General features: G+C 45.5%; 2 protein-coding genes across 10 annotated transcripts in view; both read right to left on the reverse strand.

The window, feature by feature from the left end:
• Nucleotides 1–890, reverse strand: part of LOC109772515 (uncharacterized) — a 3,758-nt gene extending 2,868 nt beyond the window's left edge. The window contains exon 1 of the mRNA XM_020331193.4: nt 1–890. This exon is cut by the window's left edge and continues 25 nt beyond it. Coding sequence (XP_020186782.1) covers nt 1–113 — 113 coding nt within the window. The 5' untranslated portion in view covers nt 114–890.
• Nucleotides 891–7,414: 6,524 nt separating this feature from the next.
• Nucleotides 7,415–50,757, reverse strand: LOC123495077 (uncharacterized). 9 transcript variants are annotated; one of them, XR_012188799.1, is made up of 15 exons: nt 50,256–50,725; nt 49,951–50,113; nt 49,735–49,853; nt 49,212–49,635; nt 48,421–48,586; nt 48,138–48,294; nt 47,869–48,068; nt 47,523–47,609; nt 46,736–46,775; nt 46,473–46,599; nt 45,594–45,948; nt 44,907–45,259; nt 44,586–44,804; nt 44,436–44,481; nt 7,415–7,849 (listed from the first exon to the last, which is right to left on the reverse strand). XR_012188799.1 is itself a non-coding variant. In XM_073503297.1 (13 exons), exons 10-13 carry the CDS (start codon nt 44,919–44,921, stop codon nt 7,778–7,780), a joined length of 342 nt encoding a protein of 113 aa, XP_073359398.1. In that variant the 5' UTR covers nt 44,922–45,259; nt 45,594–45,948; nt 46,473–46,599; nt 47,523–47,609; nt 47,869–48,294; nt 48,421–48,586; nt 49,212–49,635; nt 49,735–49,853; nt 49,951–50,113; nt 50,256–50,757; the 3' UTR covers nt 7,415–7,777. The 9 variants fall into 9 exon arrangements, 5 of the variants coding, with proteins under 5 accessions (XP_073359398.1, XP_073359400.1, XP_073359399.1 ...); XR_012188800.1 differs by having other exon boundaries at nt 47,523–47,634; XR_012188798.1 differs by having other exon boundaries at nt 44,586–44,657; nt 47,869–48,294.
• Nucleotides 50,758–72,089: the final 21,332 nt, after the last annotated feature.

Raw genomic sequence — 72,089 nt, forward strand, 5'->3', positions numbered from 1 at the left:
CAGGCGAGGAGCTCGTCAGAGTTGGCCGCCGTCCTGAGAGCGACGGCCGCCGCCTGCATCCTGCTGCATGCGTCGCCGGGGCTGGAGACGGATGTCAGGCGGAGACACTCCATGGGGAAAAGGTGGACGCTCCGTATACCGATCGCAGATATGCTGGCTAGCTAGCTTAACTAATCTGTAAGCATCCTGGTACATCTTTGTTCGCTGCCATGCTGCTTGCTAATTAAGGCTGACGTGCTGCCTGTCAGGCATCACATCCTGTTGCCACCATGACAACATGGATACGCAGGCGGAGCAAGTCTGAACCGGCGAACATGCTTACTGCGGACAAGCTGTGGATCTTCACATAGTGACGACATGATGTAGTAAGGTAGGCCGCACATGTTGGAGATTTCTCTCATCGTTTCCATGTACGCACACATAATGACGACATGGAGCTGATGCTATTTCTGCTTCGTTCCACCTTCCTCCCTTTTCTAATAGGAGGAGTACCTGGTCCAGCTGATAAGATATCGCGTAGCTCGAATCGCCGGCAACGTCCGCTACCAACCGCCAACTTCCCCCCGCTGGTCGACTACCGGAGGACGCCGCGCGCCCGCGAACCGACTAGAGGCAGTCGACGGCCGTCGCTGCTCCTCTTCACCGCCGCCCAGCCCGTTCCAGATCCATGAGTGGCGCCGCCGCCCAGCCCGCGACTGTTTAGGAGATCCAGCAGGGAAGCGGCGGCGCCATGGGGGCTGTGGGGAGCTCGGTGACCGTCGGTCAAGGGCGAGGAAGGGGAGGAGCAGCGGCGGCGCCATGGAGGGAGAGAGGGCGGGGGCACGGCGTCCGTCTGTATGCGGAGGAGGCCTGGCGCATGGGGCAAGGGGAATTTGTTGGAAGGATCAACTCGTCAAAGTGAGAGAGGGAGAGAAAAACTGACGGAGAGAATTTCAGATTGTTTGTCACTGCTAATTGTTGCTGCAGCTGGCTCACAATTTTCTTTTTTCGAGAATAACTTCCAATCTATTCATCAACTATCAAGATGGTACAAAGAACACTAGAAATAAAAAATACATCTAGATCTATAGACTCACAAATTGACACTAGATTGAACAATGTTTTATGTACACAACTACAATAGAAACAAACAACTTGTTGTGAAAGAATAGAAAAAAATCAACTTGAGCCGTCAGACTAGAGATATATGGCTCAACTTAGTTTTTAAAAGAGTAAAATTCATCGGTTGTCACTAAACTTGTCGTGTACGCTCATTTTAATTACTGTACTTAAGAATAGAATTGATACGACACTATATACGTGTTAAGGTGATTATACAGTCATTGTCACATCGTATAGCTCTATTTTGTTTAGTTGATCGGTCAAACAGGCCTCATCAGCTCACTCTCTCTCTCTTAACTATGCGGGTTCCACCTGTCGCGAACTCGAAGCTAAGGCCTCACGCAGGCACCCTCCGTGGGCTAGCCATTAGAGTAAACATAGTATAAACAACGATTTATGTTTACTTACTGAGCTACATCTTTTTTATTATCTACTTGTTCAACGCACTAGGTAACCTTTCGATTCACACGAACAGTTCTTTATTTTTTGGCAAAAGTGTAAATAAGGTAGGAAAATACACACAGGATAGCGGGTTTCCATGTCCACATAAATTTAGGCCTGCCCACTGCCGTTTTTCTACGGACCCACAAAGTGTGGTTAATGGTATGTTTGTTTTTTTAGGATAATGTCATGTTTGATTTATTACGATTTCTTCTGGGTGTTTTTCTTCTGGTTTTCTTCTGTTTCTTTTGGATTTTTCTCTTTGTATTTTTGTAATAAAATTGGCAAAAGTGAAAATAAGGAAGGAAAATACACACAGGATAGCGGGTTTCCATGTCCACATAAATTCAGGCCTGCCCACTGCCTTTTTCTACGGACCCACAAAGTGTGGTTAATGGTATGTTTGTTTTTTTAGGATAATGTCATGTTTGATTTATTACGATTTCTTCTGGGTGTTTTTCTTCTGGTTTTCTTCTGTTTCTTTTGGATTTTTCTCTTTGTATTTTTGTAACAAAACTAGAACAATGCCCGTGCGTTGCAATGGGATATAAATATTTTAGTACGTTAGCTTGTGATATACCTGTCAATAATAATGTGATTGTGTAAATAAATGTTCATCAAATTCTGACGGTGAATTACCCATATTTTGATAGAAGTTTGGTTAGTAAATTAAAGTGGAATTGGTTCAGAAGGTAAGTGAATTAAGATGCTTGATTATCATATAAATGGAAGGTTGGACGAAGGGGTGGTGGGAAGAAAGGTGAAATGGGAACCTTACGTTCTTTTTAAGTAGTATAGATATAGATATAGATTTTTCTCTTTGTATTTTTGTAATAAAATTGGCAAAAGTGAAAATAAGGAAGGAAAATACACACAGGATAGCGGGTTTCCATGTCCACATAAATTCAGGCCTGCCCACTGCCTTTTTCTACGGACCCACAAAGTGTGGTTAATGGTATGTTTGTTTTTTTAGGATAATGTCATGTTTGATTTATTACGATTTCTTCTGGGTGTTTTTCTTCTGGTTTTCTTCTGTTTCTTTTGGATTTTTCTCTTTGTATTTTTGTAACAAAACTAGAACAATGCCCGTGCGTTGCAATGGGATATAAATATTCTAGTACGTTAGCTTGTGATATACCTGTCAATAATAATGTGATTGTGTAAATAAATGTTCATCAAATTCTGACGGTGAATTACCTATATTTTGATAGAAGTTTGGTTAGTAAATTAAAGTGGAATTGGTTCAGAAGGTAAGTGAATTAAGATGCTTGATTATCATATAAATGGAAGGTTGGACGAAGGGGTGATGGGAAGAAAGGTGAAATGGGAACCTTACGTTCTTTTTAAGTAGTATAGATATAGATATAGAGTATAGATATAGATATAGAGAAGAGATATATGTACACATGATATTTTAACATTCTATTAAAACATGACAAGTATTTTTTAATACATGATGAACATGTTTTAGGCACAAGATGAACAGTTTTTATGCACGGTGAACATTTTTTAAATACGACAAACATTTTTCAACATAGAATGAATGTCTTTTAAATGCATTATGTACATTTTAAAATATATGATATTTTTTTAATATGCGATGAACACCATATTTAAATATATGGTAATTTATTTGAATATATGATCACCATATTTTGCAGATACGATATGAACATTTTTTTGCATGTATGTGCATATGTAATGTTTTAATAATTTTTTACCCTGTTTATCAAAATAGAATAATTAGGGTGGTACTGGCCATCATGTCATGAACACTTTCCCTTACGTCTGAGACATTAGACGTCATATAGATGTTGAATCGGCAACGAAGTGTGGTACCATCTAAACTAGGAAGCATCGAGTGCCAAATTATTAAACAAATAAAAGACTGGTTCAATATAGAGAACGGATATTTGGCTCTCGACCTCCATGGTGGCCTTAAAAAAATCAAAATTCGACCTCCATATTTAACCGAACTCCATGAAGCTCGGCCTCCAAAGTCAATGTTCGGTTGAATATAGCTATACGATCTAAACAATACGATAAAACGATCAAATCTGCCAGTACCCAGAAGCACGCGCACAGCCACCCTGCCATGGCAGGTCACATAAATCTACAACGCAGGTCACGTGAAACCATGCACGATATAATAAATGATATTTCAGTACAGCAAGCACGGACTGCGGGCATCTTCAATGCGAACCTGCAAAACACTTCCCGCATTCGTCGGCGGATAGGGGATCAATCCGTAGATACAGATGCAGGACGTAGTCATCCAATGCTAGCCGCATACATTTTCACAACAACTGAAACCAATCGAACGAAATTCATTCAAACAAGTTCAGATTTCATATAAAAACAGCCCAATTTTATATAAACATACCGGATTTCATATAAATATGATGGATTTCATTACAAATACATCAAAACGGTCCAAGGCGGGCTCTAAAGTATAATTAATACCTTATATAAATAATCGCCGGCGTCCGGTCCCCGTCTCCGGCCATCAGCCCCGAGAACAGAAACTTCACCGTCTCCAGTTCCGCCTCGTCGCTCTCCAGCTTCGCCTCTGTGACCTCCACCTCCTAAGCCCTGGGAACTGAAGACTAATCGGCCGAAGATGCTGAGCCCACCAAGCTTGGCGTGGACGGAAGGGGAGGAGTTGTGGACTTCCTGAGACACGTGCAGCGACAACCTACCCGTGCACTAGTATTCCTCGCTGCCAGCGGCGCCCGCCGACGTGTCGGCTTCTTCTTCTTCTTCTTCGTGGTCGTGGCGCCGGGGCGCAACCTCCTCCTTGTTGGTGTCGCCGAACAACGCCTCGCCCGCGTCGTCGTCACGCTCCTTGCCGGCGGCCACCACCTCCGCTACCAGCCGTCGGCACCGCCAGCGGGCGAGACGGATCTCACGGGCGGAGCGGTAGGACTCAAGCAGTGTCTCCTGCTCCGCCAGGTCCGCGTTCGACGCGACCGCCCTGCCGGCGGTGACCTGCTCCTCCGCCTGCAGATGCTCCTGGAGGAGGTTGTGGTTGTAGTTGGCGTCAGCCTGCGCCTCCCGGAACTGCTCCTCCCGCTCCTCCCGCACCATGTCCATAGGGCTGGAAAAAAAGCTCGAAGCTCGTGAGTTAAACGAGTAGCTCATGACTCGGCTCGAATCGACTCGAACTCGAACAATAGTGAGTCGAGCCGAGCTTTAGTTTGAGATTGTTTACAAACCGAGTTAAACGAGCCGGTCCCATGGGTACTCGTGTAACTCCTCAGGCTCAGTAAAAAATCAGCGTTTTTTAGGGGTAGTAAAAAACAGCCACTAAACACCTTGCATCCCAGCATAGGCCCAGCCGGTCAAGGTCCAGCCACCGAGCAGACTCGCACGTATATGACAATATATGTACATGTTAAATTCCCAATTAATATTTTTATCGTATTTGTAAGATTTTATGTTCATATCTTTAACGAGCTTAACAAGCTAAACGAGCCAGCTCGCAAGTTATACGAGTCGAGCCAATCTTGAATTTGAGCTCGTTATAGTAATGAGTCGAGTCGAGCTAGCTCGTTAATGAAATGAGCTTTAGCGAGTCAAGTCGAGCTGGCTCGACTCAACTCGAATTCCACCACATGATGTCCATATAATGGGCACGGGCCTCGTCGATAGTCATGGTGCAATGCACTGGTGAGAGTAGAGCAGAGGAGGAGGGTGGCGCTGGCTCATCGGAGGAGGCGTCCTCCATTTGGACGTCCTTCGGCTGCCTGCCGGCCTGCCAGTAGGCAGCAATGGCGGCCATGACCTTCTTTTGCTTCGACGTAAGCCCGTCCTAGAGAGCTTTGGCCGCGGAGGGATCCATGGCGAGGAGTGATGTGGAGAGGGATGATTATGGCTATGGTTGGGGCACGATTTATATAGCACCGGTGGGCGGCAAACGGACAGGTGGCGCCGGACGGCAACCCCGTGCCATCAATGTGAGCGGCAGACGGACAGATGGGCGGCCATCGTGTCGTTTGAATGCGCGGCAGTCGCCTGCACCAGGAAGCGGCGCGGGCGGTGCTATCGGCCGGCACCAGTGAGCGGTCGCGTCCGCTCTAGATGGGCATGAAAGCGGCTGCTGACGTTCCGGAGCGGCGCTGACCGGAAACGCGCGGGAGAGGATAGGGTTTTTGGTTGGCCAAGGCGGTCAGAAACGGGTTTGGGATCAGTCCGGACTCCCGCAAACCTCCCCCACTTTTTGTCTCCTGTTTGTGGGAGAAACTGTGTCCGGACCGCGTCACGGACTGACCCACGTTGGATGGCTTTCACGGTCCAGACAGTGCGGTTCAGACCATTGCGACAGGTTTGCGGGTCGGCGTTGGAAATTCCTTACCCGGCCTGAACTGGCTAGCGTGCTAGCATCCATGCGTGAGGTCTAACGGTTCGACTGCATGTTGTCGAATTGTTTTATTTTATTTCCTCTTTATTTATTTTTTCTATCCGATGGCATAGAGAAATTGAACTGATGAGGTATTAGTGGGATTGTTTGACCGGTCAACTAAACAAAACTAGTAGAGTGCCTGTGCGTTGCCACGGGCTTTTAAAAAAGTTTACAAGAGTTACATGTTAAATTGGTCTTACACCATCGTGTAAGAACATATCATCTTTCAAAAGGCATTTCAAATCGTCGGTTGATAACAAGGCATGTCCAATGTCTACGAACAAGGTTTTCTTGGGGCAGACATGATTGATTCGATGACTGAAATATCTCTAGGGGTACAAACATAGTCTGTCGACATCATAAAAAAGTGAGCCAACTTAGACAACAAAATGAGCCAAATTAGTTGAATACAGAAGGCAATTTCACAAAGAAAATATTGATAATAACATTGAAAAATAACCTTGTGTGATAACATTTAAATTGGCATCTTTTTTGGTTTGTTATGAGATATCACCGCTTTGCCATCATTATGTTGTAAAAAACTCGGTGAATTTACGGTCCCTTTGAGCAACTTCGCATCGGAACCCTTCACGGCATGTGATTTCTGGGAAAATCTCTCAATGTGCTTCTCAATATCGTTGGCTTGGTAAGTGTAGCAGTAACCGCTCTACGTACATCATTGCAGACAAAGTACAACTCAGGTTCACAATTTTTCTAGATCTAATGTTTCTGAACCTAGGGATATGTATACAGTTAGCAACTTTCTTACCGACGCAATGGTCATGGTCATGGTCGCGGCAGCAGACACCGAGGTCTTCACGGCGCCACTGCTCTCCTTCCACGGCTTCAAGTTCAGAGACAGTGTGGCAGTGGCGGACCCGTCACCGGCCTTAAGGTCCGTCAGCTTTCACGCTGGCCACGGTGGCTAACCGCAAACCAAAAAAACCTCGTAGCGATGCCCCCACGTAGTCCAGGGGCTAACCTCCCGTCGCACCCAAAAAAAACCTATGAAAATTAACCAGCGAAAAAAACCAAACCCAATCGCGCGCACGTACGAGTGAGGTCTCCTGCCCTCGAGCGAGAACCACTCACACGCACGACTCTCTGCCCTCGTTCGCTGCCGCCCTCCATCCCTTCGCTGCCGCCCTCCATCCCTTCGCCGCCGCCCTCCATCGGACGATCCGCTTCAGGAGACGCCGCCGATCCGTTTAGGACCCGCCGCCGATCACGTTCAGGATCCGGTGACGATCCCCTTCTGGAGCCGCATGCCGATCCCCTGATCCGGCGCTGATCCCTTTGAGGACCAGCCGCCGATCACGTCCAGGATCCGACGACAATCCCCTTCAGTAGCCGCACGCCGATAACCCGAGCCGGCGCTGATCCCCGTTGAGGAGTCGCCGACGAAATCATTGCGGATACAGGTATTATTTGAAGTTTATACACAGTTTATGAAGGGATTACACACATATCATACATCCATCGCATGTTCAAATATTCTGGACTTTTCTCCATTTAGTACCTGATAGTTGGGGGCTCCTCAGAAAAAAATTAAAAAAAAATCAAAGCACCACTTCTTCCCATAGGCATCACACTATATCCACGTTATGACAAAGACATAGGTGTCCAGAATGGAAAGGGTGTTAATATGATACAACACTCAATATATGCACTATTGTTCCATGGTTATACCATTTCCCATGAAACAATGATACATGGTTGCATACCTTCCGAATGTTTCACGTTCCAGTTGTAAATTGGGCAAAGGATCCCCCAGTGTAGGTATGGCAATCAGTACCAAGTAGAACCTTCCAGCAAAATCACACCTTCCAGTAATTAATATAGGTAGTAAAATACCTTGCCAGGTTGGGAGAAAAAACAATCGTCAAATATTTTCCCTGAAAGCAACTTCTGAAAGAAATTAGAAACTATTTATCATGATATATCCAGAATCAGTACATAAAGACATGCTTAGACAGTGTGATGCAGGAAAACACCACTGCCACACACAAAAAAGAATTTGTTAAACGTATGTTGCCACCAAATTCTTAATGATACTTCCAAAATAAGCTCACTTCCAAAACGGCTCTTTCAAATATTCTTCACATATGGTAATTATTTTGACGGGACTATAGTAACCAATTCATCATCAAGTTTTATAAAAAAAAGGTTAATAAGTTCTTTGCTGTTCATATATCCCTCAGTACAAGTTTTACAGTAGTTGGCATTTTTTGGAGCCGTTCGTTTGTCTCGATCTAACGGCGCATACATACGTAGTACTCGAAAGTACGCGGATGAAAGTACTCGAAAGTACTATTAGTCTAGGGGCATTTTAGTCCTAGGAAATATATGACAAGGTGGGGCCTCTCGTCCAATGCAAAACCGCCGCCCCTCTCCTCCAATGCAAAACCGCCGCCCCTCTCGTCCAATGCAAAGCCGCCGCCGTGCTCCTTCCCCTCTTCCATCACCATTGCAACCGCGGCCATCTCCTAGCCTTCTCCTCCTTCTCGCGGCCGCAACTTTGCTCTTCTCATCTTCCACATCCACCCCCCTCCATCCACGCAAGATCCTCGATGGAGCAGCAGATCGAGCACATCGGCGGCGGCGAGAACGCCGACTTCGTGGAGATCGCCGGCGGCGAGAACACCGATTTCATGGAGATCGCCGGCGGCGACCAGGTCAAGATGGCCAGGTTGACGGAGATCTGTTCTTGGTTTCACAACATATTGCAGATGAACTGGACGGCAATGGCCACTTTGAAGCAAATGACGAGGAGGGAGAGGGCAAAGCTTTCCCCCCCACCCGCACAACCGATGCACAAGGTCGAGATCCTCCTCTGGGCGATGGAGCAGGCCGATTCGTCCAGCCCGTGGACCAGGCGTAGGTGGTGGGCGTTCAAATCTAGGGTAGAGCATCCACTGGATCAGGAACCCACGGTGCACGAGGTGCCGTTGCAGATTGTGGAGCCTCCAACCGAGTCGGAGATGACTCCGAAGCGCAAGAGGAGGAGGACAGTGGTCGTGACATCGCTTCCCCGCCGTTCTCCACGCTTCCCTCGCCGCTCTCCTCGTCAGAACGGCGGCCGTAGCTATGTTTAGGGTAAGATTGCTGAATTTCATTCATCATTACTTGCCACTTGCTTAATTTGATTCTCCGCAATATGTTCTTGCTACCTGTGTACTTGAATCCGTAGCCTCTGGATGGCAGCTTAGTTTGATCGACGAGGCTGTAATGAGTCTAGGCATATAGCATTGCTATGTTTACTTGCTATGTTTTGATGTGCTGGAGTTGTATCCATGATAGGAAATTTTGTCTGTCACCTCAAGAGTTGTGTTCAAATTACGTGATGCAATCTGTGTAAATTGAACTTGCAATATTTTGGCTGCAAGCAGAGCCTCCAGAAAAGTTCAGTACACAATTTAGAGTGATAGACTCTTGGGTTGACACTGAAATATTTCAATACTGCAAGTTTAGTAGATAGTTGTAGGCATTGAAATATTTCAGTACTGACAGGTTCACACTGAAATATTTGAGTAGTGCAATTGCAGTACACACGGGTACACACTGAAAAATTTCAGTACACACGGGTAGACACTGAATATTTCAGTACTGCAGTTTCAGTACACGCACGCAACCCCAGAAATATTTCGGTGTAGCAGTTTCAGTACACGCGCGTAACCACTGAAATATTTTGGTGGTGCTGTTTCAGTACAAGCACGTAGCCTCTGAAATATTTCGGTGGTGCACTTTCAGTACATGCACATACCCACTGAAATATTTCAGTGGTTCACTTTCAGTACACGCACGTACGAAATGAAATATTTCAGTGGTGTTGTTTCAGTGCACGCATGTAGCAACTGAAATATTTCAGTGGTGCTGTTTTAGTACACACACACGTAGCCACTGAAATATTTCAGTGATGCACTTTCAGTACAGAGATGTAGACACTGAAATATTTCAGTAGTGCCATGTCGGTGATCTTGCATCCAAATATTTAGGGCTTCCTAATGATTCAGCAAAAAAATAGACATAAGCAGTGAAATAATTTTTGTAGGGGTGTTGGCTTACTCATGTTTTAGAGTGGTTGGGCTTTTTTAGAACCGTTCGTTGATGTCGATCTAACGGCAGACAAATACGAAGTACTGGGTAGTACTCCGATGCCATATCAATGTTGCTGATATGAATATGCATGTTTTCACCAAGTGTTGTGTCTGAATTAGAACTGAGCATTTTTTCTTGATGGTATCCATGGATCTAGAACTCCTATGAATTTGCTCATGTTGGATGTTTTGTTCTCCATCATTTGTACTAGCATTCCGTGCGATTAGCTGCCATGACAAGACCCCTGGCAAATTTATTTTCTTGCCTCCAACATCCCAGGTGTGTTTTGCAGGAAAAAACCTGGAGTTCACCAGGCTGGCTGAAGTTGTGAGGCTGGGAGGCTGATGGTGCTGCTACTGGCTGATCCTTCTTCTTTCAGCTTTTGTTCGTCCTTTCTCAAGCCGTTGGACCAGGGCTACTTCCCTATGTGCTGTTCATGTATTAAGTAGTTCCTTCGAATTTGTAGTATTAGTTAGTTTGAATGTGGAAGTACCTTAATATTTAGGAACGAAATGTTGCTTTGTATGACCAAGGGTTTGATACCTTAATCTTTGGATAATTAATTATGTGAACTGTTGGATGTGGCGCACAACGAAACGCCTCTACCATTGATACTAGTTCAACATGTCGGTCCAATTAGAGACCAACCACTACCATATAGAACAGTTAGCATTTCATACTACAACCTGGCACGTACAAAACATCACACAGTGGAATAATCCCAGCGAGTAGACCACTAAATACCGAAAACATCACAACATGTCAGAAGTGTTTTAAGCATTTTATCGTTGCAAAAACCTTAGAAACTCCATACAAATGCCGACAACCTTAGAAAACTAGTCATGATTGCCTTTCATGTTGATACAAAGATGTAGAAAAATATTGGGTCCGTTTACAACCTTAGCAAACTTGCTTCTCATGTTTACATCACGGCCGCCGGGTGAAGGAGGAGAAAAGCCCACCTACCTAACATGAGTTTTCTCACACACCACGGCCTGCATACGACTACAAACCCAGTGATATGGGTCACGATGCAGGCCCGTGGGTGGTTACAGAATGGAACACGAACAGCACGAGCCCCACGACCCCCACGATCACGATAACGACGAGCGCCTCCCTCACGCGACGAACCGCCTCCCCCAGAACTCAAAAAGGCACCTTCTCCTGCATTCCTCCCTCATTATGCGAACCACGTCCATCTACTCCACAAACTGCAACCACCGTCTCTGTCTCAAAACCGCCGTCGCTGGAGAAGGGCAATGGCGGAGGAGCCGTCTACCAAGCGTCGGTGTGGCGAGACGTCCGACCAGAGCATCAAGGAAGAGCAGAGCATCAAGGAAGACGACGTTCAGGTCCCCGGTGAGAAGCGCGACTACACCACCAAACTTGACAAGGTGGAACTCCACGGCAAAGAGACGCTGGAGGTCGTCTGCACCAGCAATCCAGACACTGCCGACGAAATGCTCAGGAGGCTCTTCATGAAAGCCGCCGGCATGTATCCTAGATTCGTCGGCGTTGATGTGGAGTATACCAGGGATGAAGAACCTCCGCAGTACGCAGCAGTTCAGCAGTTATGCGTGGAGGAACTCTGCCTGGTGTACCACATCGCTGCGGCCACAAAATGGTGAGCCATCCTACTCATATACCCTAGTTTCTCAACTACATGTACTAGTGTAGATTGTGAAGTGGACGCACTAGTGTGGTTTCTCAAGTACATGCACTGGCATAGATTTTTACCCTGATGCACTGGATTAGTATCTTAAAATCTTGCACCAGATTAATCACCAAACTTGATATACTAGTGTAGTTTCTGCACTTGATGCATTAGTGTTGTGTCTACCGGTGTGGATGCATTAGTGTTATTTTCTGAAGTTGATGCACTGGACTAGATGTATTAGTGTTGTGTCTACTAGTGTAGTTTCTGATATACTAGTGTAGTTTCTGATATTGATGCATTAGTGTTGTGTCTACCAGTGTGGATGCACTGGACTAGATGTATTAAAAGTTGTTTCTGAAGTTGATGTAGTGAAGTAGTTTGCTGTAGTGTTATTTTCAACTGTATGATCCAAAAAGAGAAATAACATCATGTACTTCATGCATTCATCACTCGTATTGTTTGGTTCTGGCACTAGCAGTGTCACACTTTGCCACAATTTTTTGCCAAGTTTGCCTAAGGTTAGTTCATCAAAATGAGGGCCACAAGTTGGCAAGCCTAAGGGAATCTTGCCACACTTTTTGTGTGTATGCCATGTGGGACCCAAGTGTGGCTTCCCTAAGGTGTGGCTTGAACCAAACACACACCTAAGTTGGTCAAACTTGCCTAACCTTAGGTGTGGCAATCTTTGGCAAACTTAGTCACAAACCAAACAACTCCTAAATCTTCAAAATTACTACTAATCTTCAATATGTCTCTCCCCTTGAAGGCCCAAGCGCCTCAAGAGCTTCCTCCAGGAGAAGAAGTTGTTCACCTTTGCCGGTTTCAGCATTCATAATGACAAAGAGATGCTGAAGATGTCTGGTTTGGAGATCAACCCCGAAAAGTACATCGACATTCAGAAAAACTATAGAGTTCCATATGGCTGCAGAAAGAAGCCGTACGACTCCGTGGCTGATGTTGCAGCCAGCGTCATCCACCCATTTTACCAAAACATGAAGAAGAAGATCAACAGGACCGAAGACCATAAACTGTGGGGGATCAGCCCGCTGCCAGACTACCTCATCGAGTACGCAGCGAAGGATGCGTACGCCACCTACAAGGCTTGGAAGATAATAGACAACATCAAATCAGGTGTGGAAATTTCAGAAGCACAGGAGGCTGACCCCTACTACCACTGCCACTACGCGGCATGAAGAGAGATCAAAGTCTGCCTTCAAGTTGCTAGCGCAGTGTCCTTTTATGATATCTATGTTTCTTTGTTGTTCGGTGTGTCTGAACTTATGTCCTATGGTGTGTCTGAACTTATGCTGTGCGGTGGTTGATCTGCCGTTTATCTTAACAGTTTGCTGCTACTCTAGTTTAGTGTTCCAAGTTGTTAATACTATTTTGGTGATGCATGATAAGCCTTGTACAATGCTTGATGCGTACAGTGGTGCTTAGAAAAATAAACAGGGTTTTTCTGATGCAATAGCTAGTAGAGCATTAGTTACCAGTTAATAATAGTTGCAATCCATCACAAGCAATAGTACCTAGATATGAGTAGATATAGGTACGGTAATACACGACAAGTACTCGCAAACAAGAGCTAACATACCAAGTTCATTTCACATTGATACATGGCCCACCCCAGTTCTAAATGAGGTGGATGGTGATCATCATCCTCAAGTCATGGCGACGGGTGTTCGCAACAGTGAGTAGCATGGCCTGTCCTACCCGAAGATTCTTGGCACGAAGGAACTTTTTCCACCCTGCCTTGCTCAAGACAGTGCGACCGTCCGTGTCCACTGCATAGGCACAGCTGGTGATGGAGCCCGTTCTGGTAAGGCGTAGTCCAGCAGCCATGCCTTCTTCGTCCGGGTCGATGCCACAGCTATCAAGTAACCTCTTAGGTAATTTCTGAAAACAGTTGACATGATATATGATCATGTCACGTGCAATTATCAACAAAGCATACACTTCAAGACACATATATCATTGGATTCAACACTGAGCATATATATCATCACATCACTACACTATACGCCAAGCATCAAATTACTACAGTAATTAGGCATATCATTTGATTACTGCGTACACTAAGCATATCATCGCATATTACTACACTACATGCATGTCATAAAATTCTTCACTAAATGAATTCTAAACTTGGCCTCGCATCACAGTACTACAACATGCATATCATATGAACTACTACACTAACTAAGCATGCATATCATGTAATTACCACACTAAGTAACATACCATGATATGCCGTTTAACATTCGTCCTTGTGAGGCGGGTCACGAATGGCTTCCCTAGGTAGTCTTCACGTAGCGGAAGCATGTCCCAGAGGTTGCCGATTTCCTCGTCGCCCAGTCTGAGTCCTTGGGCATACAGGTATTCAGCAAGTGGGTTCTCATCATCATCTGAATCGTCATCATCTGAATCAGCATCATCTTCCTCCTCATGAACTTCATCCTCACTATCCGGAATCAAATTTAGATAGATAACAGAAATCCGGGCCTATCTCTTCTGAAGGAGAAGCAGATCAATTCACCCCCACTAAGACGCATGCGGGCGATGAAACGATCCCAATCATCTCCTCCTATCTGGGTTATCTTTCGCCCCTTCTCGACCTGCATAGTGTATGGGCCCCCAAGAGCGTCGAAGGTCACGGTGTCTCCGATGAGCTCATTGAATGCCAATCTCACATTGCATGGTACGATCTGTGTAAGATAAAAACAAATAACAGACACAATACATTAGTGGAAATAGCAAAAAAAAAAAAGAATGTACTGTCAGAAGGTTCATATAAATTGTTACCGCTGCAACAACAAAAGAAGGCTGGAAGTAGATGCTGAACAGCGTGGCAGTAGAAAGGCTGGTCCGGCACCGTGAGTTGCAGCGTCCACATGGTGCTTCCTCCATTCTACACAGAACATGTTGAACTCTAAGTTGAATTGTACATAGTACAATACAAAGATCATACATATAATAAATCATAGTGATAACCTATACTGACAATGGCAATGCCCGTCTCATCTAAACCTGGGAATAGTTCGGCATCCAAACTAAAACCAGTCCAATCCACGGCACACATCAAAACTAATCTAGACCAAACCGAACTATACATGCTCGTCATCCAACCCAGTCCAAACCGTTTTCAACCTTTGGATTGAATCCAAAGGTTCAAACCGTGGACAAAGCCATATGCGAGGGCACGTCATGAATCTAGATCAGACATGACATCGAGAGATCCGACGAGCTCCGGCCGGCAACAGCCAATCGGCTCAGATCCGCCTCCGTAGGGAGACGCGGTTGGGGAAGGGAAGAAGAGGGGAGATCTCACGTACTTGTCGGAGTTGGCGGCGGCCGCGCACCGGCAGCGTAGAGAGGGGTCGTCGGGAGATGGCGGCGGCGGCGGCGCTGGTCGAGAAGGGGAGAAAGAAAGATGTGGAGTGGTCGAGACGGGGAGAAAGAAAAATGTGGTACATGTGGTGGTGTGGTTGTGTGGATGACAAGGGGACCCACTTGTGAGACCGATAGCAATTGATGGCAAACCGCAGGAGGTGCACGACCGCGTGCACGACCGCCACGTCCCCACGTGGAATGGGGACGGCCGGGTGGGTGTGTCAAGTCAAATCGGCACCCGCGGCTTCTCGGTAACTCCAACAGGCAGGAGCAGTGCATTTCTTTCCCAAATCGGGTAGAAAACCCTCGTCCTCTCCCGAACCTAACCACCCTCTCTTCCTTCCTGACCACCTCACCACCCTCTCCTCCTTCCTCACCACCCTCGTCCCTTCCTACGCCTCCCTCCTCCTGTCTTCGACCGACGATGAAACGCGGGCGTGAAGATGCGGCGGACGAGCCGGAGGCAACCATCGGAGCAGAGCAGTCTGCTGCCGTGGCTGCAGCCGTGGGTGGAGCGGCTGAGTCCGCCGTAGCGGTGAAAGCTGGCGGTGCAGCGACTGTTGTGCCTGCTCCCGCTGCCATCGCAGCCGTGGAGGCACCCGTCGGCGAGCAGAAGGTCGGGGATGATCTGGAGGAGGAGGAGACGAGAAGGCTTAAGCGCAAGGTGCATGAAGAAATCGAAGAGCTCTACGAGGAGAACGCCATAAAGGAGTTCGACGTAGATTGCAGGAAGGGCAGCGACTTCGACGAGGATGCCATCGACGAGCTATCTGAGGTAGTACTCTGTTTTTTGCTCTGTTTTTTTCATGACATTGGGGTTTTTCTTGTTAACTAGATGAGCATCAATTTCACTTGGGCGTCCTAGTTGTACATATGTAGGATTGTAGGGATTTAGCATAGATCTTCATTTGGATCTGGATTTTTAAATGTGATTCCAGCAGATACTCTGGTTTTTTTCCATGGCATTGAGGTTTTTCTTGTTAACTAGATGAGGGATACATTAATGAAAAAAGTGGGTTAAACAATGGATATATGGCAGGTTTCTCCATTGGCTTCCCCAGGACAGTGACAAAATGCTGCAGTTCCTGATTCATTTTTGTTTATGTAGATGAATTAATTTGCACACATGTTCATAGATGATCAGTTTGCACACATGTTCATAGATGATCCATTTGCAAATTCTGTACAGATTTCTATTTTGCAAAGGAAGTGATTGCTCCCTTAATAATTATGGGCTGACACAAAATCAAAACATTTCATGTAGCAAAATTGATGTTCTTAGTTGGTGATATCAACCCATTCTTGACAGCTTCGTCGATGCAGAACTGAATCGAGTCCACCTAGGGTACGACGAGTTATACATAGGGTTACGGTACTTTGGGAGCTCATGTGCCATGCGGATCAAAAGAGGCAGCAAGAGAACACTTACAAGAGAATCTTCCTTGGTCTTGTCGCAATGATAATTCATGGAGTTCAGAGTCTGAATTTCTTTTTTGTCAAAATTAAACATCATTAGCATCCAATGGTTTTGGTGTCCATTCAGTGGGACATGCACCTGCAGTAAGGGTTGGGTTGAGAACTGAAATTTGTCGTGTACAGTGTGTACATAAACTATGAAACTGAGGAAAACATGTACCTTTCGGCGCCCTACAAATTTTTCTGCTACACGAGCTAACCATGAGGCTGCACGTCCAACAGGAACCACCCCCTTCATTTGTAACAGCTTTTCGGTTTCTTCAGGGGATATGATTGAGGTAGTATCATTCTCAATTTGGCTAATGCGAGCATATGCCATAATAACCTGCCAAATTTTCAATCATACAATAATAAGAAAGTTGTTGCAGTAATGATGTAGACTAGAGTATAACGGGCTTACATCACCATAAATGTATTCCTCGTCCAAATTTCGCTTCAGTTTTTCTGCTGTGAGGGTAATGTCTCCGATTCTAGCTATTTCAACAGGGTCGTATGTTCCGCGGATGTAAACGGCTGTCTCTATGTCCTCATCCGTGAACTTGTAATCATTACCAAAGACAGGCTTCATCGGAGTTAATTCTGGATTCTCATTGTTTTCCGTCACATGTCTTGCACTTGGTGTAGTCGAAGTCCCTGCCGTGAATTGGATAGCCCTAGGAGTTCCTGTCAGTGATGAATTGCACACATTGACTTGATCCTACAAAGAACAAAGGTAGTTCATCATTAGTTTGTTACTTTTAGATATTAACGTGTTGGGCCATAAAGATCACCTGCACGCCTCCTTTCTGTGACACTGATTGTCGGTTGCTTCTAAATTCGTATTTTAATTCCTGTAACAATGCAAACAATAATGAACATGAAGGAACATATTCATACAAAATACAAAATGCACAGTATGACATACATGTAGTTCCCTCCTTAAGTCTTTAATTTCGTCCTTGGCCTTCGACAACCTAGGATTAGTGCCAGTTTTAGTCTTCATGTCGATCAAGTCTTCAGCTAGCGTCTGGTATTTGACATCAAATCTGTGCTCAATTTCCATTAACTTCCTGCCTACCTTCTTTTCATGATCAACTAAGCGTGCATTCATGGCTTCAACTACCATGTCAATCTGTGTAAACCAAATAAAACCCCGTTGATAACAATAGCTAAATGAATGAGGTTCCATGACACCTATTTGTGATATTGCAAAAACAAATAGTCTTTGGAGTACATACTTGCTGGCTACTAAATTGCTGTCCTTGTGATGGTGCTCGATACGAATCATGTTGATGCACATGTTCATCATTTTTTCTTGGAAAATTATTAGAATTCTCAGACGGTCGTTGAGGAGCACAAATTTCCATGACAGCCTTTTTTTATAAAATATAATGAACCATTAGTACCAAATAAAAAAATCGGATATAGAAAGTTCAATTGTAGATAGGTACCAGCCCGTTATGAAGACCTCCTTTGTCGTAAGCATCGCTTCTTAAAGTAGCCGTCGTTTCGTCCCATCGTGCGATCAATGGTGGGGGTCTAGAAGCATACATCAATCGGCCACTACGCACGTGCTCCCAGTACCAATACTACACAATAAATTAGTTCATCACCATACAGATATGCAACAGAACAATAATTAAAGGACATTAAGTAGTGATCTAGCACTAACCTGGAGCAGAATTAGATTTCCTTGTAGATTTACGTGATCTCGAGTTCTAAACTTGTGAACGGACTTGAAGAAGTGATTAAGTGTGAAACATACCCAGTTAAATTTCCGAAGGTTTTGAAGATCTGTAACAAGGTTGAGATATTTCGAGTCCACATACTGTTGTGCTGTTGGTGCTAGTACAGTACCAATTGCGTACAGAATGAACCGTCTCAGGAAATCGCTGTCTGGGGCTTTGGAAGCTTGGATCGCCGTTTCAAGGTCAGAAATCAAAATTTGCCCATTGTTTGCATAGGCGGTAAACAATTCTGTGTCGGTTTGCATTTCCAGATGTGGCTCTATATCCTCCCCTTCTATCGGAATGCCAAATATACACTGCACGTCCTCTTTTGTTATAGGAATTGGCATTTTTCCGATGGTAATGGATTGGGTGTCCATATCTATGCTCTTGGCTAGTCTAACCAACATTATGCGCCGTAGAGTCACTTCATGCATCTGGGTTAGACCGCCAAGACTGGTTTCTGATATGATGTACTTTTTGTGGTCTGGTGACAACAGTTTCATGGTTTTTCCGAACCTTGTCTGTGAGCATACTAACTTCATATGACCATGCTTTTCGCCGAGTTCCTGTTACATGCCATTAAATTATACTGAGTACACATGAATTATGTGTACGAAACGATTGTACACAAACAGTCAATTACTTACCGCATCGGTAATTTCGGAGATGGGCTTTTCTCCATTATGAAGGTTCGTATCTGAAACTGACATTGCTGGCTCCTATGCAATGATAAAATCCGGCTCAATTAATCTGAACAAAATTGGAAAATGTATAACAAAATTAGCAGCGAATTAATTTTAACAAAATTAACTGGGTCATTTAACATATGATCCACTTATGGGTTTAAGCAGAGAACCTATTTGGGTGCAGAACCTATGAGGGTTCAACTACTAAAGGAGCGGCTGACAACGATTATAAAGAGTTACGATCAGGTAATACCTTCTCTCGGAGACGGTGCCGCCGAGTAGATGGCGGCGGTTAGTGCGTCGCAAACTATAAGTGCCGGTATAGCGCGGTCGACGGCGCAAAGGAAAAACGGCGCGTTCACACGAGGAGGAGGCGGCGAGAAGAACACTGACGTCCGACCCCTCAGATCACGTTGGCGGTGGGCGGCGAGTGGTGGCCGCCGACTCCTGTATTCCGTGGGCGACCGGCGTCTCCGATCTGATCTTGCAGCGGTCGTGGGAGGTGCGGACGGCTCGGGTGGTTAGAATGCGGAGCTGTAATCGCGGGATTTAGGGAGGGGTGGGCCGCGTGAGTTATGTGAGATTTGGATAAATGATATAAAAAAAGAAAATCTTGTCAACTCATTTAGGGGTATAGGGGTTTAGGGTTTAGGGTTTAGTGGGGGGGGGGTTAGGGTTATCAGGGTTCAGGGTTTAGGGTTTAGTGGGGGGGGGGGTAGGGTTATCAGGGTTTAGGGTTTAGTGTTGACATGCAAGCCCGGAAATGCGTGTGTCAAAGATCGTACTTGCGTGTACGTGTACTAATGATCCCAAACTTTCTTAATGGCATCCCATGACCACATAGAGAATGCATGCATAATGGTTTCCATGTGGGGCAAAATTTTGAATGTTGTTACGGTTTAGTGGGGGGGGGTTAGGGTTATCAGGGTTTAAGGTTTAAGGGTTTTAGGGTCGACGGAACTATGTTTGTCTTACAGTGGACGTAGCACACACACCGGACATTGGTGGAGCGTTCGTCTACAATGGATTCCCTCCGGTAGCATCGATCCGGTCCGTTGACTGGCTCGGCCGACAAACTTCGTCCCACATAGAGCATGCATCCATCCACTGGACCGGATCGATGTTGGGTTGGTTTCATACAGGTGAGGAACCCAGCTAGTGCTTTCGGGGTGTTGACATGCTAGGCCGGAAATGCGCGTGTCAGAGATCGTACTTGCGTGTATAATCCCAAACTTTCTTCATGGCATCCCATGACCCCATAGAGAATGCATGCATAATGGTTTCCATGTGGGGCAAAATTTTGAATGTTTTTACGGTTTAGTGGGGGGGTTAGGGTTATCAGTGTTTACGATTTTAGGGTTGACGTAACTATGTTTGTCTTACAGTGGACCTATCACACACACCGGACATAGGTTGAGCGTTGGTCTACAATGGAATCCCTCCCGTAGCATCGATCTGGCCCGTCGACTGGCTCGACCGACATACTTCGTGCCACATAGAGCATGCATCCATCCACTGAATCGGATCGATGTTGGGTTGGTTTACATGTACATGTACATGGACCGGAAATGCGCGTGTCAGAGATCGTACTTGCGGGTACATGTACTAATGATCCCAAACTTTCATCATGGCATCCCATGACCCCATAGAGAATTCATGCATAATGGTTTCCATGTGGGGCAAACTTTTGAATGTTTTTACGGTTTTGTGTGTGTGTGTGGTGGGGGGGGGGGGGTGGTTAGGGTTCAGGGTACATGCCACATTGTTCACATTGTCCAATTAACACTTTGTATAGATTTTTTGGGTAAAAAATGAACGAAATGATGCAACTAATCTGAACGTAACGTTTGGCATGTATCAAACCAAGTAGCCACTATTCCTAAAAAAAAAACCAGTTAGCCACTAATTGCGCCAAACATATCACGTAATAAATGGGTTGACAATTATTTCTTGAAATTCTTGGAAGGAATTTATTGCTCTTCCTTTTTTATAGAACAATAAGTTACAAATTTTATTTTGGAAACAAGAAATCAGTTTGAAATTTAATTTGTCCTTTCCAATAGATTTCAAATGAGCTTTTCCTTGGTCTGGTCATACAAGGCATTAAGCACACATGACATTCCTTATACAGAAGCTGACTGAAATAATTTGTTAACAACTACTAACGACTGATGATCAACAACTAAACAAATACCACAACAATTATTGAACAATAAAGTCCCGCGGCCATCAGATTTGCGTGCTTCTTCAGATCGATCAACTGCCTTAAGTTCTTGTTGATCTTCTTCAATTCCACCTTGAGTTCCGCATCCGCCACCACTACTGGAATCAGCTAATTTGCCATCTGCCAGCTCTTTGCCGTCTGCTAGCTGACGGCAAAGAAGCTCTTTGCCATCAGCTACACATAAACAGACGGCAAAGAAAAGGCTGACGGCAAAGAAGCTCTTTGCCATCTGCCAGCTCTTTGCCGTCCGCCAGCGGACGGCAAAGAGTGTGGTGGCCCCCACCCCCCGCTCGTTTGAAAAAATCCTAACGGCCCACCTCTTTGCCGTCCGCTAGCGGACGGCAAAGAGGCAGAAAGGCGGACGGCAAAGGCTGGCGGACGGCAAAGAGGGCACTTGTCTAACGGCAGGTACCCCCCGCCCGTTACTCACTTCGTCCTCGCCTCGCCCTTCTCCTCCCACCCCGCCGCCGCCGCCCGCCGCGCGCCGCCGCCCCGTCGCCCCCGCCGCCCCGTCACCCCGCCGCCCCGGCTCCCCGCCGCCCCACCGCCCCGTCGCCCCCCCGCCCCGGCCCCCCCGCCGCCCCGCGCCCCACCGCCGCCCCGCGCCCCACCGCCGCCACGGTCCCCCGCCGTCCCGGCCCCCCGCCGCCCCGCGCCCCCCGCCGCCTCCTCCACTGCCCCGCCCCGGCCCCCCGCCCCCCATCCCCCCCGCCGCCCCGGCCCCCCGCCGACCGGGCCCCCGCCGCCCCGCCTCCTCCACCGCCCCGCCCCGGCCCCCCGCCGGCCGGGCCGCCGCCGCCCCGCCTCCTCCACCGCCCCGCCCCGGCCCTCCGTCGCCGGCCCCGCCCCGGCCCTCCCCCACAGTGAGCCCCTCCTCCCTTTTTTTTTTCTGTTTTTTTGTTTTTTTTTTCTGTTTAAGTTTAGGTTTAATTAGTTTAAATAGTTTAGTTTTAATTAGTTTAGGTTTTTAGTTTAGGTTAGTTTAGGTTTAGGTTAAGTAGAAGGGGGAAGAAGAAGAAGAAGAAGAAGAAGAAGAAGAAGAAGAAGAAGAGGAGGAGGAGGAGGAGGAGGAGGAGGAGGAGAAGGAGAAGAAGAAGAAGAAGAAGAAGAAGAAGAAGAAGAAGAAGAAGAAGAGGAGGAGGAGGAGGAGGAGGAGGAGGAGGAGAAAGAAGAAGAAGAAGAAGAAGAAGAAGAAGAAGAAGAAGAAGAAGAAGAAGAAGAAGAGGAGGAGGAGGAGGAGGAGGAGGAGACACCCCGAAGCCCCGACCCCGAAACAGCACCTCGACCCCGACACGGCACCCCGACACCGACACGGCACCCCGACACCTACACGACACCCCGACCCCCGACACGACACCCCCGACACCCCGACCCCGAGAACCCGACCCCGACCCCGACCCCGACACCCCGACCCCGAGCCTGACCCGACACCCCGACCCCGACACCGACACGGCACCCCGATCCCGACCCGGCACCCCGACCCCCGACACCGACACGACACCCCGACCCCCGACACGACACCCCCGACACCCCGACCCCGAGACCCCGACCCCGACCCCGACCCCGACACCCCGACCCCGAGCCTGACCCGACACCCCGACCCCGACACCGACACGGCACCCCAACCCCGACCCGGCACCCCGACCCGACACCCCGACCCCGAGACCCCGACCCCGACACGGCACCCCGAGACCGACACGACACCCCGACCCCGACACGGCACCCCGAGACCGACACGACACCCCGACCCCCGACACGACACCCCCGACACCCCGACACCCCGACCCCGAGACCCCGACCCCGACCCCGACCTCGACCCCGACCCCGACACCCCGACCCCGAGCCTGACCCGACACCCCGACCCCGACACCGACACGGCACCCCGACCCCGACCCGGCACCCCGACCCGAGACCCCGACCCCGAGACCCCGACCCCGAAAAGGTGTTCTTTGGCCTTCCAGAAGCCGACGGGGTCATATATTTGTGAATTATTAGTTAGGTCATATATCTTTCGATTTTGTTATGAAAAACATCATATATAATTGTGTTGATCGGGTAGTTTTAAATGTGCAGTTGTTTCATCGCTGCGAGGTTTGGTGTTCGACGACCTCGCCGTGCGTTTGACGAGCTCTGCCCCTTCGTTCGTGGGTGAGCACAAATGACATGTCCTCCTCCCCCATTAATTATTTGATCTATTCCGATGAAACTTGATAGCTAGATATATATGTGTCTTGAATCATCAGTATGCGTAACCAATATGTGTCTCCCGTTCGAAAGCGTCATAGTTATAAATATGCATGCATTTGCATATTTATAACCTTGATTCTTTCGAATTGTCCAACGCTATCCATGGACAGCCCGAGTATGTTTAGATTGGGTTCGTTTTCCCATATGCTTTGCTCCGGATCCGACGCATAAATTTCGTCAGTGCCTCCCCTGTTGTTCTCCGGGTACACATCCTCTCTGTTTATTGCAGAGACGTGTATCAGGAGAACAGCGGGGAGGTGCTGCCGAAATTTTGCGTAGGATCCGGGGCATAGCATGGGAAAATGAACCCAATCTAAACATACTCGGGTGGGATTAGGACCTATCATTACCTATTAGAGTGTAGGTTGCATGGACGTAATAAAATTGACAAAGTAGATCAACTGATGAATACATACATGGTGAATTATATATATATATTTGTTGTGTGTCTAGTAGCTCTGAAAGTCAAGATGAGTGATCGTGCGTGGATGTACACCGGTCACACTGGTCAGAACAAATGGAGCACTGAATGGTTCACAAAAACCAAGGGGTTTGTGCGAGCCGCATTTGCAAATGGCCAGAGGAAAACCTGGTGCCCCTGTTTACGGTGCGGCAATTGGGAAAAGAGGACAGAGGCTGAAATGGGCAAACACCTGCAGAAGAGTGGTTTTACGCCCGATTATACGGTGTGGACATTTCATGGTGAGTCTGCCCAACGTGACCGAGCTGAGGTGGATCGTCGTCGCACCGACGAGCATGGTACCGGTATGGAAAACATGGTGCAAGACTTTGATGATGCTCGGGATTCGGATGAGGAGATGGAGGAATCTGCAAAGGCCTTCAATGAAATGTTGGAGTCTTCAAAACGTCCGCTCCATGAGCACACTGAGCTTTGTCAGTTGGATGCCATCTCACAAGTAATGGCTCTGAAGGCTCAGTTCAACTTGGGCAGAGAATGCTACGATGCAATGATGACAGTATTTGGACGCTTTCTACCCAAAGGCCATGTAATGCCTGCAAACCTGTACCAGTCGGACAAAATCCTCCGTGCACTGAAGATGCCCTATGATAAGATACATGCCTGTGAGAAAGGATGTGTCTTGTTTAGGCTTGACTCTGCGGACTTGAACTGTTGTCCCATTTGCAAGTCTTCCAGGTATGTTGTGGTAGACAACGGTATGGGTGAGAAGACACAGACCAAAATCCCCGTTAGTGTTCTTCGGTATATGCCAATCGTACCAAGACTTCAACGTCTTTTCATGGTCGAAGAGACGGCCAGACAGATGACATGGCACAAAACGGGCAAAAGAACCGAACTAGATGCAGATGGGAATCTGATGATTGTACACACATCGGATGGTGTTGCGTGGAAAAAGTTTGATGAATTACATGGTGACAAAGCGGCAGATCCGAGGCATCCTCGAGTCGGCATCAGCACGGATGGGTTCAGTGTGTTTGGTATGACGGCAGCCCAATACAGTTGTTGGCCCGTATTTGTCTTTCCACTCAATCTCCCCCCCGGACAGATTATGCAAAGAAAGAACATTTTCCTGACGTTGATAATTCCAGGGCCCAACTATCCGGGGAAAAATATGAATGTGTACATGCAACCGCTTAAGGACGAATTGCAAGAAGCCTGGGATAATGGGTTCAAGACATACGATGCCTATAGCAAACGGAACTTCATAATGCATGTCTGGTACATGTACTCGACGCATGACTTGCCGGCATATGCGCTATTCGTTGGCTGGTGTGTGCATGGAAGGTTCCCGTGCCCCACATGCAAGGGATTTCTTGAGTTTCGTTGGCTTCAGGCCGGTCGCAAGTTTTCTTGCTTCGACATGCATAGAGAGTTCCTGAATCCTCGCCATAAGTTCAGGAAAGACAAGAAGAACTTCATCAGAGGTAGAGTTGTCAAAAACTCTGCACCACATGCATTGACAGGCCAACAGACCCTGGATCAGTTAAACGCTCTCGAGCCAGATCCCGAGCGTCCAGGGTACTTCAAGGGGTATAATTCTAAGCACGCCTGGACTCACAAAACATGCTTATGGGATCTGCCTTACTTCAAAGACCTCCTTTGCCCACACAACATCGACGTGATGCACACTGAGAAGAATATCGCCGAGGCACTTTTTGGTACATTGTTCGGCATAGATGGGAAGTCAAAGGATAATACTAAGGCTAGAGTCGATCTGGAGGCGCTATGTGATAGGCCGTTACAAAACATGAAAGAACCGAAAGGAAAGCAGAACTGGACGAAGCCAAAGGCATGGTTCAATCTTGGAAGGCCGGCTATGAGGGAAATTATCTTGTGGGTGAAAATGCAGTTGATGTTCCCCGATGGGTATGCAGCGAATTTACAGAGGGGAGCCAGTCTTGATAAATTGAAGATATTTGGTCTCAAGAGTCATGATTGGCACATATGGATTGAGCGGGTAATGCCGGTGATGTTGCGTGGCTTCATCCCTGAGGATGAATGGCTAGTACTGGCAGAACTCAGCTATTTCTTCCGTGTTCTTTGTGCGAAAGAACTATCGCCTAGCGTGCTAGAAGAAATGGAAGAGTTGGCGCCGGAGTTGATCTGCAAGTTAGAGAAGATCTTTCCACCGGGCTTCTTTAATCCAATGCAACATTTGATTTTGCATCTCCCGACCGAGGCAAGATTGGGGGGGCCCGTGCAAAATCGTTGGTGCTACCCAACTGAGAGGATGCAGAAGACGCTTCGACAAAAATGTAAAAATAAACGTAGAATTGAAGCATCGATGGCTGAGGCATTCATCACTGAGGAGGCGGCAAACTTCGTGGCAGCACACTACGAAGCCAAAAATCGTCATTTGCATAATCCAAAGCCTCGGTACAATGCTGACGACCCTAAAAAGAGTGGATCCAACCTCAGCCTATTCAAAGGGAATCTCGCACCAGCCAGTGTTTCAAATCCAGTATCTTTGGATAACGAACAATGGCGGACCATTTCGTTGTATATCTTCAACAACCTGATAGAAGTGCGGCCGTACATCGAGTAAGTTCTCGGTACATAGTTTCGCAACTTCTATTTCCTTTGAACTGCTCTTATTCCTGGATATTTCATACAGTCGATACGTCGCCTTATTCTCGTATGGAGCGGTGATCCAAAAGGATTCTGTCGAAGAGTATGAGCTTCTCGCAAAGCAAGGTGGCGGCTATCCCGGTTTCATCTCTTGGTTCAAACAAACGGTAATTTCTATTAGACTTGTAGGCTAATTTGTAGGCGGCTATCCCGGTTTCATTCGCTAATTTGTGCGTAATGCAACAATCCTTTCATATTAAACTTGTAGGCTAATTCAGAGTCTATGGACGCCGAATTGAGACAAGTCGCTAATGGTTTTGACTATAAGGTCCGTTCATTTGACAAATACGACATCAACGGGTATCGCTTTCGTACCTATGGCAAAGAGCTATCTATGGCCGACCGAAAGTCTACAAATTGTTGTGTATCTGCTATCGGCGAAGGAGGTACCGAGTATTATGGGAGAGTTGAAGCAATTTATGAACTTCTATTCTATGGTGAAAACCCACCGAATGTCGTAGTCTTCAAATGTTATTCGTTTCAGCCGAAGGAGACTAGAAGAACTCATGAACATATAGGGCTAGTTGAAATCAACCAAAGCACCCATTTAGATGTTCCTGATGTCTATATTACGGCTCAACAGGCGACCCAAGTATTCTATCTACCGTGGGCCTGCCAAACTAATCCAAATCTGAAAGGTTGGGATGTCGTTTATGAAGTGCCGCCACGTGCTAGACTATCTCCCCCAAAGGAAGAGGATTATGAACCTCACATTAACCCAGACACATATGAAGGAGAATTCTTCCAAGAGACATGTCTTTCCAAAAAGCGTTTCAAGAACCGCTATACTTCACCCCAAAACATTGAAGTAGACAGTGACAGTGAATCCGACATCACCCCAGAGGACGAACAAGAAGAGCCGGAACAAGAAGAGGTTACTGCTGCGGATGACCTGTCATTGCTTGACCGACTACGTCAAGGTGGCCTTGCACATGTTGATGCCACTGAACCCTATGAGCCCGTCATTGATTATAGTGATGACGATGATTATGCATTTATTGATGATACTGATCGAGATTATTAGTAGTGTCAGGTATTAAATTTTTTAATGTTGTACTTGATGATGATACACTTAAGTGATACACATATTATTATTCATGTCGGTCTTTTTTTATGTTGTACTAATTTCGTTTACTGTTTGTCATGGCAGGTGTTGAAAGATGGTGGGCGCTGGTCGGGAGCGCGCCAAGGCCCCTTCTTCCTCGGCGCGTGGTCTGAGGTCTTCGATTCCAGACGTACCTCTTCGCCGAGCGTTGCTGGACAGTATGTCCACACCGCCGGGCCCTTCTTCGTCCACCGCGGTGCCCAGCAGGGGACGAGGTAGGAAGAGAGGAGGTGGGGCACGTGGTCGCGGGAGAGGAGGTAGGGTGACTGCTAGGGCGCCTTCCTTGCCGCCACCCCCAGCTGTTTCACCCGAGCACGTGACTGCTAGGGTGGACTCGTCCGAGGAGGAGGCTACACGGACTCCGGTCCACGAGCCTCCGGTCCACGGGTCTTGGGCCCACGAGCCTCGGGTCGACTGGCCTTCGACCCACGAGAGTTCGGCCCACGAGACCCCGGAGGAGCACACGTCCGGATGGGGTACCTGGCCGGATCAGCCCAAGGAGCCGAGTGGCCATGCTGATGATGGCGGGGAGCCGACTGATCTTGAGGAGGAGGGTGGCACCGTCTACCAGCGTGGTGCTACACGGCTCCCGTCCGTGCCGGCGACCCGAGAGCAGAGGTGGTTGATCTTCCCTGATGGGGAGAGGTACGTAAGTGCATTTAATATTTTTGTACCTTCTGCATTCACGTTTCTTCAAATAACTAATGCGTTGGCCTTGTCATGCTGCAGGGGTTGGGACCACCATCATAGTGTCCGCCGGCCCAACTCCGTCCTTGGAGTTCTTTGCCGGCCAAACTTCCCGGGGTTTGTCACGTTGCCTGGTGAGGGTCGGCTTCCAGAGCTTGGGTTGAGCTGGGAGCACTACGTGGCTGCCCCGGCCCCGCCGGATGTCATTATCGACGGTGTCGTGTGCGACACGAGGGCAGACATGGTGATCAGGACGTTCTGGGTAATTTCTCCTTTACACATTTCAAAATCTTCAACTAGCTAGTTATTAATTGTACTAATCAATATTGTCTCATTTGATTGCAGACATTCTACAGGTGTGAGGAGGGATACGAGGAGGACTGCGCAAATGTTATCCAGAACGTCTGCAAGCGCCTACTCCAGAACTTACGGCACGAGGCTCGGGTGCAGGCTGTTCGAGACTACTACGCCTTGCGTGGTATCAAGAAGACCAAGCCGGCGTGCCGCGATAAGTTCCTGAGTAAGGAGCAGTACATGAAGGTAATTCTTAAGGCCTTCTACTTAAGTTCCTTCATTTAGTAATTCTTAGCCGTAGCGCTCAAGTTTCTATTTGCTAACTTAGGCGCCTCCGAGATGGTGTGCGGATCGGATGGATTGTTGGGAGGTGTTGGTCGATGAGTGGTGCTCACAAGAATGGCTAGCCCTCCATAACCAGGCCAAGGACAAACGTGCCCAAATGGAAGGTGTGCCACACCATCAAGGCAGCTCCAACTTATATCAGTTCGGGCGCAACTGGGTATGTGGTTTGCTTCATGATTCATGCAATTCATTCATCATGCTAGCTTGAGCCCTTTAATTACTAATTTTCATTGTTTCTCTCTTTCAGGCACGCCACAATAAGGCGGATAAGGTGCCAGAGGTGTACGACCTGTATGCCATGGCCCACACTGGCTCTTACAAGAAAGTCAAGGCTTTCTCTCAGTCTGACCTCGATGATGCAAACAACTTCACCAACATCTCCTCCCACAACAAGCTCGTGAGATATAGAGATGAGGGGAAGGCAAGGAAAGGGGAGGACTTTAACCCGAGCCAGGGTCCCATTGATCCAGAGCTGGTGATGATATCTGGTGGCGGGAGGTCCCATGGTCCATAGCCATTGGAGATGGACTTATCCGTTGTCCTAGCACTCTACCGGAGATCAAGGCGCGCCAGTCGAGCTCCGCTCCTGAGATAAGGCCTCGTGAACGGCCAGTGCAACTCGCCATCAAGGTTAGTGATATGTACTCAGTTATCTTTCTCCATTACATTGTGTGCGCTTCCATCAATGATTACAAATGGTCATGTGAGTGGTGTTGCAGGCTGCTATACAGACTGAGAGAGATAGAACGGAGAAACTTCTGGCGGAGGCGGCGGAGAGGCAGCGGGAAATGGAGGAGAGGACGAGAAAGATGATGGAGGAGGAGAGGGCACGGAATGACATGCAGGCAAGGGCCATGTACGAGCTCCTTGTGGTAAGTTTCTTCTGCAGATTACTTGCTAGTCTTAACATTTGAGTCTCATTACTAACTAGTATGACTCTGTTCTAAAAACCAAATGTGCAGTCTGTGTGCGAGAAGTCCGGTCAGCCCGCTCCGCCGATGCCAGTGATTGCTCCTGGGAGCACGGTGAGTTTAGTTTGAATGGACATTAGTTGGTAGTCTCAACATTTGAGTGTCGTAATGCTAACGAGACATTGGAAATTATCTTTGTTGCAGCTTAACTCCAGAAACGCATCGCACGATCCTTCTCCAGGTAGCGGCACTAGCCACCCCGCTCCTACACCTCCCTGATCACGGTAAGTTTCTCTAGTGTTTTGCTTAACAAATGCATAAAGACCTAGACTTAGCTTTATTTCCTCCAATATGCTTACCATAATGACCTAGAGTTAGCTTATTTTCCTCCAAAATGACCCATTTTACCTAGGTTAGCTTATAAATGATGCAGTTCATCCAAGTTAGCTCAAAAATGACCCATTTTACCTAGATTAGCTCCTAAATGATCCATTTTACCTACGTTAGCTTTAAAATGGCCCATTTCACCTACGTTAACTCCAAAATGACCCATCTTACCTAGGTTATCTCATAAACGATCCATTTCAACTAATTTAGCTCATAAACGATCCATTTGACCTAAGTGAGCAAAAAAACGATCCATTTCACCTAAATTAGCTCTTAAATGATCCATTTCACCTAAGTTAGCTAAAAAACGATCCATTTCAACTAAATTAGCTAAAAAATGATCCATTTCAACAAAGTTAGCTCAAAAACGATCCATTTCAACTAAGTTAGCTAAAAAACGATCCATTTGACCTAAGTGAGCTAAAAAACGATCCATTTCACCTTAGTTACCTCAAAAACGATCCATTTCAACTAAGTTAGCTCAAAAACGATCCATTTCAACTAGGTTAGCTCCAAAATGACCCATTTCACCTTACTTAGCTCAAAAACGATGCCCTTCACCTTAGTTAGCTCATAAACGACCCATTTCAACTAAGTTAGCTCATAAATGATCCATTTCAACTAAGTTAGCTCATAAACAACCCATTTCAACTTAGTTAGCTCATATATGATCCATTTCACCTAAGTTAGCTCATAAATGACATATACTTCTTGTTCTAGTCTTCTTCTTGTTCTAGTCACCTATTTCTAACTTTCTTATTTACCATTTTGCAGATTTCATTCACTTGATGGAAGCTAGCTTGCTATGATGGAGTGCTTGCTTTTCCTTTGATGAAACTTTGCATTGTATCTAGCTTGCTATCTTCATGACACTTTGCATTGTAATATATATATGGATGGAACAATGTGTATGGATGGAACTTCCTTATGTATGAACAATGTGTATGGATGAAACTGATGTGATATGTGATATGAAACTTATGTGCTAGATATGTGTTGGATATGTGCTGGATATGAAACTTATATATGTGATATGTGCTGCAAATTGTGGGATTTAATAAAAAACAGAAAAAACAGACAATATGCAGGCTCTTTGCCGTCTGCCACCGACGGCAAAGAGCTCTTTGCCGTCTGCCGCGGACGGCAAAGAAGCCATGTGGCAGCCAACTGTGCTTCCTGGGAGCTGACCCATTTGGTCAGTTTGCCTACAGTGGCAGACGACAAAGACTTTGCCGTCCGTGGCAGACGGCAAAGAACCTGCACTTTGCCATCAGTGGCAGACGGCAAAGAACCTGCCATCTAGTGGCGTGTAGATGACATCATAAGGCGGACGGCAAAGACCAAAGGCTCTTTGCCGTCTGCGGCGGACGGCAAAGGTCTGCCGTTAGCCACTTAACGGACTGACAGCGCAAATATTGCCGTCCGCCCTCTTTGCCGTCCGCCCTCTTTGCCGTCCGCCGCAGACGGCAAAGAGCCTTTGCCGTCCGCCGCCAGGAAGCAGACGACAAAGCAGCTGTTTACCGTAGCCTTCTTTGCCAGAGCCTTTTGCCGTCCGCGGCTGACGGCAAAGGTCTTTGCCGTCCGCCTTTCGAGCCTTTGCCGTCCGCCATGGCAGACGGCAAAGTAGCTGTTTCCTGTAGTGCACCATCGGAGGAACATTGGCATAGCCCTTATTATCCACCGCCGATGGCAGATCTACCTCTAGGGTTGCCCCGTGCCTCAAATCAATGAAGCCATCCGTTTGAAGCCTCTCAACGTATTCATCCAGCCACTCAAAATGCTTGCATGTTTTCAGGTTCTGAAAAAGGGAAGGTAAACCCTAAATACCAATTCCGAGGAAATATAAATAAATCCGGGGTCAGAATTCATAGCAAAAAGACACAACAGAACATAGATTTAACCTTCCCCGCTTCTGGTTTGCTCTCGCATTTCACAAATTCCCGCCCATGGTTTCCATTCTTCTCCGATATGGTTGTCAAACGCTTCAGTGGCGCGATGCGTGGGCAGTCGGGGCATCTGGTCATCGGTAGTGAACCATACCGCGGCCATGATGACGGAGAGGCCGAACTGGACATGGACATCTCTCGTCTCAAACCGTCCGCCGGCGATGGCAGGCTTCGTCGCCAGAGAAGAATAACAATTTGGTGGGGCAAGGGAAAGGGAGGCAATGGTGGGCCGCGGGTTGGCACGGGCACGGCGATGGCTCGGGCTTGTGTGATATGTGGTTGGACCCGCGGTCAGTGCACAAGTTTTGGAAGCCCCCAAAAGATCGTGCTCCTTAAAAAAAATGCATCAAAGCGCATTACTTCAAAATAACTAATGATCCCTACAATCACGGATATATACCTTCCCATTCTACCGCACATCAACCCTATCCTAACCACCCCCATCTACCTTGTTTCTCCTCACATAGCCATCGCCGGGATCGCGCCATCGCTTCTGAAGCGACCACGCCGACGCCGGATTAAAAAGGTCTCCTCCACGGCTCCTCCCATCTTCGATTGCAGTGTTGATTATTTTTTCCATTGATTCGACCAAGAAGTCATTTCCGAAGAGATCAGAAAATACAGCCTTTGCCATAGTTGAGTAGTTCTGGTGTAATTGGAGTACAGGATGTCATGCAAGAGCTTTTTGATTGATAGTTTGTAGTAGTTGTTCCTACGAACTGGTTATGAATATATTTTCTCGGTGGTATTGGTAGGAATTAGTTGGATGAGGTTGTGGATACAGTTTTCATACTATGGGTGTATGTGTTGTTGTAGGGACCATGGTCTCAGAGGCGCATAACAACCATGCGGAGTACGACAAGTCTTTGCATGAAGCGCGCCGGGAGATCGACTTGAAGGTGCAAAAGGATCGCGCTGAGGTAGATAAGAAACTCAAAAAAGAACGTTCATACGTGGACAGGATGATAAAGGAGGAGCGTGAGGAGTTTTCCCGTAAGATGGCGAAGATGCGTCTTGAGATTGAATAAAAGTATAAGCGGGACTGTGAGGACATGGAAAAAAAGTTTTTCCTTGGCTACAAGGAAATGCATCAAACGTTGCAGAAGGACCGGAAGCTTGTGGACAGTATTATATAGACAGAGCGAGTCAGGATGGATGCCTATGTGTTGCAGGCACGTTCGGATATGGACAGCAAGCTGCTACAGGAGCGGTCGGACATGGATTATAAGGCCATGCTGGAGAAGGTCCGTTTGGAAGGACATATGTTAGAAGCCCGTGCGATCTCACGGCCACCCCGACAACATGTCTTCAATTTTTCTCCCCCTGTAAGTATTTCGCACCGATTGTATATATTAAGGACCTTAGTATTCTATGATACAAACATCTTCAATTTGTGGCAACCTTATGTCGGCGATTGTATGTAGGCTAAGCATCATGAGACGGCACAGTCGCCATCCACTCGAGAAAGTGCGATAAAGTCACCCGTTCAATGCCACATCACTCCACCCCAACAACATATCTTCAATTCTCCCCTTGTAAGTACCTCCCAACGATGCCATACCCAAGATATGGTATGACCTTTTAAAATTTGTGTGTAAACCCACTGTCGACGTTTCATACGCAGGATAAGAAACGTGTGATGGCGGAGTCCCCAGTCACACCACATGAAGGATACATTCCACATAACAAGGTGAGAAGGTTTGAGATGGCACAATCCCTAGTCACTCCACATGAAGGATACATTCCACAAAAGCAGGTAACAACACCGCAATTTTGCTATGCACATAAAAAATTATGTTTGCCCCTTTACTCATTTAATGTATTAACTCTGATGTGAGATACTAGGTGCTGGTCATGGAATTTTTTGTTAGTAGGGATGATGAGATGTCACATGTCCCGAGAGCATACTTTGATGAACACCCGGCAGAAGTCAGAATTTTTGAACCCGCCAAAGTGACCTACGATCTCATTATGAGTGAAATGAGAGATACTTTTGGTTGCAAACTGGGAGCAGAACTGTACTACTTCTTACCCGGGTCTGCGTGGAAGCTGCCAGAAGGAATGTTCTTGATTGCAGGACCAGATGATGTAGAAAAAAAATGCTTTCTGATCTGAATGGCAGCAAGAAATGTCACCTGTACATTGTGTACAATAGAACTACGGGTCGTCATCCCGAGCATGACTTTGATCCAGAGGTTCAAATTTTACATGTTACATGCATCTAGTTTATGGCTACGTCATTTTTAAGTTCTTCCTAATACAATTCCTATGGTTTTCTACAGGAAGTGAGAATCCAAGAAATGGAGGGTCTTGCTAGAGAGTTGGCGGAGAAAGAACAAGAACAACTTCAGTTGTATGGTTACATTGATGTTAAAGAGAAAAAGATTGAAGCACATGGGCCGTCGCTAAGCCCGACGCAATCTCCAATGTCACAACGCAAGAGGTCACTGGATTTTGGCAGTGCAGAAGACCATATGGAGTAGGCTCAATTGTTTTCAACCAGTTTAAGCTTCAAACCAGGATTATTTGTTGCAAACAAACATTTTTTTTCTGTTTCACACTATGTTCGCAATTATGGTACAATTTATTCATGAGACAGTTCTTTGAACAACAATGCATGTGTTTTATGATCAATCATACAGTTGTTTCTGAGTTGTTTGTGAGATGGCATTGCATCTAAAGAAGTTTCCATCTATAAAACTTGTAAAAAATCATTTATGTTGTCTTTGTTGAAACTGTTTTTTCGTGCCTTTCATCTACACGTGTAATCATTATAGCCTACAAAACCATACAACGTTGCAAAACAATTTCCAGTTTGCATGGATGCTTGTCATGTTGGTACAAGGGTTTCAAAAAAAATTTGGGTCCATTTCAAGCATGCCGAAAAAATCCGTCTTCCCAGACGGAACACCAATTTTTTCCATCAAGCGCGCAAGCACACCCCCGTGGGCCGCGTGAAATCTGAGCTAACCCCAAAACTTGCTGGTTTTGACGTCAATTAAGATAGAAATATCAAGGGAAGAAGATAGAAATATCAAGGGAACAAGATAGAAATAGCAAGCAAAACACAGATAATCAACGTCGGCCACCCGCGCTCGCATGCATGCACGTCCGCCACCCGCGCATGCAAACCCACGTCGCCGCCCTTCCCATGCATGCAGGCCTCAAGCGCAGACAACGAGATGGCCCAACGGTCCATCCAGTGACCCAGCGGGTGAGGCTGGCGTGGGACGGCCCACCCGAATTAGGCCCAAGCGAGCTTCGCGCCGGGCACATCCCAGGGGTGCAGGGAGTTTAGTCCCACCTCGCCGAGCGAGGGGAGCTAGCACCGGTTTATATAGCGCGCTGAGCTTTCCCTCTCAAGTTCCTTTCTAAAGCGGGCAGCACATTGCCTAACCGTCTCCGTCCCTGCCCTGTGGGGCCTACTTGCTACCTGTTTTCACAATCTGGCGGGCCTTTGCATCCTGGCCCATTAAATGATTGGGTTACTAGTCGTATGCAGGCCGTTGAATTGTGAAAGCGGGCAAGTAGGCAGGCTTTTTTGCACCGGCCCGATTACTTTTGGACACTGGGGGTATACATGTATTGTACGTGGGCGATTCGTTTTCCCTTGTCACGTGCGGCGGTCGTGGGCGTGGGCGGCGGCGGTCGAGGGCTAGCCACGCGGCCATGCGGCGCACGAAAACTTCCAAAAACGTCACATCCTATAAAGAGGGAGGGGAACCACCACCGGCCGCATCTCCCCCACCATTTCCCCCAAATCGTCTGACTCCCTCTCTCCTTGCCGCATCGTCTCCCCCTCGTCTCCATCGCCCCGCCACTGCACCTACTCGCTCAACTCCACCACCTCCCTCTCTCCGGTGGGTTCTCTTAGGCTTCGATGGCGCAAGGTGGTGGCGCTGCCGCCACTGCGCACGGAGTTGCGGTCGAGGCCGCGAACACCGCGGTAGATGCCGTCCAAGAAGTGGCCGCCGTCGGCGGTGCGGGAGATGCTGCACCCGCAGTCGCTGGATCGGTCGCTGCGACGGCGGATCTGGTGGAGCAGGGGGTGGTGGGCTCGGACTCCGTCGTGCCGGACCTGGTGGTGACGGCGTCTGGCGGAGAACTGGATGTAGGTGCGGAGGCGAGCGACAAGCAGGTGGTGGATGTGGTAATCCTTCTCGTTCCCCTCCTCTCTTAGTTGTAGTTGTTAAGCAGAAGATTTAGTAGATAGGGTTTTTTATTGTAGATTTGTGATTGAATGCGGCACCCCCTTCTGCTTGTTAGGGTTTTTTGATTGAATGGGGAACCCCATTTGAGTGTTAGGATTTTTTGTAGTTGATTCGTGGTTGAATGCTAGAGAGATCATAATGAGAGTTAGGTTTTTTATATTAGAATCTGGATTGCCTCATGTGCTTAGATTTTGTTATATGCTGTATATGTTGTTAGATTTGTTTTGCATATTCCCTCAGTGGCCACGGCAGGGGCTGAGCCGCCATCCAGTGTATGTATTAAAGTTGATATTGTACAAATGAGGTTAAAATCCTACTTTGTTCATTTGATGTCTATCAATTAATTGTTGAAATGAACATAGTACGTTTAACTAGTGCACAATTTCAAAATAGTTAGGAGCTTCACTTCATTATCCATAAACTAAAATTATAGGTAGGTTTTATTTTTGATCTGTAGGATTGCTGTACTTATAAAGTAAACCATAAGTAGATTTGCTAGACATGCAACTATGCCAGATGACCAGGTCATATTAAATTTATGTTGCATAACTCCATGAATGAATGTCATACGAAATAGTTTCACACCTAGCACCAAAAATTGCACTAAGATTTCCTTCCCTGAAGCTCATGGCATTACAATATACTATCCAATATAAGGTTCAGATTATAGGGCAGCAGATGCACCACTATGGACATTACATGAGCCAGATGAAGTAAATGCAATTACTTGTTGTCAACCAATGTACTACCTCCATTAATTGGCAGACCTGAGCACTCACAAAATTATTGTTGGTGCCCAGTCTGGCATTACAGTTTGAAGGACCACAGTCAGCATGATCTAAAATTTTAGTTTGACCAAGCTATCATTGTAGAATGCTTGACCTTTGGATAATTTTAGGTCAAAGTAACATTTTAGGTTATTAGAAGCACATTGCAGATTGCTTGACCTTTGCATACTATGTTATATGTAGTTAGTAGTATAATTGAATTAATTAGTTGTATTGCAGAATGAGGAAGCTGCTGGCAACAAGAGGAAGCTGGACATCGCTGGGTTCGACGACCCGTCTGAGTCTGAAGACGACGAGGAGGTAACCCCAAGTTGTTTTTGGTCTGTTTATTAATCTGTGTGAGATGTTGTTTGTTGATGATGCCCTATATGAATGCCTCTAAATTGGAATGTTATATAGTTTATTCATTGATATCATAAAGTTGTGTTGTTTGGTCATTAATTAGCTCTAAATGGCATATTTGTGGTCTTTGATCATGAAACCTTATCTGAATGCACATAAATGGAAATATTGTGTTGTTTGTCCATTGAATTATTCTAAAATGGAAAGTTTTGTTGTACTTTTAATTAATTCCTCTGAAAGTTGTGTTGTTTGTGCATTAATTAGCTGTAAATGGGATATGTGTGATGTTTTTTCATGAAACCATATATGAATGCATATAAATGGAACTATTCTGTTGTTTGTCCATTAAAATCTTCTAAATGGAACTATTCTGTTGTTTGTGCATTAATTAGCTGTAAATGGGCTATTATGTTTGTTTGTTCATTAACGGGCAAGTAAATGGCAATTATTTGATGTTTGTATGTGCAGCACAACTAAATGGGAAGTATGTATTTATGCAAATCAATTGTATGTGCAGTACAACTCTGGAGATGAGGTGGAAGAGTGGAACCACAAGTCCTTCATTGAGCATGAAGCCAACAAGATCAGGGAGAAGGGGAAGGCGGCGTACTACAAGTGGGGCAAGTTCAGGTGCCCATACTGCACCACTAAGCCAATTCCCAAGGATGGGCTGTATGAGCACCTTATGTCGCATGCACGCGGTGTAGCGACGAGTGGGAACGACGTGAAGATCTGGGCAGAGCATGCAGCCCTCCTAAAGGCTATGGGTCCCATCTAGTCACCCTCTGTGAAGCTGGTAGTGGTACTCATCATCAATATAGTTGATGATGTTTAACTTTTGCGCTAGTATGGTTGTGAACTGTGAATCTGGAAGGTGGAAGTGTTTGTGAACTGTTAAGTAGTATGGCAGACTCTTAAGTAGTATGGCAGACTCTTAAGTATGGCAGAGACTTAATTAATCTAGTATGTCTCTGAAGTATATCAACTGTCTAGATGCAGGTCAGCTATGCTTTGTTGCAGTGTTTATATTCTGATGCTGCAATGATCACAGTAGGTGCTTCAATGTTGCTTGACTGATGAGACATGCTGCATACAGTGGGCATGTGCTTGGTAATGGTGTGTGCAAATAAAAAGCCTTATCTACATAGGATAGATAGTAAAAAACATTGACTTGAGGTTTTCATAAGTTAGCATGATCGAATCTTCCATTACAAATATATTATTAAATTTAGAAAATGTTGAAAATCATTTTTTGTCAATGTTCTTAAGTTAGCATGATTGAATATTCCATTTCAAATATATTATAAAAATTGGAAAATGTTCAAAATCCTTTTTTGTCAATGTTCATAAGTGAGCATGATTGAATATTCCATTTCAAATATATTTTTAAAATGAGAAAATGTTGAAAATCCTTTTTTGTCAATGTTCATAAGTGAGCATGATTGAATATTCCATTTGAAATATGTTTTTAAAATTAGAAAATGTTGAAAATCTTTTTTGTCAATGTTCATAAATTAGCGTGATTGAAACTTCCATTTGAAATATATTATAAGAATTAGAAAATTTTGAAAATCTTTTTTTTTCAATGTTCATAAGTTAGCAAGATTGAATCTTCCATTTCTAATATATTTTAAAAAGTGGAAATTTTGGAGGTGGTCGATAAAATCACCGCCTTCTGGAGGGACCATTTGGTCAAACATACATGGTGATTTTTTGCAGTCAGTCTATAGGGCATTTTTTCGACCACCTCCAAATCACCTCAATTTTGGCACACATGATCTCTTGCACAAACAATGCTAGGTTTCCAAGGTTTTGTATTTTTTTGAATTTATAATGCCCTCTAGACCGACTGCTGAAAACATCGGTCTATGCCTCAAGGGGGCATTGTAAAATATATTTTTTCAAAAATTTCTTTCATAGACATGTTTGGCACATGTGTGTCACCATGTACAGGAAAATTGGGGTGATTTGGAGGTGGTGGAAAAATTCACCTTTTTTCAAAAACTGGCTTAAGTTAAGACCAAATGGTCCCTCCGGAATGTGGGCATTTTTTCGACCACCTCCAAATCACCTCAATTTTGGCACACATGATCTCTTGCACAAACAATGCTAGGTTTCCAAGGTTTTGTATTTTTTTGAATTTTTTTGAATTTATAATGCCCTCTAGACTGACTGCTGAAAACATCGGTCTATGCCTCAAGGGGGCATTGTAAAATAATTTTTTTCAAAAATTTCTTTCATAGACATGTTTGGCACATGTGTGTCACCATGTACAGGAAAATTGGGGTGATTTGGAGGTGGTGGAAAAATTCACCTTTTTTTCAAAAACTGGCTTAAGTTAAGACCAAATGGTCCCTCCGGAATGCGGGCATTTTTTGACCACCTCCAAATAACCTCAATTTTGGCACACATGATCGCTTGCACAAACAATGCTAGGTTTCCAAGGTTTTGTATTTTTTTGAATTTTTTTGAATTTATAATGCCCTCTAGACTGACTGCTGAAAACATCGGTCTATGCCTCAAGGGGGCATTGTAAAATACTTTTTTCCAAAAATTTCTTTCATAGACATGTTTGGCACATGTGTGTCACCATGTATAAGAAAATTGGGGTGATTTGAAGGTGGTGGAAAAATTCACCTTTTTTCAAACACTGGCTTAAGGACCAAATGGTCCCTCCGGAATGCGGGCATTTTTTCGACCACCTCCAAATCACCTCAATTTTGGCACACATGATCTCTTGCACAAACAATGCTAGGTTTCCAAGGTTTTGTATTTGTTTGAATTTTTTTGAATTTATAATGCCCTCTAGACTGACTGCTGAAAACATCGGTCTATGCCTCAAGGGGGCATTGTAAAATAATGTTTTTCAAAAATTTCTTTCATAGAAATGTTTGGCACATGTGTGTCACCATGTACAAGAAAATTTGGGTGGTTTGGAGGAGGTGGTGGGCAATGTCAGTTCGGAAACTCTAGTGATACTTCCTCAACCAATGATGCGACCCAGGGACCTTCATGCAAAAACTAGGCACCTGCATGCAAGAGTCGGGGACCTGCATGTGAATAGTGATTCATCAAGGCCTTGACAGCTGCTGGCACAGCGGCTGCCGCCCGATTTGCATGCAGCAAAGATGAACGTGCATGGAGGTTTCTCAAATATTTCCAAGCACACCCTACTGGGGCCCGCTTATTTAAAAAATACGTCAGTCATTAATGATCTCTAAATGAAGAATATGCATGATGATTATGAATATGCGTGACAACCATAGTAAGGGTGAAGAATCATATTCATCCTACAATGAGGACCAACGCTTGCTAAAATCACCTCAATGAAGGTATTTAAGCAAGTAAAGGAGCTGGTCGAGGGGCGAGGTGGGACTATTTTTAGTTACACGAGAACAACGCGCGAGATCGTACGTGACGTGGGCCGTCCGGAGCTGCAACCTCGGATGGGCCGGTGTTTGGGTTGACGTAGGAAAATGGCCTGCCATGCATGAGCCATGCAGACCGTGGGATCGCGCGGGAGATCCGTCTGGCGGCCGTGAGTGCGTGCAGAAATACATCACAAAAATTATTCTACTCGAAAATAACAAGTGCTCCATGCTAGCCCTTATTCCTATTCGAAATACATCATCATTCTTAAAGTTGGACATCAAATGATACACACAGAAAATGAAAACGAAAGATGTGGAACTAATACAGTAACATGGCAGTACAACCGCACTTCACTAAATTACTGTCACGATGAAATAGAATGTAAAGACCACGTCACACAAAGCTGAATGGCACACGACTTTCTCTGGCTCATCGTCAGTTCATGCTGTATGTAGATATCACAGTTCAGCCTCGAGATCCTACACAGAAGAATAGAATAAATCACATGGACATCAATTATGAGTAAAACACATGCAAAAAATAAATATGAACATATTTCGTACCTATAGAAATTTAGCGCATTTACGTCGATTGTGACCAGGATTCTTGCAATAGCCACACATATTCTGTGATCTTGACTTCCTTGTCTTTGCCTGCAGCCTTTTCTTCGGTGCACCTCGGCCTCGCACATGCACGGGATCCAGAACCTTATCAACTTTCTCCGAGTGCGGCATCAATGGGCCAAACCTAATGCTGTTATGCTGAGCATTAGTTGACTCCTTGCTGTCAGCTTGTTCAAAACTTGATTGCTTGCCATGATGTTGTGCTTCCAAAAGCATCTTTAGACGGTGATAGTCCTCATCAGAGTGGCATGCCTTGAAACTTGCGGCATGACTACAATTCCGCAACTCGCGGTACCTCTGCAGGCTTACCGAATAGTCATACATCTGGTTTTTTCTGGTAGGTGCGTATGCACATTTTGCATTCGTAGTCCACCTAGTGGGAACACAACAACTGGGCATAATTGTTTGTTTTAAAATCCCCAATATGTAAAAAATGTGGGAACATGGTGTGCCTGCGCATTCCAGCTTACGGCAAGAACAACTCACCCTGTGCAAAAGACCTCCTTGCTCTTCAATGCGCACTCCAAACTTTTTATCCATTCTTTCCTGCTTGGACACAACATAAGTGGAATCTTCTGATCCATCTAGTATCTCTCTGATCTGACATTTGCTGACAGCATCTATGCTCCATAAGACCATCTTAAAGACACTAGGTGTGAAAACTGTTGCGGCGTGTTTCTCAAGCGGCGAAGCATTTTCCTCTGTAAATGGAACGGACTGCAAGGCTTCGACGTCTTGGAGAGCTTTGTTAATCCGTCGCGACGCAAGGCAACGCTCATAGTGCTCTAGCATTTCAAACAACGACATCTTACCCTCAAGATGCGTATGTAGCACGGAGTTCAAGCTCTCACTCCTCTGATTGCTGCTCAATCCTAGGAAACAACGCCCCTCAAGATATGGAGCACACCACAACTTTCTCATCTGATACATCTGATGCAGCCAAGACTCCTCACTGGTTACTTTATTCCGTTGTAAGAATTGTATCCATTTTATCTCATGCTCTTCAATGAAAGAAGTATCATAAATGAAAGATGTGAATTCCTCCTTTACGTCGTCATCATGCAGATGGCGTACAATGTTCTGCTGAATGTGCCATATACATAGTCTATGGTTTGAGTCTGGCCAGACCACCCTGACTGCTCTCTGCATTGCAAGGTCCCCATCTGTGATCACAGATATCGGATGCTTCTGTGCCATGCAATCAGAAAAGGTCCGCAACATCCACTCGTATGCCTGGCTTGTTTCATGAGAAATTATACCACAGCCAAAACTAACAGTGCTGCGGTGGTGATTCAACCCGACAAACGGCACGAATGGCAGATTGTATTTGTTGGTTCTGTATGTGCTATCGAAAACAATCACGTCTCTGAAAGCCTCGTAGTCAAGTCGCGACTAACTATTAGCCCAGAACAGTCCCTTCAGATGGCCATGCTCGTCTACCAAGTACTTGAAGAAAAAATCCACATCTCGCTCTCGCCTCGCCATCATGTGCATGATCACCGTATTAGCATCACCGGCACTGATTGTCTCCTGCTTATTAGCATGGCAGAAATTATAAATGTCCCTCTTTATGCATCCAACCTTATCAAATCCACCGTATTGAAAGCACAAAATATCCATAATACGGTATTTGCGGATCCCACATTTTTCCATGTCCGCAATGTCCGCTTTCTGCTCATCGCTAATTCGTCTGTGCGAACGCAGCAGACAAGAAAGATCCCGTGGGGCTAGAGGATGGCTGTGCTCATCGATGAAATCCTTGACAAACCACCGACCGGTTTCCTCTTGTCTCGTAATGACCAATTTAGCATTACACCCAACACGAGTTAAACTTCGTGGCCTCCTCTTTCTATCTTCCATCTTTCTTTTCATGTGCTTCTCTTCGCGAAACCCTTCACGACTACACACAATTTTCCTTAAAATTATGTATTTGTTGGATCCATCCCACTCAACGTAGCTTTTCCTCACACTAAAACCTTTTTCAAGAGCATATTTGTTGTAGAATTCATAGCCTTCAGCCTCACTATCAAACATCTTGCTGACAACATTTAGATACTCGAACATACTCTCATCACTTGCATACGCCATGTCTTCCTGCATATGACATGTGAGGGAAACCAATCATCAACATCTTTCTGTTTATCAATGTTGCAGGTGTAAAATAGCTCATAGGCAAAGACAAGTGCATGGAAAAGACTTTGCTCGTTTGACATGTGAGGGAAACCAATCATCAACGCCCAAGTTTAATTCCCCGCAAGATCGGACGGCTAATAAAAATCAGACGTGATCAGAGATGGAAGTACTGCTAAATTGAATTGCATGCACTAGGGAAACCTAAATCGATGATGACTAAACAAATCTAAGTAGGAAGTGCAGGCTACGAATCAAAGTAAGTTGAGATTCAGGCAATTCATACCTTAAGATGCAAGTCCGGAAGCGATGGGATCAGTGGGGGGCTTTCTCCTATACCGCCGCCGCCGTCGCCACCGACACTGCCGCCGCAGATGTCACGCCTTATTCTTCTTCCTGCCGCCGACCACGTCTTTTATAGTGAAGGGGACCAGGAGGAGGACGAGAACGACGCCGACGACGGTGAATTGGTTCCTCTCGCCGGGCTCGTCGGACAGAAGGAAGAGGACGAGAAGGAGGACTTGACCGAGCTACTAGATCTAGACGTGGTTCTGGTCGTGGACGTGATCGGTTGAAAAAAAAAATTTAACCCCGGACCATTATGCCCTTCTCTGATTAAACTAATTAAGTTAATTCATTTTTAATCCCCCACCAGATCAGACAGCTAATAAAAATCGAAGGGGTAAGTACTTGAAAGTACTCCCAGTACCGCCCCAATCACCGTAAAGGAGCTCATCCCTCAAAATGGCTTTACCTTCCACCCCTTCCATGGTTGCATCAGTACTTTTGTCTTCCAACTCCTGTACAATAGGACATCTCTTGAAATCAAACCAGCAGTACCAAATACATAGTCAATCTGATAAATAAGACTCTAGAATAAATTTTAACATGGCAAGCACAGTACAGGATGTTTGCTGTGGTCCTGGTCCTTGTCTTCTGGAAATCCAGAAAAATACTGTGTCATGTTCCTTGTCTTCTGAAAAGCAAGAAAAAAGGCATGCGTTATGTTTACGGTCCCTTTCAGCAACTTCGCATCGGAACCCTTCACGGCATGTGATTTCTGGGAAAATCTCTCAATGTGCTTCTCAATATCGCTGGCTTGGTAAGTGTAGCAGTAACCGCTCTACGTTCATCGTTGCAGACAAAGTACAACTCAGGTTCACAATTTTTCTAGATCAAATGTTTCTGAACCTAGGGATATGTATACAGTTAGCAACTTTCTTACCGACGCAATGGTCATGGTCGTGGTCGCGGCAGCAGACGCCGAGGTCTTCACGGCGCCACCGCTCTCCTTCCACGTCTCCACCAAGTTCAGAGAAAGTGCGGCAGTGGCGGACCCGTCACCAGCCTTAAGGTCTGTCAGCTTTCACGCCGGCCACGGTGGCCAACCTCGACGCAGGCTTCGTCTTCTTCGGCTGTGCGATGGTGGATGCCTTGCTCTCCCTCGAAAACACCATGACGGCCACCGTAGACCCTTCCCTGCCCGCCGGCATGGTTGCCATCGCAGGCATCACCTTCCCGTCCAGCCCGCACTCGCCGGCTGCCTCTTCTGCCACCCGCTATACAACTACGGGGCTCCTGCTTCCATGAAAACGCAATATAATTTATATTCACCAAGAAGCAACAGAAGTAAGATCACTATATTAAATCCTGTTGGACCATTTATGCCGAGATACATACGGAGCAACACATCGGTTAAATTAAATCTAGCAATATAGTACACTTGGCACCGGGTAAACCCCGGATTAAACAATGTGGTAGATAGTTGTTTAACTGAATGACTTGTTAGTGAGCTGCTAGAAATGACTTGTTAGGCTTTGTGAGATTTTTCTCTATATACCGAAGTATGCGTCATTTCTCTCATAGCACCGATTTTCCCTTGAAAGCAAACAACCGATCCTTTTCTTCTTACCTTAAAAAAACAATTCACCCTCTCACTCATCGCACGATGCAACGGTCACACTCACATCTCAATTCCCTGGCGTGCTCTGCCCACCACGGCTTCTCATTGTCGCCTCCCCTCAACGCCACGTCATTTAGCTCGCACCTTGCTCTCAACGGCACGCCCCCTCCTCTCCCCTCCACGACATCCCAGGCCGATTCCCGGTGCCAAGGACTGCACACCATCGTAGCCGAGGGTGACCACCACGACGACACAACCTGCTTCTCACCGCAACGCTGCACCTTCTCCAACAGCATATTCCTCTGGTGTCTGTAGATGATGGATGCTGATTTGTAATTGCCAAAGAAACAACCGGTGTAGCTTCCTGTTTGACAACATAGTAGTCAGAGAAATAACCTTGCATACCTAGTTCACATGGTCATGATATCATGATTAAATTGGATTTCTTTTGCTATGATAATAAAATTAACCATAGTGGACTCTACAGTTCAGAAAGAAGTGGTTAATTTGGCGCAAGATAGATAACATAATTCTGAAAAAAAAACTCCATATTTTTTTAGGCAAACCATAAAATAATTTAGTTAGAGGAGATAGTAAATAAAATACCCCTTCAATTCTAGAATTGTTATAGAGGCGTCACAACTATGCTACTACTGCACAAATCTATGAATTTTTTTGAAATTAAATTATCACATCTAAACTCAAAACATCGGGGCATCCTTAATTCATACATTCAGAGCAATGCAAACCTCCTAATCGAACATGCTGGACCTATGTTCTAGAAACTTCTAAAAAAATTGTAAAGAAATAGCAGATTCATGAACCATACATGACCTGATTAAGCCCTAGTAAGGATAAATCAGTGTCTATATGAATGCAACCACGTACCTTTTATCTCTGTGTCTTTTACGTAATCCAATTCATATGATACCCTTGGGTTTCCTGAACTTGATGGGTAACAAACAGTCTTCAAATATCCCGAGGGAAGAAAATTATCTGAAAGCTGCACTCTAACCTGCAACAATAAGGGGAGAAAATTAAAATACACATTTGCTAGCAAAAATGATCACCATGATCTTAAAAAAGCAAATAGAGCATTATCGTTCCCACAACTGCAAATGACAGAGTACAGCAAAACTGGAAGTACCAACCATCATATCTTGAAATATGTTGTCTACATCATCGACAGATCTAACAAAACTGAATTAAGTTAGAAACCTGATCAGGTGCAAGCTTGCAGTATGGAAGTAGATCGATCATGGGTACAAGTAAGGAATTAAATTCAATATTGAATAACCTCCTCACTCATCTGTGGTGCTTTTGCAAGAAAGGGATTAAATTCAATATCGGAGAGTAGATATCTTATTTTAAGCTTGACTTGATTCTATTCTTAACTAAATTCTGCAAAAAATAATGCTCGCGTTCTAAAATTTGAGTCATCTAGCAAAATGTAGTTCAATCTATAAAGTTGTTGGTGCAGGCATCTACTCTGCCTCTAAACCTCCATTTCTCTTTCTGTCATGGTCATATTTTTGCAGAATTTAGTTAGAACCATCAAGTGAGCTTTAGTTAACTCACAAGCTTATATGCATCTAGAACTTTAAGTTATACTCAAATCTCTACAGAAAGGTGAAAAAACATGCAGGAACTAAGAATAGACCGTGAACTTCTAACAAAACCTCAAAACTGGCACATGAGGGGACATATCCTAATATTGAACGTAAGTCGGCATGAAGATGTCCGAAGATACAAACTTCATGTAATTTATCATGAAAATTGTCCCTGATACAATCTAAAGTCCAAATTTTCATAAATCTTTATTACATAAAAAAACTTCTGTTTTCTTTGATTAAATATGCTTACCAGACCTCTCCAACAAGATGCACCCCTTCAAAATGCTTTATGAAGCTGACAGATATAGAAAGCATGTAGCCATACCTATTCTTGTGCATGTCTTCACAGCTTGAGAATAACGAGATACCAGCAGAATACTAATAGTTTGCTGAGTGCTAACCACCTTGCGGGCTGAATAAACACGATGGTCAAAGTCCTAATTAATTCAAACACAAACAACATAAAAAAATTGAGATAGAAGCCACTTCACACATACTATTCTGAATCTGACAATCAATTGAATTGGCGCCTTTCTATTTGTACACTTATAGACATCTCAAATATCACAAATTACAGTTCAGATTTTGTTCACATACTCTAGTAATTACTGATAGTGAAAAAATGGTTTACAAATAGAACGTGGTGTGATCTTCAAAAAAAAGAATAGAACCTGGTGTGTTGTTTCTTCAGCATCGCGTTACTACAACGGGAAGCCATCGGCCTCCTTCCCGCTAGCTCCGAGAAACCGCATTTCCATTGTCGGGGTGCCGGCGTCTTCTTCAACATGATAGCCCTCCCTCCATCTGCTTCTTGCTGTCTCCAGTTGTGCCAGCATCAAAGAACCATCCACCCCTAGCCTCGGCGAGTGCGCTGAATGGGCGACAGCAGAGTGAGAGTTGGGCATGAAGATGCTATCACATGCCTTGGTGATCATGTGACCTGTCAGACAGCAGTGTAACGGATAGGATCGGCGGTCACGCCATCCCCGGATGCACAGTTCCTCCGGTCCTTGCCCGCCACAACCCAGAGCCCTCCGCCATGCCCCATCACGACTCAGAGCCCTCCTCCATGCTCCGCTCCTTAGAAATTTGTAAATCTAAGAAGTCAAAATGATCCACTCATATAAATCTTGCTGTGAAGTTGCTTCTACACGTGAACCTAAGAAAAAGGGGCACCATAAACTATAATTAGGCAAAACTTGTGAACCTTCTTAGTCTCATACCTGAAGCTACAAGGCCGTTGTGGCACCTGTCAGACAGTATACCAACAGATAGGATCGGCGGTCGCGACATTCCCGAATGCACAATTCCTCCGCTCCTTCCCCGCCACAATCCAGAGCCCTTTGTCATGCGCCGCCGTCACCCAGAGCCCTCCTCCATGCTCCACTCCTTAGCAAAATCAAAGAAGGCAAAACAAACCACACATATAAATTTTGTTGTGAAGTTGCTTATACACGTGAACATAAGAAAAAGGGGTACCATAAACCAAGGTTGGAAAAAGCGCTAGGCGGTAGGTGGGCAGTGACCCTCTGCCTAGCGCCTTGCCTGCCTAGGCGTAGCTTAGGCGGCCCATGGCATTTCGTACGGTAGCAGGTTAGGAGGATAATTATTTGGGTAGATTTTGTACCATAGCAGGTTAGAAAGACAATGTGGTGATAAAAAGGATAGACTTTGTACTATTGCAGGTTAGAAAGACAATGTGGTGATAAAAATAACATACATCAGGCAATATGAAGAACTAAATATAGTCTATTTAATGGGGCAACACGCCCATAGAAATATCAAATATTCAAATAGATTAGAGGCAAACATCACACAAACCCAATTGGCATAGCATTATAAATTATGAGTTCAACAGTTCACACATCAAAATGAAGTTCTTTAATTCCTAGAATCTTATTGGGAAGACTTCTCTCACAAGTCAAAAAGGGAAATTCCACATGGACGCACACACAAACGGTTCGACTCAATGACATAAAGATATAATATATAAGAAGTACTTAAGAAAAGACACCTGTTCATTTGGGTCTCCTCAACTATCAATATCCATTCTCCTCATCTGAATGCATCTCCTCCTCATCATCAAAATCCTCTTCTTCAGAATCAAATTCTTCTTCTTAATAAAGTTGTCTTGGTCTCGCACTTCTATGTGGCTCGAGCAGTTCATCGCCTCCCATTGCTTCTCCAACGCCACTCCCTGGCATCCCTGTACTATTCATCTCCTCCTCATCTTTATCCATATAGATGACTTCTGCATAATCATCTCCGCCCTCAAAAAGAAAACCTTGAGCTTCAGTAGTTTTAGCGGATAAGAGGACATCAGTGATCTTCTTCTCCTTGATCATTTGTTTCTTGGCCATCATTCTCGAGTTGAATTGTATGAACACAAGAGAGTTTAGATGTTCTGTAGTTAGCCTATTTCTTTTCTTCTTATGAATCTACAACAGGAAAAAACATAAGGATTAAGAACAGGGAATGTTTTGACATGTGATGGACTAATCAAGCTAGATGTGAGATTAGAGAGTCAGGAGACTAACATTTTCGAAGGTACTCCAATTCCTTTCACAGACTGAAGAACTTGATGTCAATGAGAGGATTCTCACAGCCATCCTTTGTAGAGCTGGTGCTTCAGTTCCATAGAGCCTCCACCAAGATGCTATGAATTAAAGCACAGAATCAAGTTAACAATGTATATTGCATAAATTCTGAATATATATTGAATAAATTAGACTTCACAAAATCAGAATGCATACCTGCATTATAATCAAAATTTTGACAACTCCTCGCAAGCTTCTTTGCAAATGATCCTTCTCTATTCTGGAATCTCTTTAATTCAAAATTGACAGCTTGATCTTGTTTGTCATCATCACCATAATAAAAGGTCTCCACACAGCTAATGAACCCTTCCGCATTAAACTACAATTAGGCAAAAATTGTGAGCCTTCTTAATCTCATACTTGAAGCTACAAGGCCGTTGTTATCATCAACCATTGCTGCTGTATGTGTGTATATTGGTATTCAACCTCAATTCCTCACAATTTGTAAACCAAGCACATACCAGTAGCAGCCTCGTTGATGGTCTTTATCACCGTCTGCTCCCACGAGGTCATCACAAGGCAGCCGCTGCTCCTTCCCATCATCCGTCGTCTCCATCTTCCTCGGGCCCACGGGTTCGAGCAGGATGCCAACGACGGCCAGAGGGGCGGCGACGCGCATGCCGGCGGGGGGAAGGAAGAACAGGGGCGGCGGTGCTCCCTCCTGGAGGAGGGAGGAGCAGGGGCGGTGGCATGTGCATCGGGAGGAGGCCGGGAGGGCATGGGCGACCGGGAGCGAGGGAGGAGGTGGGGGCGGGGCGGCGCCGGGATCCAGGCAGGTTAGGGGTCGGGCGGCGCCGGTAGTGAGGGAGAAGGTGGGGGCGGGGCGAGCCAGGATCGGGGGAGGAGATGGGGCAGCCGCCGGGGAGGAGGTCCGGGGCTGGCGGCGAAGGGATCTGGAGGAATCGCTAGGTCAGGAGGAACGGCGGCGAACGACGTGCGAATTCCTTAGTGTTGGTTTTTTTCGTAGGTTTTTTTTGTCGATTTCTTTACGGTTTTTTTTCTCGATCATCTGTGTAGGACGTGGGAATCGACCGGGTAGGAACCTCGCATGGGCATCGTTTTTTTTTCTGGTTCGGCGCTGGAACGAGGGTGGGATCGTAGGTACCTGGGAGGTGGGATCGAGGATGAAAAAAAACCGTCTCTAGTGGGACGAAAATTGACCGGCGGAGCCTACCAACTGCTCCATTAGGAGTAGAGATATGAAGTTGTACGATGAGACAGTAACTGTACAATCGCCTCAGCGCGTATATAGTAATCGTATTCACTGTATTCTTAAATATAATGATCAAAATGAGCATACATCATAAGTACAGTGACCACTGATGCATTTTACTCTTTTTAAAATTTAGAACTTACGACGTAAGTTTCATAAACTTGTCAATGTAAGTTATGAACTTGTTGATGCAAGTTTGGTAAATTACATCTATGTCATTTATATTTAAGAGCATTTACAGCAAGACATATCAAATCTGGCACCCTATACGTTCATGGACGTGTGGAGACGCGTCTGCGGACAGTGATCGATCAATCCTCAAACCGTCACGTCCACAGCCATGTACCTCATATCCGGTAGTCTAAATCTATATTAGACATGCAACATGAAAAAACTACGTAGATGGTCAACGAAATAAACTACTCAATAAACTAAAATAAATGTAAATTAACGGGGTACTAGCATTCAGAATGACAAAAGCAGTGCTCTCATTTCCCTAGGTAAGTGTATTTGCATGGTAATACGTGTCCATTCATATGATAAAGATCAAAGTAAAAATCACGTAAGGACTGACATGACAAAACTGAAAAGATACTAAAACACATCTGAGTTTGATACCAACATCACCTGCCTACGGCACCACCACGGCAGACACTGAAGAATAGAACGACGAATCACCTCCTCACACGAGCTCGACGCGGCTCCATCGCTGATATGCAGTTTTGCGGACCACCAAGGTGGCTCCCCAAAGGTGAAGCCATTGCCGTAGAACGAATCAGACTGGGGCAACACCCCGGACACACCATCGAACTCCAGATCTGACACCCCACCACGACTAAGACGCCGAAGGAGGAAATCACACCTGCCATCCATCAACCACGAACCCAGCACAAGTTCCGTCTTTTAGATGTCGCCGATGCAGACCACAATCTGCATCCGCTCCTGGACTATCTCCCAAGCTCTGCGCCGACGCTAGAGCAGACGCCATCGCAACGGCGAAGCCCGAGGACACATGTCCACCACGAGGATGCTGCCGCCACCACACCATCCTTACTTGACCAGACTGGATTCCAAATCCATCCCCGACGATAGGACCAATCGTCTCATCTGAGTAGGATCTGAAGAAAATTTATTCAGCGCCTCCATCGTCGCCGTCGAAGCCAAGACGGTAAACAACCTAAAATACTAAGCTACTTTGGCCTTAAACTGTCCACATCAGTGGATCCGGCGACCCCCTCACCGCCGACGACCGAGGTCGTCGACGGAGGGGAGCTGCCAGAGAACGGTGGCGGAGTGCGAGTCCGTGGCACACTGTATTGTTCTTCCATCTCCTCCCTAGTACACTGTATTTTACTTTTATAAAGTTAGTTTTTTAGTCATGACACGCTGCTAAAATATGTGATGCGTCATTTACTCTTTTCGGGTACTCCATGTCATGCGCTGAAAAAGAGCATCGTATCATCAACCAAATGTTATAAGCCACACCGCCCCTCAATTAGGAGATGAATAAAACCATAAATCTGGCAATCTAATTTAGGGCTCTCAATAAAGTATTACCATCATATCTGCCAGTATGTTAAAAAGCAATAGGGACAGGGGAATTACCCTGAAAATGCCTTTGCATGTTTTGAAAATACCCATTGTTCTATTAACTTTCACACCAACACCCCCTCCCTAAAAAAAGAGAGATCCTTTTGCTTGGTGTTGAGTAAAAAATTAACGATGGGACCACCGAAGGATGTTCAAATTTCGTAGAGTTCTTCTAAATCAATCTCAAAGTTAGTACTTCTTCTTAGAGCATCTCCAACAGACGTGCTACGGTGCAGCGTGAATTTCTTTTTACAGCGCCGAAATAGCCCTTTTGCGCGTCGGACCACACAATTGCTTCACCAGGCGCTGAAACTTTTTAATGCGCCCGAGCGCCGCTTCTGCAGGCGCAGCAAAATAGAGCGCGCGCGCCCAGCACAAACACCATTTTGCATTAAATGTGAAACAAAGAAGATCAAACACACACAAAATAAATCGACAAAAGATAGTTCAATTATTATTACAACTCAAACAAATAATTAAACTTCAATACAACAAATAGTTCATGACCAATAGAACAAATAATTCAATACAATACAACAAATAACAGTACAACAAACATACAACATCATGCGTTTTGTCGCCCATTCCAGGGCCAACACTCCTCGACTAGATCCTTCTGAAGTTCATCATGTGTTTCGGCACGTCGAATGGCACGATAGGAGGCAATAAAGCGGGCCACCCTCTCAACCCTTCTCCGCACTAGAAGTGGGTGTCCCATCAACTCATACTGAGAGTAGTCCAAATCTTTCCCACGCTCATTCTTGATGTCATGTTATGCATGATCACACAAGCGCTCATGATGTACCAAAGGATATTTTGATCCCAAAATGTAGCCGGTCCTCTCATAATAGCAAATTGGCCTTGCAACCACATCTTTCCTAACTGCCGTCTGAGCATTGTGGAAATCAAGATTTTTCTTACCTTCCTGTTTTTTCAACGGCTTCACAAATGTTTGCCACTTTGGGTAGATACCATCCACAAGATAGTAGCCATAGTTGTATGTATGGTCATTTGCTACAAACTACACCAGTGGAAGTTCACCATTTGCAATCCTATTCATGAGTAGTGACCATCGAACAACATTGATGTCCTTCAAAGATCCTGGCATTCTGAAAAAAGCAAGCCAAACCCAAGTCTCCTGATCGGCCACCGCTTCAAGGATTATAGTGGAACCTTTTTCTGGCTGTGGAATTGTCCATGTCATGCCTTAGGACAGTTCTTTCCAACTCCAATGCATGCAATCTATTGAGCCAAGCATACCTGGGAACCCGCGAGCTTTATTCAACTCCAAAAGCCTTGCGGCGTCTTCAGCATGGGGAGCTTTCAAATATTTCGGACCAAACACTTGCACGATTCCAACCGCGAAACGCTTGACACACATGATGGCTTGGCTCTCACCCATGGCCAAGTTATCATCAACTAGATCCGCCGGAATACCGTATGACAACATACACAAAGCGGCGATCACCTTTTGAAAGGTGCTATGCCCGAGTTCTCCGGCGGCATTCCTCCTTTGCTGAAAAACCGATCATGGCTCGCCAGTCTCTCTGCAATGTGTTTGAACAACTCAATGCTCGTCCTAAAACGGCGTCGAAAGTAGGACTCGGGGTACGTGGGATTCTCCGCAAAATAATTCCTCATCGATCTGTTGTGGGCATCGATCCTTTCCCTCCACAATTCTGATGACCAAAAACCGAACCACCGTGCTTCGGCTTTTAGTTGATGTGCATAGCTAGGACCATTGCGAGGTCCTCCTCCTCTTGAAGATCAAATTCTTTATCGGAAGAATCGTGGGACGAACTCATCTACAAATTTGAATTCAAACTAAAATTTAACACTACAAACAACATGCTCCAAATTCATCTACAAAAATGAAGTTACATGCAATATATACCTTGCAAGCGTTTTGTCAAACACCTTGTGGGCGCCAAGCTGCAAACCCCCGCCGGGCGCTGTTCGTCGGTAGAACGGGTCGCTTGAGGGGCGGAGGAAGCAGCGGCGGCCACCGGGGAAGAGGGGGAAGCGGTGCGCGCGGTGCGCCGATGGGTCGTCGGAGAGGATGGGGAAGTTGCGCGCGCGAGTGGATATCGCAGATCCGGCGGTTGGTGGACATTAGCGCGAGCGAGTCACTGTACAGCGCGCGGTAGCGGACGCTCGAAAAAGCAGTGCGCGATTCAGTTATGTTCGCCGCACGGAGTGGTTTTTAGCGCGCACATGATTTTTGCGCGTCTGGTGGAGCTGCCGATTCGGTCACGCGCGCGCTAAAAAAGCCTTTTTTCAGGCGCGCGACTTCTTTAGCGCCTCTGTTGAAGATGCTGTTAGGCAGGATTTATTGCTTGTGGGACATAGAGTGAAGTGCAAGAATGCAGATTGCCTTCATGCGTGACGAACCACCTGATCCAAAATGAAGAATGCGGCTAGCTAGCGCCGCTGTGCTTGTTTGCTGTTCCGAGCGCACCCTCCACCCCACGCACACACCAACATTGCTCCACACCCTCATGCTACATCATCCAAGAGACCGCGTGCATTTATTTGTGGTTTCAAAAAATTTAAAAAGCCGTAAATTTCGACTCGAGTATCGGAATTTAGATCCGCTTTCACCATTGGGTTTATCATGACAAGTTCTTCAAAACTAGATCCCATATGGGCAGGTTTCGAAGAATTTTTTCTTGAGCAACTTTGGGTGCAATGGAGACAACTTTAGTACTATCACTACAGGAATCAGGCACTTTGCCGTCAGCCATGGCTGACGGCAAAGGCATGGATGTCTGACGGCAAAGACCTTTGCCGTCAGCCAGCAGACGGCAACAAGTCCGGCTGAATAGGCTACGGCAAAGGCCTCTTTGCCGTCCGCTGGCGGACGGCAAAGCACCAAAGGTCTTTGCCGTCGGCTGACCGACAGCAAAGAGCCTGGACAGCACACGTGGCATTTCAGGTCCGTTAAGTGGTTAACGGCATGCTTAAAGATGCAAAGGCCTTTGTCGTCTGCTAGCTGACGGCAAATCTACCAAATAGGCCAGCCCCCTACACCCCAGGTTGTACAGGTAGCTGCCAGGTGGCCAGTTTGCCGCCTGCTGGTGCATGGCAAAGACCTTTGCTGTCAGCCAGCGGACGGCAAATTGTCTATATAGCCCCTGTTTTTCCTTTTTTGCCTAAATACTAACAATACGCTTCCAACAACATATACACGTTTCCAACAAGATGAACATATATATATATACAAGTTTCCAAAAACATGAACATATATATACAAGTTTCCAACAACATTTCCAACAAGTTTGCAACAAGTTTCCATAAATAAAAAGGAAGCACAAGCACAAGTATAAGTTTGCAGCAAGTTTCCATCAATGCTAGCTGCTTCCTCATCTCTAGCAAATCTGCAAATTAGGAAAGATGAAAGTTAGAAGAAGACTAGCTAGAAGAAGATACTTCTTCTTCTTCTTTTTCTTCTTCTTCTTCTTCTTCTTCTTCTTCTTCTTCTTCTAACTAAGCTAGGTAAAAATGCCATTTTTTAGCTAAGGTAGGAAAATAAACTAACTATGTGATAGTTTGGAGCTAAACCAAGGTTATTATGCCATTTTTTACCTAAGTGCGCTATTTATGTCAAAAATGAAGTAGCTAAGCTAATTATAGATCATTATTGAGCTATCCTAGGTTGTTATGCCATTTTTTACCTAATAGCACTATTTATGTCAAAAATAAAGTAGCTAAGCTAATTATAGATCATTATTAAGCTATCCTAGGTTGTTATGCCATTTTCGACCTAAGTGCACGCATTATGTCATAAATGAAGTAGCTAAGCTAATTATAGATCATTATTGAGCTATCCTAGGTTGTTATGCCATTTTTGACCTAAGTGCGCTAATTATGTCATAAATGAAGTAGCTAAGCTAATTATAGATCATTATTGAGCTATCCTATGTTATTATGCCATTTTTTACCTAAGTGAGCTAATTATGTTATAAATGAACTAGCTAAGCTAGCTATAGATCATTATTGAGCTATCCTAGGTTGTTATACCATTTTCTAGCTAACAAAGCATTTGTTAAGCAAAACACTTGGGAAAACTTACCATAATCTGGGAGGTGAAGGACCGGTCAGGGTTGCGCCACCGCGAGACGGAGAAGGATCGGTCGATCCTTGGTGGGAGGCGTGCTGCACGAAAGATCATTTGCAATGTTTAGTTAGCATGATGCAACTGAAATGTGAATACTAGTAACTATTGACCATTGAAATGAAACTTACCTTGTCCACTGTAGCAATCTGAGGCATCGGCGGAGGGGTCTGGCCGGTTTTCTCGCACACGGACTGCACATTTTGTTTTCACGAGTCAGTCATATTAGTTAGTAATGAAACGAACATCACGTGCATGATTTGGCTAGCATGTGGGAGAAACTTACCACGAGGAGCTCGTATAGGGCCCGGTGTGTAGGGGAACGCGACAGAAAACAAAAAATTTCCGACCTACGCACCAGCCCAGGACCACTATGGAGACTGCATACATGGTTTGATCTTTTTCGTTACCGACTCGTAGCGCAGCGGGAAGTAGAGTCGATGACGATCGGCGGTGCAGATCCCCGCGGCTAGGATTTACAACCTCCCAACCGCGAGGATGTATACCCTCATCTGCTCCTCAGACAGCCCTCCGGGAGGCGGTCGAACAGCCCCCCGAACGGTGTCGCGGACAGCCCTTCGGGAGGACCTTCGAAACTCGAATGGTCACTCGGACAGCCCTTCGAGAGGACCTTCGAAACTCGGACGGTCACACTGACAGCCCTTTGGGAGGCACTCACGAACTAAGACCAAAACTACGATCTCTCTACAGAGTTGCACACATACGGTGTCATCTATCCGGCAAGGCTTCCCCGTCCAGAACTAGTTCCTGCCGGAACCCAGACAGCCTTACGGCTCTACGAAACTATTTCGCTGGGAGGAAGAGAGAAGCCAGATCATGCATGGCACTTGTATGTGAGAAAGAGTGAGTGTGGAGGGCGGCGCCTCCACCTCTATTTATAGGAAATCCCAAGGGGTAGGGCAGTTTAACACAAAAACCCAAAATGCACATGAAGGAAGTCCTTCCTCAAGGACATAAGAGTGAAACCAAGGAACAAGAGGGGCTCCAAGGTGGAGCCCCAAGTGTGGCCGGCCACACCCCTTGGGGGGCCCATGAGGGCCTCCCAATCCATCCATGTCATCCCTAGGTCTTTTGGGCAAAGCCCCAAAAGGTGGCTTTCCATAAAATATCCCAAAAAGCACTTTCACTATTCACGACGACATTTTTCAGCGTCCGTTCGAACTGAAAATATTTATGTGGGCTTAGAAAATTTCCAGTACCCACCATAATAATTTTCAACGTGTTCTGGAACAATTCCAGTTTAGTGATTTTCATTTGCGAAAAGCATCTGAACTGGTTCCTGCAGCTCCGGAACATTTCCGGTTTTTATTTCTGAAAATTCCAAAAAGTTTCCAGAATGATTCTGGCACCCTCCAAGAATTATCAGGCATGTGCCGAAACCATTTTGACTTAATGGCATACCCCGAAACAACTATTTCGGTTTCACCGAAACTCATCCGGTGACCTCTCTCTGCGGAACTTTTCCGCTGTCCGAAACTTTTCGGTGTCCGAAACTTTTTCGATGATTTTCTCTCAGACTCCCTGTCTAGTATTCAGCAGAAAGATGACCCTTAAGCGTGTGACCCTATAGGTTCGGTGAAGTATAGACATGACCCGGAACCCCTTCCGATCAATGATCAACATCGGAGCCGTGGACACCCATATTGACCCCTATACCCACACGAATGAATATTCGAGTGAACCGCCAGTTGCAGTGAGCTATTCTTGTTGTTTCGCGATATGTCACAAACACCCGAGGTGAGATTTGTTGCATCCCCGTGGACGAACAATTTGTCCACCATGCAAGTTACCTCGTTACCGGTTTTGTTCTCTTTTGTCGTTTCCGTGTTTCGGCATCCCAGTGATCAAATCACACTGTGTCTGGCCAGACGATGATGGATACCGTAATACCGAGAGGGCCCGAGAATATCTCTCCATCGTCGGAGGAGCAAATCCCAATCTTGAGCTATCAAGTTACTTGACACACTTTTCCATGAACCTGTAAGCCGCCATAATAGCCACCCATTTACGGATAACGTTTAACAAACCCCAAAGTTCGTGAAGCAAGCATGAAGAAACTCGATACTCTCATGGTCTAAGGAATCATGCAAATGTTAACCATCTCTGTGTTATGCACCATTAACTTGTGACGAATGAATCTCTTAGCATAACATCAATCCGGGTCGATTCAACACAAATGTTCTCTTAACATTGTGCCCTCAAAATTGCTGGCATAAACATACCCATGATCAGGAAAACTGAACCATCATGCAACACTTGAGCTAGTCTTAGAGGCCAGACTAGGAATGCTTCTTACCGTTTATTATTCCACACGTGCATATGAGTCTTCCTCCGAGCCTCGTGGATATTGCAGACTCGAGAATCATTGCAGTTATAGCATGGAACATAAACATAATTATGAACTCGGAGATAAATAATATCATTTATTATTGCCTCTAGGGCATATCTCCTACACGGTGACCCGCGTCGTTCCGGTTCCTCTCCGCCTCCAACAGAATAGCCATCCTCTCCTCCATCTCCCTCACCTTCTCCTCCGCCTGCCTGCTTGCCTCCGCCACAAGCAACTTGGCCCTAGCCTCAATAGCGATCTCCATTGGACGTGGTCGAGGCCTCATCTCGGGAAGAGACTTCGTCTGGCGCTTCTTGATCTCCGGGAGACTTCTAGGACAACGTATGAGTCCATCCCCAATGGCTATTGAGCCATGTCTCCTCCCATCACCAGATAGCATCACGAGCTCAGGATCAAAAGGACTCTGGCTCGGGTTGAACTCCTCACCTTTCATCTTCTTCCCCCCAGTCTCTGTACCTCACAAGCTTGTCGTGGGAGGAGATGTTGGTGAAGCTCTCTGGATGATCGAGGTCATCCTCCGAGAATGCCTTGGCCTTCTTGTATGGGGTACCATGGCACATGGAATAGAGGTCGTATAGCGGCGGCACCTCCTTCTTGTTGTGTCGCGCCTGAAAGAGAGGAACAGGGTAAATTAGTAATTAAAGCTAGCATGAAGAATGAAATTGCATGAATCGTTAAGGGCTTGAACCACATACCCAGTGTAGGATCGAAAGTATGTCTAGAGGGGGGGTGATTAGACTACTTGACCTAATAAAAATTCAGCCTTTACCCAATTTTAAGTCTTGGCAGATTTTAGCAACTTAGCTCAAGTCAAGCAATCAACCTACACATGCAAGTCTAAGAGTATAGCAGCGGAATGTTAAACATTGCACATGAAGGTAAAGGGAGGAGTTTGGAGGGAGCAAACGCAATGTAGACATGGAGATTTTTGGCATGGTTCCGATAGGTGGTGCTATCGTACATCCACGTTGATGGAGACTTCAACCCACGAAGGGTAACGGTTGCGCGAGTCCACGGAGGGCTCCACCCACGAAGGGTCCATGAAGAAGCAACCTTGTCTATCCCACCATGGCCATTGCCCACGAAGGACTTGCCTCTCTAGGGTAGATCTTCACGAAGTAGGTGATCTCCTTGCCCGTACAAACTCCTTGGTTCAACTCCACAATCTTGACGGAGGGTCCCAAGTGACACCTAACCAATCTAGGAGACACCACTCTCCAAAAGGTAATAGATGGTGTGTTGATGATGAACTCCTTTCCCTTGTGCTTCAAATGATAGTCTCCCCAACACTCAACTCTCTCTCACAGATTTGGACTTGGTGGAAAGATGATTTGAGTGGAAACCAACTTGGAGAAGGCTAGAGATCAAGATTTATGTGGTTGGAATGGAATATCTTGACCTCAACACATGAGTAGGTGGTTCTCTCTCAGAAAATGTATGCTGGAAGTGTAGGCATGTTCTGATGGCTCTCCTCACGAATGAAGACTGGGTGGAGGGGTATATATAGCCTCCACACAAAATCTAACCGTTACACACAATTCACCAAACTCGGTGGGACCGAATCAGAAAACTCGGTCAGACCAATTCAGTTCAAAATGTGAACGTTAGGCTTTTCGGTGGGACCGACATGTCGACTTGGTGGGACCGATTTGATTAGGGTTAGGACATAACGTAATCTCAGTGAGACCGATTAGACAAACTCGGTGAGACCGATTTTGGTAATAAGCTAACCAGAGAGTTGGTCAGGCAAACTCGGTGGGACCGATTCGCTCATCTCGGTGAGAGCGAAACGTTACGAAGGGGAAACAGAGAGTTTGCATTGTGAACTCGGTGGGACCGATCGCTCATCTCGGTTGGACCAAAACGTTATGAAGGGAAACAGAGAGTTTGCAATCCCATCTCGGTGAGACCAAGATCCCTATCGGTGAGACCGAAGTGACTAGGGTTTGTGGCAGTGGCTATGTCAAGTGAACTCGGTGGCGCCGGATAGAATGTTTCGGTGGGGCTGAGTTTGACTTTTGGTTTGGGACATATGTGGATATGAGAAAGTGGTTGAGGGTTTTTGGAGCATATCACTAAGCATTTTGAGCAAGTAAGCCATTAAGCAACACCTCATCCCCTTTTAATAGTATTGGCTTTTCCTATGGACTCAATGTGATCTTGGATCACTAAAAGTAAAATGTAGAGTCTTGAGCTTGAGCCAATATGTGTCCTTGCATTTTGAGGGGTCCACATTCCTAATCCATGCCATGCCAATCATTGAGCTTTCCTGAAATATTTATCTCGAAATAGCATTAGCTCAATGAGCTATATGTTGTTAGGAATTACCAAAACCATCCAGGGATAGCTGCACTTACTTTCACCCAGTGATCCCCGTACTCAAACAGGTTGCAGCTGCCTTGATGGTGCGGCACACCTTGCATCTGGGCACACTTGTCCCTGTTCTTGTTGTGGACGGCTAGCCATTGGGGAGAGCATCACTCACCCACCAACCTCTCCCAACAGTAAATCTTATCCGCACACCATCTCGGGGGCGCCTAAGTTAGACAAAGAGAAATTTCAGCGCTACGCCTACGAATCAAATCGAGGAAACTAGTAAAAGGCCTTAAGAACAGGTAATTACCTTCATGTACTTGTCCTTACTCAGATACTTGGCGCGACACTTCTTCTTCTCCCTCCTGATGTTAGTCGAGGCGTAGTAGTCTCGAACACACTACACCCGAGCCTCGTGCCGTAGGTTCTGAAGTAGGCGCTTGCACTCGGCTTCGAGAACCATAGCCGCGTCTGCCTCGTGTTCCGTAAGACACCTGTAGAAGCTCCGCAATCAAACAAGGCAACACTGATTAGTACAATCACTAGGTACTATTGATTTTTAATTTTGTAAAGGAGAAATTACCCAAAACCGCAGTCTCACAATGTCGGCCACCGTCTCGCACACGACACCGTCGACCATCTCCACCGGCGGGGCGAGGGCAGCCTCGTACAGGTCCCAGGTCAGTGCTAGCTGTGGAAGTTCACCCTCACCGGGCAACGTGACCCACCCCGGGAAGTGGTGCCGGACTAGAGTACCAAGGACCTGGTTGGGCCTACGGACCTTATCTGCGTGTATCCAACCCCTGCAGTATGACAAGGCCAACACATTAGACATTAATTTGAACAAACATGAAGGCAAAAGGTTAAAAAAGACTAAATGCACTTACTTCTCCCTGTTAGGCTGAATCAACCACCTCTAGTCGCGGGTCGCCGGCACGGACGGTAGCTTAGTACCACCACGCTGGTAGACCTTCTTGCCCTGCTCAACCAGCTCTCCCTCGCTGTAGCTATCCTCAGATAAGGTCTCCTCGACATCATCACCAAGGTCGCTAGTCTCCGGAGTCACGTGTGACGAAGACTCTGGGACCAGAGTCTCCTGGGAGGAAGACTGTGGGACCCGAGTGTCCTGGGAGGAAGACACTGGGACCCGAGGCTCATCGACCCGAGGCTCGCAGACTAGAGGCTCGTGGACCGGAGTTCAACACTGGTCCAGGTCAGACGGGTCCACCTGAGATGGAGCACTTAGGTGGTCCGGAGACTCAACGGGTGGTGGCGGCGAGGAAGGCAGAACAACCTTCCTACCTCTCCCAGTGCCCCGTCCACTGATAATCCCCAAGTGCAGGGAATCATCATAGCAATTTCCAAAGGTGAAAGTGATAAGTATAGAGTGTCGAACCCACAAGGAGCTAAAGGTATGATCAATATTCTCTCAAGCCCTATCTTCCACTGATACGACTCTACGTGCACCGAACGTTTGCTTCCAACTAGAAACGAGAAATAAAACTACGTTGTGGGTATGAAGAGGATAACTTTGTATGATATCGGAGAGCTAAAATATAAAAGTAGGTGTTGTTATCATAAAGTTAGAATATATTACTAAATATTATAAATAGAAAGTGTGGAATAATGGTGGATCAGTGTGCGGAATTGTCCTAGGCAATTATTAACAAGACCGGTGATCACTATTGCAGTTTCATATGAGGGAGAGGCATAAGCTAACATACTTTCTCTACTTGGATCATATGCACTTATGATTGGAACTCTAGCAAGCATCCGCAACTACTAAAGATCATTAAGGTAAAACCCAACCATAGCATTAAAGCATCAAGTCCTCTTTATTCCCATACGCAACAATCCCTCTTACTCGGGTTTGTGTTTCAGTCACTCACCAACCCACTATAAGCGAATCATGAACGTATTGCAACACCCTATAGCGGGAATCCCTCACGCTTGCGCGACACGGAGGGCACCATAGGACAAGACCGAAATAAAACATACAACTCATACCAATCTAGATCATCAATCAACCCAAAGACAAAAGATATCTACTCAAAACATCATAGGATGGCAACACATCATTGGATCCATATGTGTGGCATAAAGCACCATGTTCAAGTAGGGATTACAGCGGGGTGCGGGAGAGTGGACCGCGTAAAAGAGATGAGGATGGTGATGATGATGGTGATGTTGATGAAGACGATCACCGCGGCGATGATTCCCCTCCAGATGGCACTCCGGTGCCACCAAGAGAGAGGAGGAGAGGTTCTCCCCCTTGTGCTTCCTCCTCCATGGCCTCCACCCTCTGGTCCTTGGCCTTCATGATGATGCTGGCCCCTCCGGGATACTCCTCCATGGCCACCGGTGATGATGGCCCCCTCCGGCAGGGCGCCGGAGAGGGCCCAGATTGATTTCTCGTGGCTACAGAGGCTTGCGGCGGCGGAACTTCCGATCTAGGTTAAGTTTCCGAGGTTTATGTATTTATAGGAATTTTTGGCGTCGGTCTCACGTCAAGGAGGTGCCCGAGGTGTCCACGAGGCAGGCCCACGCGCCTGGGGGGGGTGGGCGCGCCCCCCACCCTCGTGGGCACCCCGGGACTCTCCTGGCCCAACTCTTTTACTCCGAGGTCTTCTTTTGGTCCATAAAAAATCATCAAAAATTGGCTCGCCTATTGGACTCTGTTTGGTATTCCTTTTCTGCAAAACTCAAAAACAAGGAGAAAACAGAAACTGGCACTGGGCTCTAGGTTAATAGGTTAGTCCCAAAAATCATATAAAATAGCATATAAATGCATATAAAACATCTAAGATGGATAATATAATAGCATGAATACTTCATAAATTATAGATACGTTGGAGACGTATCAGCATCCCCAAGCTTAATTCCTGCTCGTCCTCGAGTAGGTAAATGATAAAAGAAATAATTTATGAAGTGTGAATGCTAGCAGGTGCACAAGTTTGATCAATGATAATTTCAATCACCTTTTCTAGCATCATTATATGTCATAACAGTAGCTCATCGCATAAAACTTTTCATGATCAAGTAACAAGCCATTCACATGTTAAAGTATAGATCATAAACTTTCTTGAAAACTAACAAACAGCGTCCGTAGTCATCAGACAATTGCAATTCATCTTATTTTAAGGAAGAGTCTATGTTAGAGCTTTGATTTAGCAAACTCCACATACTCAACTATCATTTAGTCTTTCACAATTGCTAACACTCACGCGATATTTATGGGTTCAAAGTTTTAATCAGACACAAAGAAAGATAGGGGCTTATAGATTCGCCTCCCAACCTTTTACCTCAAGGGTAATGTCAACAATAATAGTTCATGATGCCTTACATCCAATCGGATATATATATCAGAATCTTTCCAACACAAGGTGCTTGCCATAGGATAAAATGTAAAAAGGAAAGGTGAAAATCACCATGACTCTTGCATAAGGTTGAGAGATAAAAGTAAAAGATAGGCCCTTCGCAGAGGGAAGCAGAGGTTGCCATGCGCTTTCAGGGTTGGATGCACAAAATCTTAATGTGAACGAACGTCACTTTATATTGCCACTTGTGATATGGACCTTTATTATGCATTCCGTCGCTTTTATTTCTTCCACATCACAAGATCGTATAAAGCTTATTTCCTCCACACTAGTCAATCATACATATTTAGAGGGCAATTTTTATTGCTTGCACTGATGACAACTTACTTGAAGGATCTTACTCAATCCATAGGTAGGTATGGTTGACTCTCATGGCAAAACTTGGTTTAAGGATATTTGGAAGCACAAGTAGTATCTCTACTTATTGCAAAGAATTTGGCTAGCATGAGGGGGAAAGGCAAGCTCAACGTGTTGGGCGATCCATGACAATATACTTTATTTCAGATATAAGAAAACATAACCCATTACGTTGTCTTCCTTGTCCAACATCAACCTTTTAGCATGTCATATTTTAATGAGTGCTCACAATTACAAAAGATGTCCAAGATAGTATATTTATATGTGAAATCCCTCTTCCTTCAATATTCTTTCATGAATTGTTCAAGTGACAAATTCTACGTTTGCTAACTTTCAATAAGTTTACTACCTATACTTATTATGTGTGAAGTCATCACTCCCCATGTTATAAGCATATAAAACATATATAAATTTAGGTTTATGACATTCAATTTATTCAACCATTTACTCATAGGATATACGTGAAGCACATGAGTAAATGACAAACTACTCCAAAAGATATGAGTGAAGAACATTGAGTAGTCAAATACTTAACTAGCCATGGGAGGATTCTTTTTCATTCAATATTTCAGATCCAATGATTTTATTCAAACAGCAAGTAAATTGAAATACGCCCCAAGAAAAACACATATCATGTGACGAATAAAAATATAGCTCCGAGTAAGGTATACCGATAGTTTTGAAGACGAAAGAGGGGATGCCTTTCGGGGCATCCCCAAGCTTAGGTACTTGAGTCTTCCTTGAATATTACCTTGGGGTGCCTTGGGCATCCCCAAGCTTAGGGTCATTCCACTCCTTATTCTCCTCATATCGGTATCTCACCCAAAGCTTGAAAACTTCAATCACACAAAACTTAACCAAACTTCGTGAGATAGGTTAGTATGATAAAGAGTAAACCATTCACTTTGGTACTGCTAAGGACAAGTTTCATAATTGTTCTCACACAATGCCTACTGTACCATATCATTTCTACAATTTATATTGAGAAATATAAGTCATAGAAACTAGAAAACAAGCAAACTATGCAACGAAAACAGAATCTGTTAGAAACAGAACAGTCTGTAATGATCTGAACATAAACCATACTTCTACCACTCCAAAAATTATGAAATAAATTGGTGGACGTGAAGAATTTGTCTATTAATCTTCTGCAAAAATAATCAACTAAAAATCACTCTTCTGTAAAAAAATGACAGCTAATCTCGTGAGCGCAAAGTTTCTGTTTTTTACAGCAAGATCACATTGACTTTCTCCCAAGTCTTCCCAAAGGTCTTACTTGGCACTTTATTGAAACAAAAGCTATAAAACATGATTAATACAGTAGCTTAATCATGTAAACACACAAAAACATTAAGGGTAAATATTGGGTTGTCTCCCAACAAGCGCTTTTCTTTAATGCCTTTTAGCTAGGCATGATGATTTCAATGATGCTCACATAATAGACAAGAATCGAAACACAAAGAGAGCATCTTGAAGAATATGACTAGCACATTTAAATCTGACCCACTTCCTATGCCTAGGGATTTTGTGAGCACACAACTTATGGGAACAAGAATCAACTAGCATAGGAAGGCAAAACAAGTATAACTTCAAAACTTTAAGCACATAGAGAGGAAACTTGATATTATTGCAACTCCTACAAGCATGTATTCCTCCCTCATAATAATTTTCAGTAGCATTATGGATAGCAACTTTGTTCTCATACTCAATTGGAACCTCTTCCAAAATAGTGGAATCATTACTAGCTAAAGTTGACACTCTTCCAAATCCACTTTCATAAATATCACACTATGATTCAACACCCTCCAAAATAGCGGGATCACTAATTCCTAAATTTGACACTCTTCCAAACCCACTTTAAATTATAGTATTATTCATACTCCAAATGATATAAGTGAAGTTCATGGAGCATTCTACAATAAATATATACTAACCAATATCCAAGCTCAAAATGTATAAGTGAAGCACATGAAGCATTCTATAAAACCATACTCAAAAGATTTAAGTGAAGCACAAAGAGCAATTCTATAAGATCATACTTAAAAGATTTAAGTGAAGCACATGAAGTATTCTATCTATAAATCAATGAAGGGATATCTCATGCTAGCATGGTTCTTAAAGGAAAAACAAAAACACAAAAGACACAAATCATGTGAACAAAGCAAAAACCGAGGTATACCAATATTTGTTGAAGAAGAAAGATGGGATGCCAACCGGGGCATCCCCAAGCTTAGATGCTTGAGTATCCTTTGAAATATTTACTTGGGGTGCCTTGGGAATCCCCAAGCTTGAACTCTTGCCTCTCTTTATTCTTCTCATATTGATAGCTCCTCGACCTTCGGACACTTCATCCACACAAAACTTTATAAAAAACTTGTGAGATCCGTTACTGTAATAAAGCAAATCACTACCTTTAGGTATTGTAATGAACTCATTCTTTATTTATATTGGTGTTAAACCTACTGTATTCCAACTTCCCTATGGTTCAGACCCCCCCCCCCCCCCCCCCCCGATACTAGCCATAGATTCATCAAAATAAGCAAACAACACACGCAAAACAGAATCTGTTAAAAACAGAACAGTCTGTAGTAATCTGGAAGTTTGGTAAACTTCTGTAACTCCTAAAATTATGAAATAAATATGAAATTTGAAAAATTTGTACAGAAGTAATGTGAAAAAAGTTTCAGACCCATTTGACTTTACAGTAAAAAATGTAAATTCACGCACTACAGCCAAAGTTTCTGTTTTTGTTCTGCACAAAGTAAACAAGCAATCTAATCATCCTAAAACGAAAGCTTGGCACATTATTTTTATAATACAATGGATATATAAAAGGGGATAATTATTTACAGAGAAACTTCCATGAAAAATTCAACATTGTTTCCGTGAGCATGAACACAAGTGCTCAAGGTCGACCCTCACTTCTTCAATGCATAACTTTCCAATCACTTCTCTTTTTGAAAAACTTTTTAGGCATGAGAGGCAAGTAATTTTTTTGTATTTTCATTCTTTTAATTTTTTTTGTATCTTTCACCCACAACTAAACAGAAACAAAAAGGCAAAACAAAATCTACTTAGTGAAGAAAGCAAACAAGCACACACGAGAATATCAACCCTACGCTATTGCTCCCCGGCAACGGCGCCAGAAAAGAGCTTGATAATCCCCAAGTGCAGGGAATCATCGTAGCAATTTCCAAAGGTGGAAGTGATAAGTATGGAGTGTCGAACCCACAAGGAGCTAAAGGTAAGATCAATATTCTCTCAAGCCCTATCTGCCACTGATACGACTCTACGTGCACCGAACGTTTGCTTCCAACTAGAAACGAGAAGTAAAACTACGTTGTGGGTATGAAGAGGATAACTTTGTATGATATCGGAGAGCTAAAATATTAAAGTAGGTGCTGTTAGCATAAATTTAGAATATATTACTAAATATTATAAATAGCGAGTGTGGAATAATGGTGGATCGGTGTGCGGAAATGTCCTAGGCAATTGTTAACAAGACCGGTGATCACTATTGCAGTTTCATATGAGGGAGAGGCATAAGCTAACATACTTTCTCTACTTGGATCATATGCACTTATGACTGGAACTCTAGCAAGCATCCGCAACTACTAAAGATCATTAAGGTAAAACCCAACCATAGCATTAAAGCATCAAGTCCTCTTTATTCCCATACGCAACAATCCCTCTTACTCGGGTTTCTGTTTCAGTCAGTCACCAACCCACTATAAGCGAATCATGAACGTATTGCAACACCCTACAGAGGGAATCCCTCACGCTTGCACGACACGGAGGTCACCATAGGACAGCACCGAAATAAAACATACAAGACATACCAATCTAGATCATCAATCAACCCAAAGAAAAAAGATATCTACTCAAAACATCATAGGATGGCAACACATCATTGGATCATAATTTGTGGCATAAAGCACCATGTTCAAGTAGGGATTACAGCGGGGTGCGGGAGAGTGGACCGCGTAAAAGAGATGAGGATGGTGATGTTGATGAAGACGATCACCGCGGCGATGATTCCCCTCCCGTGCCACCAAGAGAGAGGAGGAGAGGTTCTCCTCCTTGTGCTTCCTCCTCCATGGCCTCCACCCTCTGGTCCTTGGCCTTCATGATGAAGATGGCCCCTCCGAGATACTCCTCCATGGCCACCGGTGATGATGGCCCCCTCCGGCAGGGTGCCGGAGAGGGCCTAGATTGATTTCTCGTGGCTACAGAGGCTTGCGGCGGCGGAACTTCCGATCTAGGTTAATTTTCCGAGGTTTCTGTGTTTATAGGAATTTTTGGCGTCGGTCTCACGTCAAGGAGGTGCCCGAGGTGTCCACGAGGCAGGCCCACGCGCTTGGGGGGGGGGGGGGGTGGGCGCGCCCCCACCCTCGTGGGCACCCCGGGACTCTCCTGGCCCAACTCTTTTACTCCGAGGTCTTCTTTTGGTCCATAAAAAATCATCAAAAATTGGCTCGTCAATTGGACTCTGTTTGGTATTCCTTTTCTGCAAAACTCAAAAACAAGGAGAAAACAGAAACTGGCACTGGGCTCTAGGTTAATAGGTTAGTCCCAAAAATCATATAAAATAGCATATAAATGCATATAAAACATCTAAGATGGATAATATAATAGCATGAATACTTCATAAATTATAGATACGTTGGAGACGTATCATCCACCTCTACCTCCACCCCTCTTCTTACCCCGACCTCCTCTCCCGGCCGAAGGTGCTGGGGGTTTATGCATGCTGTCTACCAGCACTCTCCGAAGGTTCTGGGGTGGAATAACAACACCCCTCCCATGCGCCGAGGTAGGAGGCTCGGAGCGCTCTCGACCCAAGCCCACTATATGTTAACACCTGCAACGACAAAGAGTAAACGAAATTAGTACAACATAAACATAATAAAAAAAATAGTGTGTATCATCATCATGAACATAACAAAAAATTAAATACCTAATAACCTTAACTAATTAATATCGGGTTGTCGGTGTCGGGGGTGCCGTGTCAGGATCTCGGGTTGTCGTGTCGGGTGTCGGGGTGCCGGTAGTGTCGTGTCGGGGTGCTGTGTCGGGGTCGGGGTGCCCCTCGGCAACCCTCAACCATCGGCAACCCTTGGGGGTCGGGGTGTCGGTGGTGTCGTGTCGAGGGATCGGGGTGTCGGGGTGTCGTGTTGAGGGTCGAGGGGTCAGGGTGTCGTGTCAAGGTTCGAGGGGTCGGGGTGTCGGTGTGTCGTGTCGAGGGTCGAGGGGTCGGGGTGTCGTATCGGGGGTCGGGGTGTCATTGTCGGGATGGCAAATCCTCGACCCCTTGACCCTCGACATGACACCCCGACCCCTCGACCCTCGACACGACACCCCAACACCTCTTCTTATTTTACTTCTTTTTTTCATCTTTCTTTTTTATTCTTAAAAAGACTACCTAAACTAATTAAAGTAAATCACCTAAACTAACTAAACTCAAAAACCTAAACTAATTAAACTAAATAACCTAGACTAATTAAACCTAAACTAGAAAACCTAAACCAATTAAACCTAAACTAACTAAACTAAATAACCTAAACTAATTAAACCTAAACTAATTAAACTAAATAACCTAAACAAATTAAACCTAACCCTAAACTAAAAAACCTAAACTAAAAAACCTAAACTAATTAAACCAAAACTAAATAAACTAAAAAACATAAACTAATTAAACTAAATAATCTAAACCTAAACTAAAAAATAGAAAAAAGCAGATGGGGTGGCAGGGGCTCACCGTGGGGGAGGGGGCGGCGGCGACTGGTCGGGGAGGGGGCGGCGATGGGGCGCGGTGGCGACGGGGCGGGGAGGGGCGGCGATGGGCGGCGCTCCTTGGGGGCGGTCCACCGGCGGCTGCGGTGGGGACGCTCCAGCAGAGAGGCTCGGGAGGGGGTGGGGAGGCAGGGAGGGGGCGGCAACCGGGCGGGGGGGCGGCGATGGGGCAGCGACGGAGAGGTGGTGGGCCATAGGGGCGGCGGGGCCATGGGGTGATGGGGCGGTAGCGGTGCTCGTCGGGCGGAGAGGAGAGGAGAGGAGAAAGAGATAGGGCTACAGCAAGGGCGCAGGCCGTTAAGTTATTTTGAAGCTTTGTCGTCCGTGTCGCCTTTGCCGTCCGCAAGCTGAGGGCAACGGACGCTTGCGGACGGCAAAGAGGGGACCCGTTAGGGCTTACCAGCAAGTGGGCCCAAAACCCTCTTTGCCGTCAGCTAGTTGACGACAAAATGTTGGCTGATGGCAAAGCCTTCCTTTGCCGTCCGCTGCCTCTTTGCCGTCGGCTTGACGCTAGCTGATGGCAAAGCCATTCTTTGCCGTCAGCTAGCGGACGACAAAGATGGGGCGGACGGCAAATCTTCTGATTCCAGTAGTGCATAGGAAAGCAACTTCTTCTTTCTGGCTAGTAGGACTATCTATTAGGTTGGATGCGTAAAAACAAGAAAAAAACAAAAAGCATGAGACATCTATAGTGCTGTTAACAAAGCAAATTCATTGCACTATGGGATCGACCTCTCTAGATACTTTTAACCATCCAATGAGCCGAATTTGTTTGACCAAGTTCATACGTCTGAAATCATTCAAGCCGAACTAGGAGGGGGCGTTCTCAAGGCCCCTCAGCGTTGATTTCTCCCTTCGACATCAAGCCGGAACCCATCTCCTCAGATGACAAGAGGAGCAAAATCCGCCCCTCCTAGCTGAGGCCCCCGCGATGGACTAAGAGTCTGCACTAAAAATTGAGATGGCAACCCAACGGTCAACCTCCGACCACTGTCTAATTATGCCCTCTCCGCCGCTCCCGAGCAAAGACGACGTCCAAAACTAGATGCCGCGTAAAGGAGGAGACGTCGTCCCCACTGTACCAACCATTTCTGTTGTAAGAAGGAGGTGGCAAAAACAACTTTGAATATTGATAAACGCAACCACATATAGAAAAAGACTAAGTTC

This window comes from Aegilops tauschii, chromosome 7, assembly GCF_002575655.3.
Source record: "Aegilops tauschii subsp. strangulata cultivar AL8/78 chromosome 7, Aet v6.0, whole genome shotgun sequence".
In the NCBI taxonomy this organism is placed as follows: domain Eukaryota; kingdom Viridiplantae; phylum Streptophyta; class Magnoliopsida; order Poales; family Poaceae; genus Aegilops; species Aegilops tauschii.

Coding starts and splice junctions, on each gene's coding strand:
- LOC123495077 (XM_073503296.1), bottom strand. Junction 44,482..44,585: donor AGGACCACAGCAAACATCCT/GTACTGTGCTTG, acceptor CCTATTGTACAG/GAGTTGGAAGACAAAAGTAC. Junction 7,799..44,435: donor AACCATGGAAGGGGTGGAAG/GTAAAGCCATTT, acceptor CAACCTGGCAAG/GTATTTTACTACCTATATTA.